Source organism: Thamnophis elegans, chromosome 6, assembly GCF_009769535.1.
Source record: "Thamnophis elegans isolate rThaEle1 chromosome 6, rThaEle1.pri, whole genome shotgun sequence".
NCBI classification, from domain to species: domain Eukaryota; kingdom Metazoa; phylum Chordata; class Lepidosauria; order Squamata; family Colubridae; genus Thamnophis; species Thamnophis elegans.
In genome coordinates this window covers 68,866,917-68,921,531 of record NC_045546.1, presented here as the reverse complement: position 1 = coordinate 68,921,531, position 54,615 = coordinate 68,866,917, and the positions used below count along the sequence as shown (strand labels likewise).

The following is a 54,615-nucleotide window of genomic DNA, read 5'->3' as shown; positions in this document are numbered from 1 at the left end:
ACATTCACAGTGCAGGGAGGAAAAAGTATGTGAGCCCCTAGCCTAATGATTTCTCCAATAGCTAAGCCAGGAGTGAGCCAACCTTGACTCCAATCAGTGTGATGATATTGGATGTGTTGCTGACAGCTGTCCTGCCCTTTAAAAACACACACCTGTTTTGCATTTACTGGTTTCAAGAAATACTGTCTGATGTGAACCATGCCTCGCAGAAAAGAGCTCTCAGAAGACCCACGATCAAGAATTGTTGACTTGCATGAAGCTGGAAAGGGTTACAAAAGTATCCCCCAAAGCCTTGATGTTCATGTGTCCACGGTAAGACAGACTGTCTACAAATGGAGATAGTTTAGCACTGTTGCTACTCTCCCTAGGTATGGTCGTCCTGTAAAAATGACTGCAAGAGCACAGTGCAGAATGCGTCATGAGGTAAAGAAGAATCCTAGAGTGTCAACTAAAGACCTACAGAAACATCTGGCACATGCTAACATTTTTGTTGACCCATCTACAGTAAGGATAACATTAAACAAGAATGGAATATATGGGAGGACACCACGGAGGAAGCCATTGCTGTCCAAAAAAAAAAAAAATTACAGCACGTTTGAAGTTTGCAAAAGAGCACCTGGATGTTCCACAGCACTACTGGCAAAATATACTGTGGACAGATGAAACCAAATTGAGTTGTTTGGGAAAAACACACAACACTATGTGTGGAGAAAAAAAGGCACAGCACACCAACATCAAAACCTCATCCCCACTGTAAAACATGGCGGAGGGAGCATCATGGTTTGGGGCTGCTTTCCTGCCTCAGGGCTTGGACGGATTGTTGTCATTGATGGGAAAATGAATTCCAGGGTTTATCAAGACATTTTGCAGGAAAACGTACGACCATCTGTCCTCCAACTGAAGCTCCGCAGAGGTTGGGTGATGCAACAGGACAATGACTCAAAGCATACAAGTAATTCAACAAAAAAATGGCTTCAACAGCACAGAATACGCCTCTGGAGTGGCCCAGTCAGAGTCCTGACCTCAACCCGATTGAAATGCTGTGGCATGACCTTAAGAGAGCGATTCACATCAGACATTCCAAGAATATTGCTTCACGGAAACAGTTTTGTGAAGAGGAGTGGTCCAAAATTACTCCAGATCGTTGTGCAGGTCTGATCTGCAACTACAGGAAACGTTTGGTTGAGGTTATTGCTGCCAAAGGAGGGTCAACCAGTTATTAAGTCCAATGGTTCACATAATTTTTCCTCCCTGCACTGTGAATGTTTACATGTTATGTTCAATTAAACCATGGGAACATCTAATGTTTGTGTAGTATTATTTTCAGCAGACTGTGTTTGTCTATTGTTGTGACATAGATGAAGTTGAGAGCACATTTTATGATCAATTCATGCACAACTCCATGTAATCCCAAGGGGTTCACATACATTTTCTTGGAACTGTATACTGCAAGGTTACACGGCGGGTATTCCTTTTGCTGATACAGATGAAGAAATTTGCTAATCAGTTGGGAAAAATTTTGAATTGAAAAATTTGGGTGAAATACAAAACTATCTTGGTGTAGAGATACAAAAAAATGGAGAAAGGTGATCATGTTCTCAGTCAAAGAAGGAGAATTGAACCGCTGTTGGAGAGATACAACATGAGGGGTTGTAATTCTGCTCCAACACTTATGTCCACACATTTTCACAATTATTTGGGTGAGGATAAAAGGGAAGCCTGTGATCAAGAAATATATCAGTCAGAAATAGGGAGCTTGTTATATCTGTCACAGTGATCCAGACCAAACATAGTTTATGCAGTAAGCATCTTAAGTCACTTTACTGCTGCACCAACACAGTTGCATTAGATGGGTGTAAAAAGAATTCTCAGGTATTTGAATAGAACTGTAAATTTAGGTCTTCAAATACAGATTTAAAGTTAAAGATTTATGTTGACAGTGATTATGCCAATGATGTGCAAACCAGAAAATCCAATTCTGGGATTGTAATATTATTTGGAGAGGCTTTAATTAGACGGATGTCCAGAAAACAAACTACTGTAGCCATTTCTAGGCAGAATTTATTGCTCTATCTGAAATTTGTTCAGAAGTAACTTGGTATGTATATATGTTAAACGATTTAAACATAGAAGTTAATGAAGATGTAACAGTGTTTGAAGACAATGCTGCTTGCATTAAAATGGAAACAGGTGACAATGAAAAATAGAAGCAAGTATGTGGACAATAAACGTTGTAATGTCAGAGAAGTTATCAAAAATAAACTAATCTGCTTACTTCACTGTTCTTCAGAAGACAATCTAGCAGATGTAATGACAAGTCATTCGGTGGAGCGCACATTGGGAAGAATATTAAATTATTTGGTTTTATGGCTATTCCAGTCATAAAGGGAGGAGTGTCAGTTTATAAAGAATTTATGAACTGCAATAGCCATGGCAACGATCCAGCCAAAGGGAACTGTTTTTTGACTGAGACACAGGATTTGCTGTGAGAGCCATGGGAGCCGGCTGTTCTGTGTTCAGAGTCCATTCTTCTCTCTACCACTTTGCAAGAGATGCTTGGGTGTTGTTTGTATCATGTTTTTGCATTTTGTAGATAAAGAAGTTTTTTCTCTATTATGAATCCTGCTCAGTTCTTTCAATATGTGCTGGGTCATTCTCAAATAAACTAATATTTTACATCCTTAGAGGCCAATCTCAACAGTAAATGGGCTACTTCAGAGAGGAAGGAAGGTCAACTGAGGGAGTAAAGGGAATGATGAAAAAACAGAACCCTGAATCTCCTCCTCCCTCCTTCTCATTGCTATGGAAAGCCCTCAGGTAGCTAAGGAAACTTAATTAGCTAAAAGAAAAAATAGTAATTAACTATATAAATATAAGTTAGATAAATATTTTTGTAAAAATATTCCAACTCATCCAAGATGAATTTCTAAGATGTTTTAGTCACGATAGTAAAGCTAAAGTTTAGAATTTCTTTTGCACTACAAAAGAACAGAAAAAAACTGGATTATTAAGATTAAAGCTGTTGCAAGTGTCTGCGTTGAGGTGCATTTTTAGTTTTTTATGCATAGCTATATTAATATGTGTACTTATAAAGCTTACAGTGTATTTATGTCTAAGAGGGCCCAATTGCAGTAAATAAAGCAAGAAAAGAATTGCTTTTCTGGGACACTAAGTTGGGAAGTCACAACTGCAAAGCAATTGACCAAGTTAAAATACATTTTTGCCTGGTTGGCCACATGGTGGCGATATTGACAAAGAAAATTAGTCTGTTCTGCCTCTTGATCAACATTGGGAGAAGAAACCTAGTTAAAAAAATTGAAAAAGAAAGGGATGTGATTCTTTTATCGTGAAACACATGTAGATTATAAGATGGCAAAAAACTGAACAATTAAATACGATTTCAACCTATTCATCATTCATCATAAAGGAAGGAAAGAAAGACTGAATTTTTGGGCAGAATTTGAGCCTACAAGGAAGAGACTGGAATCATGGAGAATTGCTTTTGGAAAAGGCAAGGTCTGTATGTCCTTCTCTCTTTCTCATTCCTTAGAGTAATGTGTGCTTCAATTCGCTTTTCTGTCCCTGAAGAAAAGAAAAAGGGTTTTTTGGTGGCTAATGTGCTGAAGGAATTGAAACTGAAAACAGGGGAGCTTACCACACGCAAAGCATATTTAGTTGCTGAGGGCACTCAGGAATATTTCCACCTTGATATTCAAACTGGGAATCTGTTGACTAATGATAAAATAGACAGAGAAGCTTTATGTGGCCAGAATGTTCCTTGTCTACTTCTTTCTCAGCTTGTTTTGGAAAACCCCCTAGATATCTTTAATATTGAAATCAAGATAGAAGATGTGAATGACAATGCACCCAAATTTTGGAAAAATGAAGTTAAGGTGGACATTCCTGAAAATATGCCAATAAATATGATATTTCCCTTAGAATTAGCTCAGGATGATGACTTGGGAAATAATAGCATCCAAAATTACATTCTCAGTTCCAATGAGCATTTTCAGCTTGAAGTACAAAGGAATGAAGATAGAAAAGACAATATATACCTTGTTTTGAAGAAAACATTAGATAGGGAGAGGATGCCACACCTTGAATTGATTCTAATGGCTATTGATGGAGGAGTTCCAAAGAAAACTGGCACAGTTCAAATTAATATTAATGTTCTTGATAATAATGATAACTTTCCACTGTTTAGTAAGTCTGAATATAAGGCAAGAATAAAGGAGAATCTCCCTAAGGGCACTCCTGTGATTAAGGTGGAAGCTACAGATCTGGATTTGGGTTCAAATGCGCAAATCCTCTACTTGTTCCATCAGGTGCCTGAAAGAATAAACAATTTGTTTCATTTAAATGAAATTACTGGTGAAATAACTGTTTGGGGAGACATTGATTATGAAAAAGAAAAGAGCTATAGCATGAGCATCAGAGCAACAGACGGAGGGGGTCTTCCAGGTCAGTGCGATGTACTGATAGAGGTTGAAGATGAGAACGACAATCCCCCAGAAGTGTCCATCATGTCTCTGATCAGCACTTTAAAGGAGGATTCTCCTCCAGACACAATGGTGGCCCTCTTAAGTGTGAGAGACCAAGACTCTGGAGACAACAGTAAAACGATCTGCTCCGTGCAGATGAATCTCCCTTTTGTGCTGAAAGCCACCACAAACAACTTTTATCAGCTTGTGCTCCAAAGTCCCCTAGACAGAGAGACAGTCACTGAATACAACATCACCATCACTGCCATTGACTGGGGAGCTCCTAGGCTCACTTCAACAAGATTGATTAATGTTCAGATCTCCGATGTCAATGATAACTCTCCCCTTTTTGAAAAGTCTTCATATGACATGCAAATCAGGGAGAATAATATTCCAGGCTTGCTCATTGGCTCAGTCCATGCTCTGGATCTAGACACAACGCTGAATGCTAAAGTGAATTACTTAGTTCTGCCTGGGAAGGGTGATGGCATGGTGACTTCTTACATTTCAATCAACTCTGAAACTGGAAACATGTATGCCCTCCGATCCCTGGATTATGAGCAGATAAGAGGCTTCAGAGTCACTGTGAGGGCATCTGATGGTGGTTCTCCTTCCCTGAGCTCAGAAGTGATTGTCCGAATCCACATCATAGATGAGAATGACAACGCTCCCTTCTTCCTGTATCCCCTCCAGAACAACACATCCCCATGCAATGAGCTGCTTCCCAAGTCAGCCGAGGCCGGCTATCTGGTCACCAAGGTGGTTGCAGTGGATGCAGATTCTGGCCAAAACTCCTGGCTTTCCTATGAATTGCTGAAGGCCACAGACCCAGCCCTTTTCAGCATAGGAGCGCAGAATGGGGAAGTGAAAACCAGGAGAGTCCTGAATGAGCGAGACATAAGTAAGCAGAGGCTGGTGATACTGGTCAGAGACAACGGCCTTCCTCCACAGACCAGCACGGTGTTGCTTAATGTTCTTCTTGTGGATGGCTTTTCGGATCCCTTCCTGAGGAGGGTGGATGTCAGTGTGCAAGAACCGGAAGAAGATAAAACCTTGACCAAGTATCTGGTGATCTGCTTGGCTGCAGTCTCCTTTGTGTTCCTGGTCTGCATTGTTGTATTTATTGTGATCAAAATCTTCAAGAAGGACCCACAAAGCCATTTCACTACGGCTGTTCCTCACTTCCCAACTGCCAGTTCTGACACTCCAGGAAATTGTGCTGATTCACAGAATGGGTCGCTTTCCAGGACTTACCGTTATGATGTTTGCTTGACTGGTGGATCCTTAAGTAGCGAGTTCCGATTTCTCAGGCCTCTCTTTCCTGTCTTTTCGGTGGGAGATGTTAACGTCCCAGGGAACAGTAATATTTCTTCAGGCATCCAAGATACGTCTGAGCAAGTTGCAGTAAATGGCGCAGAGAAAGAGGTGAGGAAAAACATGCAATTAATTCAGACTCTCCCTATTGATTCTCCCTCTATTCCTTTTGCTCTATCAGTTATTCTTGAACTAAATGCTTATTTATTTATTAATGAAACAGGTAATTTTACTTTAATTTTAGTTGAGAACATAGATCACAATTCTTTTATAGGTAATCCTTGGCTAACAGCTATTCCTTTAGCAAAGATTTATATTATAATCCACTGAGTGGTCGTTACGACCAATCCTAGAAGTTCCACCTGTCCCAGTCATTTGATTGCGATGTGGGCACTCGGCCGCCAGCTCACACATAGGATGGCCCTGCATCCCATGATCACGTGGCCACAATCTGCAACCTTTGGCACAGGTTTCCCACAAACAGTTTCAATGAGGAACCTGGCAGGCAGGGTTGAAAACTGCTCAGGTAAACCTTACCCAGCCGCATGTATTCCCCCAGCCTCTCTGCAGTCATGTTGGGGGTGGAGATGTAAAGCCAGTGCGTTTGGATGTCGCTATTGTCTTAATCCAGTTAATACTGATTGCTGTAGCTGAAAGCAAAGGGTCTCTCTCCGGCTGCATTCCTGTGGTTTTTCTTATTACAACAATGTATCCTCTTGGTAAGTGGTTCTTGACAGTCTGCCCAGGACTTTCCCTAGACTGAGAGGTGGGAAGAAGTTTTTCCTGGTGAGCTTTTATTCTGCAGCTTTTGTTTTTACTCACTATTTGGCTTAAAGAGAAAATAACTGTATTTTCTATCAGAGTCTTTTAATTAATTCTAACACCCCTTTGTCTTGTACAAGGGATAACATTTCCTAATTTTAGCCCTCTGTACAAACCGAGGTTTGGTCCATATAAATCTCGTATTCATGATCAGTTTGGCTCATCATTTTTGAGACCTGTTTTCTCCTTTTATTGTGCTTTGAATGGAAAAAAAGGACAAGTCTTTAGGCATGGGGGAATACACTGGAAAAGACAGCAAAGGAGTAATCCCACTATGATGGACCTTTAGCCAATATACGCCTGGCAACTAGCAGAAGAGCTATTTGTTGTATCCAATGTTTCATTCCAGCTGTTTTAGGTGTTGGATATCTTCCTCTATTTACTCTGAGTCTTTGGTCAAATTAAAACAACAAAATCTACAAAATTCTTCACAGTCATGATTGTGTCGTAACAATCAATGGCTGCTTGATTTTCCAGGGTGGCTTCTCTGACCTGCCTTAGCTCTCTGTCAGAGTGGATAGGAAATGGGAGGTGGAATTTAAACTCTTAAAGCCTGGGTGTTCAAGTCCTATAGTGTTATGTACTTCAAACCTGGCACTCCCACTAGCGAAACAGCCAATGCTACATATTCAGTTTTTTGATGGTAGGGAGACCTTTGAATTGCAATTGGGGATTAATGCTTGAAGCTTAAAAATAAGCTTTTAACCCACACAGTAGGAACCATCCCGGGGAGAGCTTTAAGAGAATGGTCTCGGTGAGATTGCAGGTCAATTGAATATTGTTAAGACTTTGACATCTAGGGACCTTGGGGGCCTTAAGAGAATGGAGACTGAGGGAAGGGGAGAAACAGGGGTAAAGTTCAGCCATAATTATACTGAGGTTAGATCTGACTCCACACGGGTATTGCCGAGATGTTGTTCCTAATAAATGATTGGATTTCTTTTGAACTTGGCTCGAGGCTCATAAATTAATTAGGGCATATTTTGGAAACCTGACACTTGTATTTTTTATGTGCTTTCAAACTGGTAGGTTGGCAGAAGCTGGGACAAGTAACGGGAGCTCACTCCATTACGTGGCACTAGGGATTCGAACTGCTGAACTGTCACCTTTTTGGTCAACAAGCTCAGCGCCTTAGCCACTGAACCACTGTGTCCCTGTGGCTTACCCACAGACAAAAGAGATCTGTTACGGCCACAGTATTGGCCCTGTACCTCCTATAGCTGGGTTGGCTGGGAGTCCCTTTGTGGTCGCTAAATTGGTGGAAGAAAAACCCAGATTTTTCCCTCGAGCTGGGATGAAGCTGTCAGCGCTTGAGAGCAAATGGACAAGGAAGCAAGCTGCTGGTTAATTCTAACAGCCCAGAGCAAATGTTGATAGAACTATCATTTTGTCAAGACAAGGTTGCCTTCTACATTCCTTTAAATTTCTCTAAATACCAGCTAAATGCCACCTCTGATACCATCTTGGAAGACACAGCTTTTCATCGCTCTTGTATCTCTATGCTCTACTCCCATAGAAGTTTAATCAAACTTCCACACTGATGGCCTGTATTTGGAGAAAATAGCATATAAGTTTGTAAGTGTACATAGTTAGTATCAGGTTTGAGAAGGACCAGAGCAGTTCAGTGTCAGAGAGTATTTATTTGTTTTTTAAAATAAACAAGGAGCCCAGATTCAATTCCTGGCCGTGATTTGAGGATAAATTTATGATTTGTTTAATATTTGCTCAGGGGATTCAGAGATTGCTTTGAACTGAATGTTTTCACTTCTGCTTAATAAAAGCTTCCTTTTGAAATACTTCATTTAAAGAGTCTTCACTTTCTTAAACTAGAAGGAGAGACCATCCTTATAGCTGCCTTGACTGATGGTAATTTTTTCAGTGCCCATGGTTTTCAAGTGATGCTCCATTTTATGATTGCAACCAAGGGATCTATTATATTGGTACCTTTGCTTTCTTTTGCCACAGTTGTTCTATTCCTATTTGCAGTCCTTTGTATTTTGTTATCTTCTCCAGGTCTTTCTCTTGTCTTCAAGTACTGCCATATCCACTATCTTGGTGTAGTTGTTGTTTTTTGTCTTTCTTAAAAACTATTATTAAGTCTCAGATGTTATGTGGCAGGTTCTTGTCTATTTGAATTCTAAAATCTCAGGGCACTTTGACTTCTTCATTTTCTATTATTTTCTCCATTTTTATGATTCCACCAGTTCTTGCTTGCAGGCAAACAGTATTCTTGCAGCTCTTTCAATGCACTGTTGTTGTTACTTTGTCATGCTTTTGTTGTTGTTACTTTGTCATGCCGTTATTTGTAATCAATCTGTGTGATATTCTTGAAGCAGATAACTAGGTGGTCCACTATTTCTTCAGCTTCTTTGCAGAAGTGGTATTGGCTGTCTGTTGCTGTCTTCTTAATTCTGGCTTACTTCATTGTCATTATTTTTCTGGTCTTCCTAGCCAAGGCTAGGAAGGTCTGCTTGAGTCGAATCCACTATTCCAAGTGTTATGAATCTAATGATTGGGATTGCCGCAGTGTTAATTGCCTTGATGGTATTTCCTACACTGAATTTTGACTTAAAATCTTCTTCACTTTCTTGATGTATTCATTTCTGATCTTCTTCTTAACTTCAGTGTGCTTGAAAGATTCTCAGCTTGAAGAATACCCAGGTATTGATAGTGATAGTCTTCGTCCAGACTCTGATGGAGTTTCCAAAGGACATCTTAATTCCCTATGGAATTAAAATGGTTTTCACCATTTTTCTCCTGTTGGTGGTGAGGGTGGAACATTGGTTGAGCCCAAATTTCATTGCAATGTCTTGATCTTATATATGGACAGAATTGAACAATGATTCTATTTCAGATAGTGCTTTTCCATCCAACTTCATATCACCCATGTAAAGGAAATGATACAGTCTGGCAGATATTTTGGATGCTTGATAATGATGGTCTGACCTTTTCACTATAGTTGACAGGAGAATCAGTGCAATAAGAAACATGGTAGTGAACGATCGCCTTGAAATATTCCTTTCTTGATATTATTATCATGGTTGGTTACACGATCAGCTATCAGACTATCAGACTGGATTTATTCACCTATTGTGCTCCCCCCCCCAAGAAGCTGGAAAAGGCAGATGTTGTTTGATGGTGTTAACAATTTCATTGCACAATGTAAGCTGTTCCAAAGAAAATTACCCCTTGCAATTGTTATTATTATAATTCATCACACAGTCAGCTTATTATTATTTTTAAAAAAACATACACTCCATGGAGCTGATTAAGTCAACTCTAAGCCATGAATGGTATACAACATTACATATTAAGGTGGTTGCCCTTAAACCTTTGCTAGATAATCTATTAAATAAAAACCTCTGGAAATTCAAAAATGATACAGGTCGTTGTCTGTCTACACCTTAACTTCAAAGATACATTGCAAATTTCTGAAATGTTAGATATAAAATATAAGAATACAGTCTCCATCACTCTTCCAAGATGGTTTAACATGATAGTCAATTGTTCATTTCTGTCCTTCTGTTTACATCAAATTTGTTACAAAAATGAAAAAAAAAATCCAAAACAAAATATTAGATAGACAAGAGAGGTAAAAACCTCTAGAAAGTAATAAGAAAAAAGAAAGAAAGAAATGCAGTGGCAACTTCTGCAAATTGAATCTTTTTAATTTAAATTTCTGGCTGCTTAATTTCCTTCTGAAAGGAAATATGAAATATCTAGATATTAATGGAAGTGAAAATCATGATTGTATCCAAATATAACCTACATGGTCATTATAAATGCATGACAAGAAAAGGTGCAAGTAAAAATAAAACACACAAGTGATATTCCTCTGATTCCTTGTATTTATGGTACTTTATACAAACATTCATATCACAACGATATCAAAAATTATAGCTCTTATATTTTGGGAGAAATCTTTTTCTCTCGATTGAAAGCTATTAATACATTACTTAGATATCACAAAAGACACCAAGATTGTATAACACTTTGTTCTTTTGAAAAGATGCACACACTATTCTATACACTATAATAAATGCCCTTTTCAAAGGAGTTTCCTAAATTCAGTGCTACATTTTACTTTAAACACAAGGTGGTGCTATTGCACCAAACAGTAAAAAGAGAGATTCGTTTACTTCAGAGTGATCCAGTCATTAGACAAAGGAATCTCAGGACAAAAGGCAACAGCTTTCAATTAAATCTTGAGAAATTTCCGAAGAAAATACTTTAACGTGGATACCAAAAAAATAACTCCTACTGGATTCTGATCACAACTATAATGGAAATTACAGCAGTTGCTTTACAAAGAATCTTATTGAATGTATGACCTTCCCTGAAAGAGGCTGAGAAAATGGAAGCATCTCGTACTAGCAGGCAAGTGGTCTTGTTCTTTATTTCTCTGTGTAGCTCTGGTATGTTGTGTGAACCATTCCGCTATTCAGTGCCTGAGGAGAAGAAAGCTGGGTCAATAGTAGCAAATGTGCTAAAAGATTTGAAAGTGGATGTGAAGGAGCTCTCTGCTCGCAGAGCACAGTTGATTTCTAAGAGCTCCAGGCAGGATTTCCAGCTGGATCCTCATTCTGGGAATATAATACTGAGGGATAAAATTGACCGTGAAGCTTTGTGTGGTCTGAGTGATCCTTGCACTCTATTCTCTGAAATTTTGCTGGAAAATCCTCTTCAATTCTTCAAAATTGAAGTTCAGGTAGAAGATGTCAATGATAATTCCCCTATTTTCCCTCAGAATCAATTCTTTTTTGAAATACCTGAACAGATTCCCATAAATACACGTTTCCCCTTGGAGACAGCCGAAGATTTAGACAAAGGAAAAAATGCTATCCAGAACTACATACTTAGCCCAAGTGAATATTTTAAGCTAGACGTACAAAGTCAAAACAATGGTAGGAAATATGCAGAACTGCTTTTGGCAAAACCATTAGACCGCGAGGTGATCCCTCAGTTTATCCTCATTCTGGAAGCTGTGGATGGAGGGATCCCAAGGAGAACTGGCACAGTACAGATAATTATTGATATTCTGGATACCAATGATAACGTGCCCCAATTTGAACAAGCAGTGTATAAAGTGCAGCTAATGGAAAATAGTCATCCAGGTTCATTGGTTGCTAAAGTTGAAGCCACTGACAAAGACATTGGATCCAATGCTCACATCATTTACACTTTTAGCCAAGCACCAGCAGATGTACTCCGATCATTCAGGTTAAACAATCATACTGGGGAAATTATGCTCGTAGGGAAAATTGATTATGAAGAAAATCATAATTATGAATTCAGCATCAAAGCCACAGATGGAGGAGGATTGTTCGCTTACTGTAAAGTTCTTGTTGACATCGAAGATGAGAATGACAATGCTCCAGAAATAATTGTATCATCCATCACTAATCCTTTACCAGAAAATTCTCCCCCGGAAACACTAGTGGCACTTTTTGGCATCAGAGATCACGACTCCGGAGACAATGGCAGAACTAACTGCAACACTGAGAAAAACCTGCCTTTTATATTAAAACTGACTGAGAACAATTATTACCAGCTTGTGACTCAACAGCCATTGGACAGAGAACAAATGTCACATTATAACATCACCATCACAGCCACCGACCAAGGTTCTCCCAGACTCACTTCAATGACAGTTATTAGCATTCAACTTTCAGACGTCAATGATAACCCTCCAAAGTTTGAAAGAGGTTTCTACAATTTGCACTTACGAGAAAACAACATTCCGGGACTGCTCATTGGATCAGTCCATGCTGTGGATGTGGACACAGAACAGAATGGCAAAGTAACCTACTCTCTTTTGTTTGGAGAGATCAGGGAAGAGCCTGCATCATCTTACATCTCCATCAACTCTGAAACTGGGAATTTATATGCCATTCGATCTATAGATTATGAGGATATACAGGATTTCCAGGTGATGGTGAGGGCTGTAGACAAGGGCTCACCTCCCTTGAGCTCAGAAACGGTGGTCCGAGTTTTTATAACAGATGAAAATGACAATGCCCCCTTCGTCCTCTGCCCCCTTCAGAACAGCACTTCTCCATCAAATGATCTGGTTCCCAGGGGAGCAGAGACAGGCTACCTAGTCACCAAAGTGGTGGCAATGGACAGAGATTCAGGGCAGAATTCTTGGCTTTCCTATCAGTTGCTGAAGGCTACAGATCCGAGTCTCTTCGCTATTGGGACTCAGAATGGGGAGGTGAAAACCATGAGACCGGTGAACATGCGAGACAGTTTCAAACACACTCTTATTGTGGTAGTTAGGGATAATGGGCATCCTCCTCAGTCTGCCTCTGCGACCCTAAGGATTCTTCTAGTGGACGGCTTCTCTGATCCTTACATGAAAATTATGGATAATCCTAAGGAGGAAGTCCCGCAAGAAGGAGATCATACTCTAACACTGTATCTGATTATCTGCTTGGTTGCCATCTCATCCATTTTTCTGCTTTCTGTCACTGTGTTTATTGCAACCAAGTTTCAGAAGCGAAGGAAGTTCATAGGAAGTTCTCATTCCACAGGAAATTTCCCCGGGGGACCAAATTTGCAAGACAAGTGTGTGGATCCTAATACTGGGGCATCTTCCCAGGCCTACAGCTATGAAGTGTGCTTAGCTGATGGGTCTCTGAGCAGTGAGTTTAAATTCCTTAGGCCTTTCTTTCCTGTTTTTACTATGGAGCATCAAAAAACTCTGCTGAATCCACAGATTCGTAATGATTGCCAGGATCTTCCTAATCAATTGGAGGAAAGAGAGCACATATCCCAGGTGAGAATAATTATCAATGGAAGCACATTATAAATCTATATGGTTTGAATAATTCAGAAATTATTAATTTCTAAAAATAAAAGATTGTCTATTAATGTACGTTGCTGTGAATTTCCAGAAAACTTGTTTGTTTAGGGTAATGTACTGGAAAATTTATATCGGTTTTACATGTATTTCAGTTTCTATATGGGTATTTATCCTGTGTTGTAATTGTACTAAATGTAATTTGGTAGGTGAGAAACTTATCAAATATATACTGCCTTAAAAGAAAATCATACAATTCTCTCAGAAGGAAACAATTTGCAAAGTTTTTCAAATTTGGAAGCTTCAGCTGACGCAGTGTTCAGTGTCATGGGCAATTCTTGTGGCCTGAACAATGGCCCATGTAATACCATTGCTCTGCAATCTGCATTGGCTGCCTGTCTGCTTCTGGGTCCCATTCAAGGTCTTGTTAATCACTTTTAAAGCTTTTCACGGCATGGTTATTTGAGGGACCATCTTATCCCACTGGGATTGGCCCATCCCACCCGTGCTAGCAGAGGAGGCCCTGTCATTGTGCGAGCCCTGTCTGCCTTTTCTGCTCTTGCATCTGTCCTCTGGAACATCTTGCCCCCTGGTGTGAAGTCAGCCCCAACCCTCCTATCCACAAGGGCCTGAAGAACTGACTCTACCAGTAAGCTTGGGGCCCCAATAGGGGAGCATCACAGTGGAGGTGGTTGATTGATTGATTAACAACAGATTCCACCTCCCCACATCGTGTTTGTGGATATTAATTGATGTTTTTAATATTTTTACTTTAATTATTTTATTTTATTTCTGTTTTTATTTCTAATTCTCTTTTTATTTTCTCTGATTGTAACCCACCAAGTATTATCTTGTATTAAGACAGGTGGCTAATAATTTTTCTTTCTTTCTTATAATCCCTTTATTCCAGGTGTAATTGGGGGTGGAGTTGGGGTGACTGAATGAGCGTTTACTGGCTAGATTCCCTTCTTGATGCCTACACAGAGTTTACAGTAGATATTTTCTCTTTGTGCCCTGATAAAGAAACATCTGTCACTGACTAGGGCTGAACTCTCAACCTTCCCAATTGGAGGCAAGAATCTTCACCTCTAGGCCACGATACCGCTTCAATAAATTTTATAAATAAACAATAAAATTTGGCAGAGGGGTTGAATGGGAGTTTGAACAAAAGAATATGGACTGAGTGAAAAACTATTTAAATAAAATTTCATCATATTGATTAGAAACTAAAGGTTTTATTATGTAGCTCATGATCAAGGCTTGATCTGATTGGTGGAGAGTGCTACAAGTGATTAAATGCTTAAGTGGGTCAGGATTTGGGGAACTATATATTAAAGACTTCCAGAAACATTAAAAACAAATTGAAGGAAAGAAGGAAACAAATACCTCAAAGGAACACCACTGAAATTGCTAAAGAAGGGTTATGAAATAGCTGAAGGGTTGCATAATGTAGAGGTGGCCAGTGAAAATCAATCAATTTATCTAAAAAGGTTAAATCATGGCAACTGTACCAAAGTCTATTAAAATTGACACATTTCATTACTCATTCAAATAACTTCTTTAGTCAGGATGAAAATGTTGGGTAGGCAGAGAATTATTGGACTGAACAAACTCTTGCCGTATGGTCTACAGGAGATTTCTGTTCAAAATAAATCGAATAGAGCTGGAAGGGATCTTCTAGTCTAACCCTCTGCTCAAGCAGGAGACCGTACACCGTTTCAGACAAGTGACTATCCAGTTTCTTCTTAAAAACTTCCAGTGATGAAGCATCCACAATTTCTGATGGCAATCTCACATCTTTCTAGCTTACCACGAAGTAGATTGTGATGTACTTTGCCAAATACTTTACTGAAATCTAAGTATACTTTATCTACAGCATTTCGCTGGTCTACTAACTTAATCACTTTGTCAAAGAATGAAATAAGATTGGTTTGGCATGGTCTGTTTTTAACAAACCCATGCTGGCTTCTAGTTTAACGATTTGTTTTTAGAAGTTTGCAGATGTTTTTTGATTATCTTTTCCAGTAGTGTCCAAGTACATTGTCCAATTATGAGATGGTCTTTTGTTATGAGAATGATCCATCTCTTTCTCAAGCACCTGCAGCAATGACCTTGCTGGCTCCATGCTCTCGTGATCTTTGCAAACATTCTCCACATTCCATTTCCTTCCCACTAGTTCACTGGGAAATTGAAAAGCATTACGTTTGAAAGAAGCAAAATGGTTCAATCTTGACACCAATTTCCATAGGTACAAACCTATATCATACAAGGCAAATCTCTAAGGTAACCCTACCTAACCCTAGCCCTCCTCCCCTTTCTCGCTCTCTCCTTCTCCCTTACATGCACATACACACCCAAAGTAGGAAGGCATAATAAGAAAAAAGAGAACAGAACAGAAATAGAATTCTTTATTGGTCAAGTATGAATTTATCTCTTGGACATAAGCTCTCAAGAGTACATGCAAACAACAAAGTGATAACTCAGAGATGATAAATCATAAGGTACAATCATAAATAATAAGATATGAACAATTGATAAATCATAATATACCAATAGCATCTGAAACATCCATACAAAAATATATCTGATAATAACAGAATAACAGACTTGGAACGGACCTTGTAGGCCACCTAGTCCAACCTTCTGCCCAAGCAGAGAGATCCAACCTAAGCAAACTAAGGATAAATTTTATGACAGTGAAAACAATTAATCAAATGTAGCAGTTTGCCTCCCCAAGTTGTAGGTGCCCCATCACTGCAGGTTTCAAGAAAAAAAGTAGACATCTATTTGTAACAGAATAACAGAGATGCAAAGGGACTTTGTCCATAACTGTCAAACTGGTGACCCATGGGTCGAATGCGTCACATGCAGGCCACACCCAATCTAGCTCCGTGAAGGGAAAAAACACTGCTAAATGTCACACGATGCCGCGACTTGCCCATGTTATAGTCCAGTAATGGTGAACCTTTTTCACCTCGGGTGCCAAAAGCACACGCCCGTGTGCTATCACGCGCACTTGCGTGACAACCACTCTAATTTAATGCCCCCTCCGCACTGTGCCTCCTACATATGTGCACATGATACTCCCCCCCCTGCTGCCCCATGCATGCACACACGGTTTTCTTGGAGCCTGGGGAGGGTGAAAACAGCCTCCCCCGCCCACCCAGAGGCCGTCCAGAGGGGAGAAATGGCCCATTTTCCAACTTCCAGTGGACCCGGTCTGACCGTTTTTTGCCCTCCCCAGGCTCCAGAGGCTTTCTAGGAGCCTGGGCAGGGCGAAAAACAGCCCAACACACAAACCAGAAGTTCTGGAGCAGACTTCCGGCTTGTCCGTTGGGCCATTTTTCTCCCTCCAGAAGCTTCAGGAAGCTTCTCTGAAGCCTCCGGAGGGCGAAAAACAGCCCAAAACACAAACTGGAAACCCGTTCCCAAACTGACATGCCCTCAGAAATGTGCCATAGGTTCGCCATCACAGTTCTCGTCTAACCCAATGCACAAGCAGGAGACTATACTATTTGAGACAAAAGTCCATTCGATCTCTTTTTTAAAGCCTCCATGAAGAGGCACCCACAATTTTCCGAAGTTCCACTGGTTTATTATTCTCACTGTCAGGAAATTTCTCCTTTGTTCAACTGGCTTCCCTCCTTGATTAGTTTCCAAACATTTCTTTTTGTCTTGCTTTCTGATGCTTTGGAAAATAGGTTGATTCCTTCTTCTTTGTGGCAGCCCCTTAAATATTGTAACACTGCTATCTTGTCTCCCCTTGTCCTTTTCACTAGATTAGATATACTCAATTCCTGCAGCCGTTCTTCATATGTTTTAGCCTCCAGCCACTAAATCATCTTTGTTGCCCTTTTCTGCACTTCGTCCAAAGTCTCAGTATATTTTTTATATTGTGGTGACCAAAACTAGATGAAGTATTCCAAGTGTGGTCAGAACAGAACAGAATAATAGAGTTGGAAGGGACATTGTAGGTCATCTAGTCCACCCCCCTGCCCAAGCAGCAGATCCCAACCCATTTCTGACAGATGGCAGTCCAGTCTCTTCTTTGAAAGCTTCCAGTGATGAAGCTCCCACAACTTCTGAAGGCAAGCTTTCCCATTGGTTGATTGTTCTCACTGTCAGAAAATTTCTCCTTATTTCTATGTTGAATCTCTCCTTGATCAGTTTCCATCTATTATTCCTTGACTGGCCTTCAGGTGCTTTGGAAAACAGGCTGACCCCCTCCTCTCTGTGACAGCCCATTAAATATTGGAACACTGCTATCATGTCTCTCCTGGTTCTTCTCTTCACTAGACTAGCCATGCCCAGTTCCTGTAACTGTTTTTAATACGTTTTAGACTCCAGTCCTCTAACTATCTGTGTTGCTCTTCTCTGCACTCTTTCTAGAGTATCGACACCCTTTTATAGTGTATTGACCAAAACTGGATTCAGTATTCTAGGTGTGGTCTTACTAGTATTAGTACATCATGTGATCTTGATTGAATGCCTCTGTTAATGCAGTTTTGGATTGCATTGGCTTTTTTGGCTGCCGCCGCACACTTTTAGTTCATATTTCATTGATTGTCCATTGACTCTAAGTGTCCATAAAAGTGATACTGCCATTCAATTGGGAGGAGGAGGGCCTTGGGGTCAATTTATTGGCAGTACCTGTGACAACTGATATTTTACAACTGATTTCCTGGCGCCGGTTTGAGGTTTGAGATCCCATCCCCTTTTGGGGAATGTTTATGATGGCTGTGTGGGATGTTTTACTTTAATGCCTAATGGAAGATAGCCATGGGAATGTATTTTTATTTGGCTCTCAGGGCAGTTGATAAAGGAAACATCTGCACAGTTGTGTATTGGCTACAATCTGCATTCTAACAAATAGGAGGGGTCACTATTACTTTAATTCTACTTGCATTGCCTAAAGGGATTCAGATGTTGCTTTGCCTTTAACGGCTTCCATTCTTCTTAATTAAAGGTTCCTTTTGAAATAATCCGTTTCAATAGTTTCAACTTTCTTAATTTGGGAGGGGAGCCCCTACACTAAGATCCCTCTCACAGTTACTGCTATTAAGCCTGGTTTCACACAATCTATATTTGTACTTTTGGTTTTTCTTGTTTAAATATAAGACTTTACTTTTCTCTACATTGAATTTCATTTTGTTAGATAGGAAGCATTATAAAGCAGTACTAAACTTCACATGATCTTTGTTCTAGCTCTCTCTTAATGTAGCCTAGGATTATATTGGCTATTTTGGTGGCTGCAAAAAATTGCTGGCTCATATTTAAATAACTGTCCATGAGGATTCCAAGATACTTCTTGCAGTTACTGCTATTGAGCCAGGTTTCACCTATTGTGTACCTGTACATTTGTTTTTTCTATCACACATTTTTCTAGCTTCTCCAAAAATAGTTGTGGTCTACTTTATTAAATCTTTTACTAAAATCAAAATACACTATGTCCATGGCATTTCACCAATCCACTAATCAGTTTGTCAAAGAATGAAATAAGATTTATTTGGCCTACTACTGGGTCAGAATTAAAGAAGGGGATGAATGGGAGACTACTTTTAATTGCTCCCTAGGATGTTTCCAGTTTAACATGCTTCCATTTGGACTACAGGGAGCCCTCACTGTGTTTATGTAGCTGATAAATGAGGTTCTCCATGAATACCTATATAAGGGGGTTTTGGTATACCTTGATGACATATTAATTTACACCAAGACAAAAGCAGAACACATGAAGTTGGTCAGAGCAGTCCTGAACAAAGTCCAAGCAGCCAAACTGTACACTAAAGTGTCCAAATGTGAGTTCCACAAGGACAAGACAGATAAACTTAGGGTACCAAATATCCCATGAGGGGGGTGGAGATGGACCCATATAAAGTGAGGTGGTGCTAGACGCCCCCACATGAGGAAACAATTGCAGAGTTTCCTTGGCTTTGCCAACTTTTACAGGCAATTCATTCTGTTGTTTGCCCAGATTACCCGCCTTATCACTAACTTGTTGAAAACAAAGACAAGCTGTCAGTCGCTGCTTCACTACTTGCTTTCGGCTGTCATTGAAATGGGGAGGGGGAGGCATGGTATTTGGGAGGGGAAGTTTTAAGTATAGGAGTGATTGTTAAAAGCGAGTTTTGTTCTCACCATCTACTGCACATGCTGCAGATAGTGGATTTGCCCGCCAAGGCCAACTGTCCGGCATACCAACCTGATGATACTTTTTGAAGATGGAACCGACATGACACTTGAGGGTTGTGTGGATTGGACTATGGGATGGGGTTACCAGGGGGAAGGAGTTGGGTCACATATTGATATCTATGATTACACACGCTTTTGCCTCAGATCTTGCTTTGCTTAGCTGCTATCTACTCATAACCAGTAAAAGTACAAAATGGAGTTGAGTGGTTTCTTTCTTGGTTACTGGGGGAGGCTGGCTTGACATTAAGCAAGATCTCAGTTTCGCACTCATCCCGCAGCTAACACCTTCCAAGGGGAGTGTAAAAAAATCCCAAACTTTCAAAAGAATGTCCCACCCAGGCAGCGAGGACGGCATGGGAGAGGCTGCATCCTCGTGCCCTTTGGAAACGGAGCAAATGGCTGGACTACACTTGGAATAACAATCCGTCTGCCCCAGGTGGTCGTTGGAAATGGGACAGAAGTATGACCCTGAGGAAATTCTGGTTGGAGTTACCACAAGGCGATATCTGCGACCAGCAGCTGCTTGGCAGGATGCCGATGAGGAGAACCTTATGATATCCCAGGCTATGAAACTCTTTGAAGAGGCTTGGGAGAGGCAACACTTACGTGAGAGCGGTCCTGAAAGAGAGGCTGATCACCCAGAAACAGAGGAGAGAACTGCAGGGACCCTGTTCTGACCAAGGGGGGCCGGGGAAGCAAACAATGGAGCTGATCAGGATGGAGAAGTCCCGGCCTCAGCAGCAGCAGCTGCGGAAGCCATTCCAAAAGGGGGAGGGCCCCCCGCAGATGCCGGATGGCTACGTTCCTCCGCTTGGTGTGAAATTTGGTGGGGAATCAAAAGACCTAGGTTTTTTCTTGGTTCAGGTGTGGAATTTCATGCAACAATTTGGAGAGGACTTCCCCACGGAAGAAGCCAGGGTTCCAGCACTAATGGAACAAGTGAAAGGCAGCAGGGAAAAACTAGAGTTGCTTAATTCTTTCTCTGCATCTGTCTTCACGCAAAAGAAAAAAAATAACCCAACCCACCAAAAACATGTCAGAGTATGTTCATAGACTGGAATAGACATGGCAACCAGTCAGCCAAGGGGACTGTTTGGATAAGCATAGTAACGGGTCACCCAATGAGGGCTGTTTGAAAAACTGAAAGCGTATTTTCTATGTGAGCAACACGGAGGCAGCTAGAAGCCAGGGTGTGGTTCAGTCTGTATCTCTGTGTGTGTGGTGAGCTCAAATAAACTTGTCTGCTGCTCTGAACTGGAACTCTTCTCCTCTGCTTGTGTTTTGCTTCTTTTTGCTACCACGTTGGAAAACCTACTTTTGGTATTGTATATTACTTCATGTGTTATATTATATATAAAGAGAAATTAATGAATCTTACTGAATCAGTTACCTGTGTGTGCTTTCTGGATGTGATTGCTGCAACAAACTCTGACAAAACAGAATCATAAAGGACAGACAAGTAATACAAATTAAAATAGGCAAGAAAATGGTAAGAGAATACTTGATCATGCTAGAAAGTTAAATTCACCAGGACCAGATGGATTATATCATCACTGTTAGTACCACTTTATAATGCCTTGGTAAGGCCACAGTTGGAATTCTGCATCCAGTTTTTGTTGCCACAATATAAAAAAGATGTTGAGACACTGGAAAGAGTGCTGAGAAGATCAACAAAGATGATTAAGGGCCTGGAGGTTAAATCATTTGAAAAATGGATGCAGGAATTGGGTATGTCTAGTCTACTGAAAAGAAGGACTGTGGGGGGGGACGACGACATGATAGTAGTATTCCAGTATTTCAGAGTTGCCACAAAGAAGAGAGGGGTCAACCCATTTTCCAAAGCACCAGAAGGCACAACAAGAAACAATGGATGGAAACTAATCAAGAAGAGAAGCAACCTGGAACTAAGGAGAAACTTCCTAACTGTGAAAACAATTAACCATTGGAAGAGGTTGCCTTCAGAAGCTGTGGGTGCTCCATCACTGGAAGTTTTTAAGAAGAGTTTAGACAACCATCGGTTTGAAATGGTATAGGGTCACTTGCTTGGGTTGGACTAGAAGACCTCCAAGATCCCTTCTAACTCTGCTTTTCAGTTAGCTTTCAAGTATGACCAGTATATTTAGTATAAGCAATTAATTCCAAACAGATGGTCATAAACATCACTACCAGGAACATTTTTCCTGGTGTAGTTTGAAAGTAATTGTCAGACCTGGCCCAGCTTCATCCCTTGGGAAAGAAACACTCTTGACTCAGTTGGTAGCAAAAAGGTTACTTTTACTAAAAGCCAAGTGGTTACAATAAAAAAAGTCAGAACTAAGAGTTTGTGTGTGAAGATTCCCAAGTTAACTTTCCCTTCTCCGGTCCACCCCTGTTATCTCCCCATTGTCCAGTCCTATTCAGAGAAGATGCTTTGGTAACGATTAGGTAGATGGATGGGTGTTGCATTCCATTCCCTGGTCTGCAGCCTTGGGATCTCTCAGAATGGCATGAAGACGGCTTTCGGTTTCCCCCATCTCCCCACAGCTCCATCCCTCCATGGCTAATGACAGATTGGCATCTAAGAAAGCACTAGGTGTGAGCGGAGGATGGCAGCTCTAACAGTAATCTTCCTTCTACTGCGTAATCTTGACCATTGTGGCTGCAGTATTTTACTTCTTTAAGGGATAACCTCAGTAGGGAATGGGCTACGTCTGAATCCTGTTCCCTAGAGAAATGATGAAAGAGTAGAACCTCTCTCCCCTCCTCCTATTTCACCTTCCAATCTCCCATATTTCCATAAGGGCAAACCTGTATCATACAAGGCAAATCTCTAAGTTATTTTACCCATGATGGTTAATGTATAAGTTATTATACTGCAAAAGGACTAACAAAAAATGGATTTTTTTGTTTTAAATCTGTTTACAAGTGCTGTAAACAGATTTAAAGGACACCAAGAAAGGAATGTAAGAAACATTTTTCCTCTGAGACAGTAACATGGAAAGGTGATCATAAGCTAATCTTTCTCTCTGATGCCTAGGAAGAAGGCAAAAGATTCCCAAAAACTTTTCAAGAAAACTGTAAGGGCAGTTGACAGGAGCATGATTCAAAGCCCCCCCCCCCTCTCCCAAATGGGACAACAAGCAACAGCAAAAAAATTGTAGAAGGATGTTGTCACTGGTAATCCAAACTGAATACCTTGAAAGATGTTGCCAAGGGGCCTCAAAGCAGAAAAGATTTCCTTACACAGATTTAAACTTGATATCCTTGGGTGCACAGCAGAAGCCACCTAAAGGGTCACTATATGCCCACAGTCATTCAGAACTCAACTGCGAAAGGACTGGATTACAGTCTTTATCAATAACTTTGATTTTTTGTGCAGATTGTCACGCTGTTTCTTTTTCTATATAATTAAACAGTTAATGAGATAATCTGCTGGGTAGGGTAGCTAGTGGACAGATAAAAATGGATTCAATGTGTTCCTGAATCTAAACCATGCAGATAGAATTTTTGCCTAGTTCACCACATGGTGGCGATATTAACAAAGAAATTTTGTTCTGCTTGCTCAGAATTAGGGGAAACAGTAATACAAAACTGAACAAAAGGAATCTGACTCTGGCAGGGAAATGTTGCAGATTATAAGATGGCAAAAGACTGAACAATTAAATAGGGTTTGAACAATTAAATCACAAAGGAAGGAAAGAAAAACTGAATTTTGGGGCAGAATTTGAGCCTACAAGGAAGGGACTGGAATCATGGAGAATTGCTTTTGGAAAAGGCAAGGTCTGTATATCCTTCTCTCTTTCTCATTCCTTAGAGTAATGTGTGCTTCAATTCGCTTTTCTGTCCCTGAAGAAAAGAAAAAGGGGTTTCTGGTGGCTAATGTGCTGAAGGAATTGAAACTGAAAACAGGGGAGCTTACCACACGCAAAGCACATTTAGTTGCTGAGGGCACTCAGGAATACTTCCACCTTGATATTCAAACTGGGAATCTGTTGACTAATGATAAAATAGACAGAGAAGCTTTATGTGGCCAGAATGTTCCTTGTCTACTTCTTTCTCAGCTTGTTTTAGAAAACCCCTTAGATATCTTTAATATTGAAATCAAGATAGAAGATGTGAATGACAATGCACCCAATTTTTGGAAAAACAATGTTAAGATGGACATTGCTGAAAATATTCCAATAAATATGATATTTCCCTTAGAATTAGCTCAGGATGATGACTTGGGTAATAATAGCATCCAAAATTACATTCTCAGTCCTAATGAGCATTTTCAGCTTGAAGTACAAAAGAATGAAGATAGAAAAGACAATATATACCTTGTTTTGAAGAAAACATTAGATAGGGAGAGGATGCCACATCTTGAATTGATTCTAATGGCTATTGATGGAGGAGTTCCAAAGAAAACTGGCACAGTTCAAATTAATATTAATGTTCTGGATCATAATGATAACATTCCTCTATTTAGTAAGTCTGAATATAAGGCAAGAATAAAGGAGAATCTCCCTAAGGGCACTCCTGTGATTAAGGTGGAAGCTACAGATCTGGATTTGGGTTCAAATGCGCAAATCCTCTACTCGTTCCATCAGGTGCCTGAAAGAATAAACAATTTGTTTCATTTAAATAAAATTACTGGTGAAGTAACTGTTTGTGGACAGATTGATTATGAGAAAGAAAAGAGCTACAGCATGAGCATCAGAGCAACAGATGGAGGGGGTCTTTCAGGGCACTGCAATATACTCATAGAGGTTGAAGATGAGAATGACAATCCCCCAGAAGTGTCTATCATATCTCTGATCAGCACTTTAAAGGAGGATTCTCCTCTGGACACAATGGTGGCCCTCTTCAATGTGAGAGACCAAGACTCTGGAGACAACAGCAAAACGTCCTGCTCCGTGCCGATGAAACTCCCTTTTGTGCTGAAAGCCACCACAAACAACTTTTATCAGCTTGTGCTCCAAAGTCCCCTAGACAGAGAGACAGTCACTGAATACAACATCACCATCACTGCCATTGATTGGGGAGCTCCTAGGCTCACTTCCACAAGATTGATTAATGTTCAGATCTCCGATGTCAATGATAATTCTCCCGTTTTTGAAAAGTCTTCATATGACATGCAAATCAGGGAGAATAATATTCCAGGCTTGCTCATTGGCTCAGTCCATGCTCTGGATGTGGACACAATGCTGAATGCTAAAGTGAATTACATAGTTCTGCCTGGGAAGGGTGATGGCATGGTGACTTCTTACATCTCAATCAACTCTGAAACTGGAAACATGTATGCCCTCCGATCCCTGGACTATGAGCAGATAAGAGGCTTCAGAGTCACTGTGAGGGCATCTGATGGTGGTTCTCCTTCCCTGAGCTCAGAAGTGATTGTCCGAATCCACATCATAGATGAGAATGACAACGCTCCCTTCTTCCTGTATCCCCTCCAGAACAACACATCCCCATGCAATGAGCTGCTTCCCAAGTCAGCCGAGGCCGGCTATCTGGTCACCAAGGTGGTTGCAGTGGACGCAGATTCTGGCCAAAACTCCTGGCTTTCCTATGAATTGCTGAAGGCCACAGACCCAGCCCTTTTCAGCATAGGAGCGCAGAATGGGGAAGTGAAAACCAGGAGAGTCCTGAATGAGCGAGACACAAGTAAGCAGAGGCTGGTGATACTGGTCAGAGACAACGGCCTTCCTCCACAGACCAGCACAACGTTGCTTAATGTTCTTCTTGTGGATGGCTTTTCGGATCCCTTCCTGAGGAGGGTGGATGTCAGTGTGCAAGAACCAGAAGAAGATAAAACCTTGACCAAGTATCTGGTGATCTGCTTGGCTGCAGTCTCCTTTGTGTTCCTGGTCTGCATTGTTGTGTTTATTGTGGTCAAAATCTTCAAGAAGGACACCCAAAGCCAATTTCCTACTACTCATCCTCACTTCCCACCTGCCAGTTCTGATACTCCAGGGAACTGTGCTGATTCACAGAATGGGTCGCTTTCCAGGACTTACCGTTATGATGTTTGTTTGACTGGTGGATCCTTAAGTAGCGAGTTCCGATTTCTCAGGCCTCTCTTTCCTGTCTTTTCAATGGGAGATGTTAACGTCCCAGGGAACAGTAATATTTCTGCAGGCATCCAAGATACTTCTGAGCAGGTTGCAGTAAATGGCGCAAAGAAAGAGGTGAGGAAAAACATGCAATTAATTCAGCCTCTTCCTATTCATTCTCCCTCTATTCCTTTTGCTCTATCAGTTATTCTTGAACTAAATGCTTATTTATTTATTAATGAAACAGGTAATTTTACTTTAATTTTAGTTGAGAACATAGATCACAATTCTTTTATAGGTAATCCTTGGCTAACAGCTATTCCTTTAGCAAAGATTTATATTATAATGCGCTGAGTGGTCGTTACGACCAATCCTAGAAGTTCCACCTGTCCCAGTCATTTGATTGCGATGTGGGCACTCGGCAGCCAGATCACACATAGGATGGCCCTGCATCCCATGATCACGTGGCCACAATCTGTAACCTTTGGCACAGGTTTCCCACAAACAGTTTCAATGAGGAATCTGGCAGGCAGGGTTGCAAACTGCTCAGGTAAATCTTACCCCGCCACATGTATTTCCCCAGCCTCTCTGCAGTCATGTTGCACCTCGCCAATCACTCATACACCTTTGCACCCTCTCCCCAGGCTTCATTGTGCTCACACTGTGTATCCTGGCCTTTGTACTCTTGTGCATCCTCCTCTACCCAGCAACATCCACTCCAAGCCCTGTTGTGCTCACACTGAGCCTTCCTTGCCAATTACTAAGCCCCTTTAAACCTCACTGCAATCATACTGATTTTCCCCAGCCAGAGGTGCACCCTCCCTCACATAGCAGTAGGAACCCCAAGCCCTGGCATGCCTTTCTGGCCACCTGTGCACCTCTCCACTCCCTCTCCAACTGAGCAGTAGCCACTTCCCTCTATGCTGGCCAGCTTCTGAGCAGCCTAGACATCTCTCAGCTTCCCTACTGATTTTGGTTGTTGGCAGGAAGTTGCAAAAGGTGATTTTCACTTGTTATTGCTAAGTGATATAATCACATGATTTATGAATGCATTGCTTAATGGCAGAAATGCCAGTCCCAACTGCTGTCATATTTTGAGGATTCCCTATACATTGATTTATACTTTATTCAAATATTTTAAACAATGATTTGCAATGGCTGACAGTTTAAAATTGAACATGGTTTGGTCTACTAATTTCCAAAATTTAATCACTATATCACAGGAGTTCTCTTTGTGGTAATGCAGTGACCATTGTGGATTCTGCAGTTAGAGCAAGGTGTTAGGCCCTGAGTAAATGTTGATAGTACTATCATTTTGTCATTTTGCCTTCTATATTCCTTTAAATTTCTCTGAGTTGCAATCCAGTTTGAGAAACTATGAAGTCCTAGTGGGAAACCCATTGTAAGTTAACCTTAGTCCTTTGGAACAGTACATGCCATCCAGTGTGGGATTCCAAATCTTTTCCTACCAGTTCTGTGAGAGAGCGCTTCGTACACGCATGCAGCACTCAAAGACCAGCCTTGGTGAAAGCGCTGGTTAGCCGAACTGTCTTTTTAGCTTGGCTGAGGTGCAGAAATCTGCTCTGCCATGTAAATCAACTGAGCTAAAAAAACAAGGGAATATAGGACAGGGAATGATGGAAGCGGGGGGGGGGGGCAGGGCCAGCCAGAGGCAGTATTTGCCGGTTCTCTGAACTACTCAAAATTTCTGCTACCAGTTCGCCAAAACCAGTTCAAACCAGCTAAATACCACCTCTGATGCCATCTTGGAAGGCACAACTTTTCATTGCTCTTGTGTCTCTACGCTCTACTCCCAAGGAGGTTTAATCCAATTTCCACACTGACAGACTGGATTTGGAGAAAATAGCATGCGGTTTGTAAATGTACATGATTAGTATCAAGTTTGAGAAGGATCAGAGCAGAGTCAGAGAATATTTATTTGTTTTTTTAAATAAACAAGGGGCCAAGATTCAATTTCTGATCATGATTGAGTATAAATTTATGATTTATTTAATATTTGCTCATACAAACACAATAGTAGCTGTGTTTGGAAGTAGGAATAGAGGATGGGCAAACAATGGATTGTTAAGTTGCATTAGCCATACATTTTTCAGAAACATTTCTATTTTGTTTTGGGGAAGGTTCCATTTATTTACTACCTGCTTGATCTCACGGTTCTAAGTTTATCTATAAACTATAATAGTCTAACAGACTGAATAAAGTTTTATAGTTCCTGGATATCAGAAGCATCAATAAAAAATGGAACCAGCTAATAACATTGTCTAAAATTGAAGGATCATATTAATATTGATTGATTTCACAATCAGTCAAATGTTTAGATTGAGTTTGGCATTTATATCCACCTATCAAGTCCTTCCAAAAGATCTGGGTTAGGTAGATGTTGATTTTTAATGATGTTAAAAGTATCATTGCGGGATGTAAAGCTGCAGTCAGATCCCTAACTGCCATTCAATTGGGAGGAGGGGGGCCTTGGAGTCAATTTATTAGCAGTTCCTGTGAAAACTGATATTTTACAACAGATTTCCTGACACCGAAGTGCCTTGAGATTTGCTAACCTTTTGGGGAATGTTTATGATGGCCATGTGGGACGGTTCACTATAATGTCTAATGGAAGATAACCATGGGAATGTATGATTATCCGGTTCTCAGGGCAGCTGGTAAAGGAACCACCTTCACACTTGTGTATTGGCTAAAATCTGCATTCTGACTAATGGGAGGGGTCTCTATTGCTTTAATTCTACTTGCCTTGCCTAAGGGGATTTAGATGTTGCTTTGAACTGAATGTTTTCACTTCTACTTAATAAAAGCTTCCTTTTGAAAGACTTCATTGCAAGAGACCTCACTTTCTTAAGCTAGAAGGAGAGAAAATACTTACAGTTGCCTTGACTGATGATAACTTTTTCAATGCCCATGATTTTCAAGTGATGCTCTAACTATTTTACGATTCCAACCAAGGGGTCTATTATATTGGTACCTTTGCTTTCTTTTCCCACAGTTGTTCTATTTCTATTTACAGTCCTTTGCATTTTGTTATCTTCTCCAGTTCTTTCTCTTGTATTCTGGTATCTTCAAGTACTGCCACATCCACTATCCTGGTGGTGTTGTTGTTTTTTGTCTTTCTTAAAAACAATTATTAAGTCTCAGATGTTATGTGGCAAGTTCTTGTCTATTTGAATTCTAAAATCTCAGGGCACTTTATTTCCCTATGGAATTAAAATGGTTTTCACCATTTTTCCCCTATTGGTGGTGAGGGTGGAACATTGCTTGAACCCAAATTTCATTGCAATGTCTTGATCTTATATATGGACAGAATTGAACAATGATTCTATTTCAGATAGTGCTTTTCCATCCAGCTTCATATCACCCATGTAAAGGAAATGAGATAGTCTGGCAGATATTTTGGATGTTTGATAACTATGAGTTTGAAATTTTAATTTCAAATTTGAAATCGGTTCTCACTAACAGAAGACTAGCTCACTTCAAACGGCCGGTTTCAAAGAATAAAATATGGTTTGATAGAAATTATGTGCAACTAAAAAGGATATATAATATGGAGTACAGGAAAAGTAAAAATGCCCTTTTTGAGGATCACACTCACTGCTTAAAACAGTTGAAAGCACAATATAAGACCCTTCTAAAAGAAAAGAAAAGTGTGGTTCTGAAGGAGTCTTGCCATAGACTAATTACACCAGTCAGAACAAAAAATACATCCCTTTTTTGGTATATTACCAGAAGATTGGGGAAACCTCCCCCTACTCCCAACTAATCAGGTACTGATTCATGCCTGGGAAGAATATTTTATATTTATATTTATATTATATATTTATACATAGAACCTGACTATGTAACCAAGGAGATCCAAATTAGTTTGGACCAAACTCCTTACTGGCCCCCTGTTACACCAGAAGAGATAGCCCGGTTGATCGGAGCCCTCAAGGCTAATAAGGCACCTGCTAATGCTGATAATGTCCTGCCAGAAATAATCAAAAAGAACACTAGTTGGTGGGCTCCACTTTTAGCATCTCTGTTTACATTTATCGATAAAACGGCCCATATGCCAAGAGTTTGGGGAGTAGCAATTATCATACAAATTTATTAAAAAGGTAATAGAAATGACCCAGACAATTATAGACGCATTAGTCTTCTGAGTGTTATTAGTAAACTGTATGCCAAACACCTAAACTATAAACTTCAGGATTGGCTGATTTCAGTGGGATAATCAAAGACAAACAATTTGGTTTTAGAGAAGGAAGATCAGCAGTGGATCACACCTTGGTACTCAACCATCTAGTACAAAAATACATGTATAGTGTTGACTGACAATTTCCCCTCCCCGTAGAAACAGGCAATAAATCACAAGCTGGGTGCTTATGGGCTCTCACCAGAATTCTTAATGTCCCTAGGCTTTGAACAAGCAAAGCAAGTAGAAATCAATAGAATGAAGGACATGGAGTTCCAAGAAGAACTAAATAGGTTGTCTCTTCACAGTACGGACAGAATCAAACAGGTTGTGTGGGAATCGGCAAGATATCTAAATGATCTGATCTTCCCAAAACAAAGAATAGCTTTCTTCAGAGCCAGATTTAACATTCTTCCTTCAGCACTCCTCCAGGGCAGGTATAAGAGAACTCCAATAGCAGAATGGGTGTGTAAAGGAGAAGATGAAGATATCTCACATGTTTTATTGTACTGTGAGCTATACAGAGTTCATAGGTCTGCATACATTCTCCCCTTACTAGGGAGATGCCAGGGAGGGCAGACAATTTTTATGTAGACTTTCTCCCCCAGGACTCACGTCCCTCTACCACGCAAGCAGTGGCAAAATTCTGTGTTGCTGCAATGTCCACAAGAAAAACAATGGTTACAGAATTATAGCTGTCATCTTGTACCAATTATTTGGACATAGCTCTAACAATGTCTGGACGATTATATTTACTCCCATACTTATTGGCTTTTCACCCACGTAAACCAGGGCGTGACCTGAACAGTTTGAGAGCATCTATGTTATTATCCACTTTTAATGTCATTACTTTTTAAATATATTTTAATGTCAGTAATTTTTAATATATTGTAAAAAGTAATGTCTATTGCTGCTTTTTGACCATTATAAAGATACATTGTTGGTATTGTTATTATTATTGTTGTTGTTATTATTACTGTTATTATTACTGTTATTATTATTACTGTTATCATTATTATTATTAAACTTCTGAAAGGAAATATGAAATGTCTAGATATGAGTGGCAGTGAAAATCATGATTGTTTCCAAATATAACCTATATGGTCATTACAAACTTATGACAAGAAAAGGTGCAAGTAAAAATAAAACACACAAGTGATATTCCTCATATTCTTGTATTTACGGTACTTTATACACACATTCATATCACAACCATATCAAAAATTATAGCTCTTATATTTTGGGAGAAATCTTTTTTTTCTCAAATTGAAAGTTATTAATATATTATTTTAATATGACAAAAGACACCAAGATTGTATAACATTTTGTTCCTTTGAAAAGATGCACACACTATTCTATACACTACAGTAAATGTCCTCTTCAAAGGAGTTTCCTAAATTCAGTGCTACATTTTACTTTAAACACAAGGTGGTGCTATTGCACCAAACAGTAAAAAAGAGAGATTCGTTTACTTCAGAGTGATCCAGTCATTAGACAAAGGAATCTCAGGACAAAAGGCAACAGCTTTCGATTAAATCTTAAGAAGTTTCCGAAGAAAATACTCTAGTGTGGATACCAAAAAAAACCAAAACCTCCTACTGGATTCTGATCACAACTATAATGGAAATTACAGCAGTTGCTTTACAAAGAATCTTACTGAACATATGACCTTCCCTGAAAGAGGCTGAGAAAATGGAAGCATCTCGTACTAGCAGGCAAGTGGTCTTGTTCTTTATTTCTCTATGTAGCTCTGGTATGTTGTGTGAACCATTCCACTATTCAGTGCCTGAGGAGAAGAAAGCTGGGTCAATAGTAGCAAATGTGCTAAAAGATTTGAAAGTGGATGTGAAGGAGCTCTCTGCTCGCAGAGCACAGTTGATTTCTAAGAGCTCCAGGCAGGATTTCCAGCTGGATCCTCATTCTGGGAATATAATATTGAGGGATAAAATTGACCGCGAAGCTTTGTGTGGTCTGAGTGATCCTTGCACTCTATTCTCTGAAATTTTGCTGGAAAATCCTCTTCAATTCTTCAAAATTGAAATTCAGGTAGAAGATGTCAATGATAATTCCCCTATTTTCCCTCAGAATCAATTCCTTTTTGAAATACCTGAACAGACGCCTATAAATGCACGTTTCCCCTTGGAGACAGCCCACGATTTAGACAAAGGAAAAAATGCTATCCAGAACTACATACTTAGCCCAAGCGAATATTTTAAGCTGGACGTACAAAGTCAAAACGATGGCAGCAAATATGCAGAGCTGCTTTTGGCAAAACCATTAGACCGCGAGGTGATCCCTCAGTTTATCCTCACTCTGGAAGCTGTGGATGGAGGGATCCCGAGGAGAACTGGCACAGCGCAGATAATTATTGATATTCTGGATAACAATGATAATGTTCCCCAATTTGAACAAGAAGTGTATAAAGTGCAGCTAATGGAAAATAGTCATCCAGGTTCATTGGTTGCTAAAGTTGAAGCCACCGACAAAGACATTGGATCCAATGCTCACATCATTTACACTTTTAGCCAAGCACCAGCAGATGTACTCCGATCATTCAGGTTAAACAATCATACTGGGGAAATTATGCTCGTAGGGAAAATTGATTATGAAATAAACAGTAAATATCAACTCAGGATCAAAGCCACAGATGGAGGAGGATTGTCCGCTTACTGTAAAGTTCTTATTGACATTGAAGATGAGAATGATAATGCTCCAGAAATAATTGTATCATCCATCACTAATCCTTTACCTGAAAATTCTCCCCCAGAAACACTGGTGGCACTTTTTAGCATCAGAGATCAAGACTCCGGAGACAATGGCAGAACTAACTGCAACACTGAGAAAAACCTGCCTTTTATGTTAAAACGGACTGAGAACAATTATTACCAACTTGTGACTCAACAGCCATTGGACAGAGAACAAATGTCACATTATAACATCACCATCACAGCCACCGACCAAGGTTCTCCCAGACTCACTTCAATGACAGTTATTAGCATTCAACTTTCAGACGTCAATGATAACCCTCCAAAGTTTGAAAGAGGTTTCTACAATTTGCACTTACGAGAAAACAACATTCCGGGACTGCTCATTGGATCAGTCCATGCTGTGGATGTGGACACAGAACAGAATGGCAAAGTAACCTACTCTCTTTTGTTTGGAGAGATCAGGGAAGATCCTGCACCATCTTACATCTCTATCAACTCTGAAACTGGGAACTTGTATGCCATACGATCTATAGATTATGAGGATATACAGGATTTCCAGGTGATGGTGAGGGCTGTAGACAAGGGCTCACCTCCCTTGAGCTCAGAAACAGTGGTCCGAGTTCTTATCATAGATGAAAATGACAATGCCCCCTTCGTCCTCTGCCCCCTTCAGAACAGCACTTCTCCATCAAATGATCTGGTTCCCAGGGGAGCAGAGACAGGCTACCTAGTCACCAAAGTGGTGGCAGTGGACAGAGATTCAGGGCAGAATTCTTGGCTTTCCTATCAGTTGCTGAAGGCTACAGATCCGAGTCTCTTCGCTATTGGGACTCAGAATGGGGAGGTGAAAACCATGAGACCGGTGAACATCCGAGACAGTTTCAAACACACTCTTATTGTGGTAGTTAGGGATAATGGGCATCCTCTTCAGTCTGCCTCTGCGACCCTAAGGATTCTTCTAGTGGACGGCTTCTCTGATCCTTACATGAAAATTATGGATAATCCTAAGGACGAAGTCCCGCAAGAGGGAGATCATACTCTAACACTATATTTGATTATCTGCTTGGTTGTCATCTCGTCCATTTTTCTGCTTTCTGTCACTGTGTTTATTGCAACCAAGTTTCAGAAGCGAAGGAAGTTCATAGGAAGTTCTCATTCCGCAGGGATTTTCCCTGGGGGACCAAATTTGCAAGACAAGTGTGTGGATCCTAATACTGGGGCATCTTCCCAGGCCTACAGCTATGAAGTGTGCTTAGCTGATGGGTCTCTGAGCAGTGAGTTTAAATTCCTTAGGCCTTTCTTTCCTGTTTTTACTATGGAGCATCAAAAAACTCTGCTGAATCCACAGATTCGTAATGATTGCCAGGATCTTCCTAATCAATTGGAGGAAAGAGAGCATATATCCCAGGTGAGAATAATTATTAATGGAGGTAAATTATAAATCTATATGGCTTGAGTAACTCAGAAATTATTAATTTCCAGAAATAAAAGATTGTTTATTAATGTACGTTGCTGTGAATTTCCAGAAAACTAGATTGTTTAGGGTAATGGACTGAGAAATTTGTATTGGTTTTACATGTATTTTAGTTTCTATATGGGTATTTATCCTGTGTTGTAATTGTACTAAATGTACTTTGGTAGGTGAAAAAACTATCAAATATATACTGCCTTAAAAGAAAATCATGCAATTCTCCCAGAAAGAAACAATTTGCAAAGTTTTTCAAATTTGGAAGCTTTAGCTGATGCAGTGTTCAGTGTCATGGGCAATTCTTGTGGCCTGAACAATGGCCCATGTAATACCACTGCTCCACAATCTGCATTGGCTGCCTCTCTGCTTCTGGGTCCCATTCAAGGTATTGTTAATCACTTTTAAAGCCTTTCACGGCATGGTTATTTGAGGGACCATCTTATCCAGGGGTGGGTTGGAACGGGGCCGGCGGTGTCCTCGTGCATGCGTGCGGTGCACGCATGCGTACTAGCGCCTGTGCGATGCTCCAGCTGCTCCTGGAGGATTGCCAGGTGCTGTATGCGTTCTGCGCATGCGTGGAAGCGCACAACTCGTCAAAACCGGGTAAGAAACGCGGGCAGGCGGGTGGGTCCTTCGGCGTTCCCGGAAGTTACTTACTTCCGGGTTCGCCGACCAACCGGTTCGCAGGGACCGCCGCGAACCGCCTGAAACCCACCCCTGATCTTATCCTACTAGGATTGGTCCATCCCACCCATGCCAGCAGGGGAGGCCCTGTCATTGTGCGAGCCCTGTCTGCCTTTTCTGCTCTTGCATCTGTTCTCTGGTGTGAAGTCAGCCCCAACCCTCCTATCCATGAGGGCCTGAAGAACTGACTCTACCAGTTAGCTTGGGGCCCCAATAGGGGAGCATCACAGTGGAGGTGGTTGATTGATTAACAACAGATTCCACCTCCCCCACATCCTACCCCCCCATCTGTAATTAATCATAGTGTTTATGGATATTAATTGATGTTTTTAATATTTTTACTTTAATTATTTTATTTTATTTCTGTTTTTATTTCTAATTCTCTTTTTATTTTCTCTGATTGTAACCCACCAAGTATTATCTTGTATTAAGACAGGTGGCTAATAATTTTTCTTTCTTTCTTATAATCCCTTTATTCTGGGTGTAATTGGGGGTGGAGTTGGGGTGACTGAATGAGTGTTTACTGGCTAGATTCCCTTCTTGATGCCTACACAGAGTTTACAGTAGATATTTTCTCTTTGTGCCCTGATAAAGAAACATCTGTAACTGACTAGGGCTGAACTCTCAACCTTCCCAATTGGAGGCAAGCATCTTCACCTCTAGGCCACCATACCGCTTCAATAAATTTGATAAATAAACAATAAAATTTTGCGGGGGGGGGGGTTGAATGGGAGTTTGAACAAAAGAATGTGGACTGAGTGAAAAACTATTTAAATAAAATGTGAGTATATTGATTAGAAACTAAAGGTTTAATTATGCAGCTTATGATCAAGGCTTGATCTGATTGGTGGGGAGTGCTACAAATGATTAAATGCTTAAGTGGGTCAGGATTTGGGGAACTATATATTAAAGACTTCCAGAAACATGAAAAACAAACATGAAGGAAAGAAGGAAACAAATACCTCAAAGGAACACCACTAAAATTGCTAAAGAAGGGGTATGAAATAGCTGAAGGTTTGCATAATGCAGAGGTGGCCAGTGAAAATCAATCAATTTATCTAAAAAGGTTAAATCATGGCAACTGTTGCTGGTCATGTGACTGGGTGGGAGTGGCTTGGAAATCATGTGACCAGGTGGGCATGGCTTGGCAGTCATGTGACTGGGTGGGAGTGGCCAAATCGATGTCAGTGAATTCTTTGCCCCAATGAATGATCTACAAAAAGAAGATATAAGAAAAGAAATTTATTGTTTTGTGCATTTACTACTTAAATAAGATTAAAATAAGTACACAAAACAATAAAAGAGCTACTTACAGAAGGAAGATGACTGTCCTTGCCAGTCTTCAATATCACTGACCACCTTGCTCCAATCAATGGCCTGCACAAAGAAGAGAAACAGAAATGAACTCTTCAATTGCATGCACTGCATTAGGATGAAACAAGCACCAAAATAATAGAAAAGGAAGATGACTATTCTTTTGTGTGTCTTCAACATCACCGACTGACCACCCTTGCTCCAATGAATGGCCTGCACAAAGAAGAGACACAGAAAGGAAGACTTTAATTGCATGCACTGCTACATTAAGGATGAAACCAGCACACAAAGCAATAAAACAGCTACTTACAGAGGAAAGATTACTACCTTGCTGGTCTTCTACACCATCACCCCACCACCTTGCTCCAATAATCTGCATAAAGAAGAGACACAGAAAGGAAGACTTTAATTGCATGCACTTACCCCTTATATAATACAATAATACAATACAATAATACCATAGCAGAGTTGGAAGGGACCTTGGAGGTCTTCTAGTCCAACCCCCTGCCTAGGCAGGAAATCCTATACCATTTCAGACAAATGGCTATCCAACATCTTCTTAAAGATTTCCAGTGTTGGGGCATTCACAACTTCTGGAGGCAAGCTGTTCCAATGATTAATTGTTCTAACTGTCAGGAAATTTTTCCTCTGTTCTAAGTTGTTCTCTCCTTGATTAGTTTCCACCCATTGCTTCTTGTTCTATCCTCAGGTGCCTTGGATAATAGCTTGACTCCCTCTTCTTTGTGGCAACCCCTGAGATATTGGAAGACTGCTCTCATGTCTCCACTAGTCCTTCTTTCTATTAAACTAGACATACCCAGGTCCTGCAACCATTCTTCATATGTTTTAGTCTCCAGTCCCCTAATCATCTTTGTTGCTCTTCTCTGCACTCTTTCTAGAGTCTCCACATCTTTTCTACATCATGGTGACCAAAACTGAATGCAGTATTCCAAGTGTGGCCTTACCAAGTCATTATAAAGTGGTATTAACACTTCACATGATCTTGACTCTATCCCTCTGTTTATGCAGCTTAGAACTGTGTTGGCTTTTCTGGCAGCTGCTGCACACTGCTGGCTCATATTTAAATGGTTTTCCACTAGGACTCAAAGATCCCTTTCACAGTTACTACTGTTGAGCAAGGTACCACCTATACTGTACCTGTGCATTTCGTTTTTGTTGCCTAAATGTAAAACCTTACTCTTTTCACCATTGAATTTCATTTTATTAGATAGTGCCCAATGTTCAAGTTTGTCAAGATCCTTCTGTATCTTTAGCCTATCTTCTGGAGTGTTGGCTATTCCTGCCAGCTTGGTGTCATCTGCAAATTTGTTGAGTTCCCTGTTTATTCCCTCATCCAAATCATTGATGAAGAGGTTGAAGAGTACTGGGCCCAAAACAGAGCCTTGGGGTACTTCACTGCATACTTTCCTCCATGAAGATGCAGTTCCATTGAGGACTACACGTTGAGTGCAGTTAGGTTTAGGTTTAGGTTTAATTTATTTGTATGCCACCCTTTTCCCTGAAGGGACTCAGGGCGGCTCACAACTTGGTCAGCCAGTTACAAATCCATCTGATGGTGATGCTGTCTAACCCACATTCTTCTACTTTAACCAGTAGTAGGTTATGGCCTAGCTTATCAAATGTCTTACTGAAGTCCAAGTAAACTATATCAACGGCATTCCTCTGGTCCACTAATTTTGTCATATTATCAAGGAATGCAATAAGATTAGTCTGCCATGATCTGTTTTTGACAAAGCCATGTTGGCTTTTGGCTATTACTTTGTTTGCTTCTAGATGTTCGCTAATTCGTTATCTTTTCCAGAATCTTTCCTAGTATTGAAGTCAATACTGATAGGCTGATAGGTCTGTAGTTTCCTGGATCTATTTTTTTCCCTTTTTTGAAGATGGGAACCACATCATCTCTTTTCCAGTCCTCTGGTAGATCCCCGGTGATCCAGGATTTCTGAAAGATATAGTTCAGTGGTTCTGAGATCTCATCTGCCAGTTCCTTCAGAACCCTGGGGTGTAATCCATCCAGTCCTGGTGATTTGAACTCATCTAGGGTAGACAGGTGCTCACTTACCATTTTCTTGACAATTTCAACTTGTGTTCCTAATCTGATTTTTGTGGTGCTGTTTTTGATAGGTTGGAGTGTTTTATCCCTTTGTGTAAAGACAGATACAAAACATGAGTTAAATAGTTCTGCTTTCTCCCTGTTGCTTGTCACCTTCTTGCCACTTTCTCCCAGCAATGGACCAATTGTTTCCTTAACTTTTTTCTTGTTTTTAACATGTTGGAAGAAGCTTTTTTTGTTATTTTTTACTTTTGTGGCAAGCCTTTCTTCATTGTGAGCCTTAGCTTTCCTCACTTCATCTTTACATGCTTGGGCTATTTGCTGATATTCTGTCTTAGTTATGTCCCCCCCCTTTCCACTTTTTATACTTTTCTTTTTTGTCTTTCAATTTGTCAGAGAGTTCTTTATGCAACCATGCTGGTTTCTTTTGGGTGCTGTTACTTTTCTTCTTCATTGGTATTGTACTAGACTGGGCTTTTGTAATCTCATTTTTCAAAATTTCCCAAGCTTCTTGAGTTGTTTTCCCCTTGAGGATTCTGATACATGGAATTTTCCCCAAGCTCTAAGTTTATTGAAATTAGCTCTCTTAAAGTTCAAGACTCTAGTTTCACTTTGTTCTACTACTTGTGTATACATAATGTTGAATTCCAATATTGCATGGTCACTTGTCCCCAGGGTTCCTGTGGCTTCAACATCTTCTATCATTTCCTCTCTGTTAGTGGGAATTAAGTTCAATATGGCTGATCCCCTTGTTCCCTTCTCTACTTTTTGGGAAACAAAGTTGTTTGCTAGGCTTGTTAGGAACCTGTTGGATCTTCCACTTGGTGCAGAGTCTATTTCCCAGTTGATGTCATGGTAGTTAAAATCCCCCACTACTATTGTGGTGTGCTTCCTGCATACCTTAGTTAGCTGACTAGCAAAAAGTTCATCTACTTCCTCTGCTTGGTTGGGTGGCCTGTAGTATAGACCTATGGCAATGTCATTTCCCCCCCAACCTTTAATATTGACACAAATGCATTCAAGATAGTTCTCATCATTGTGCTCTATTTCTGTAGAGAGTTAATTATTTCTTATATATAGTGCAACTCCACCTCCTCTTTTATTTGGTCTATTTCTTTTAAATAATTTAAATCCTTCTAGCTGTATGTTCCATTTGTCGGTTTCATCCCACCAAGTTTCTATAATGGCAACAATATTGTATCTGCCCTCTTTTACTTGAATTTCTAATTCACCCTGTTTATTCCTCATACTCGGTGCATTGGTGTATAGACATTTGAGTCCATTTTGATTGACCCTGTGTTTACTGTCTACATAAGCTGTGTTATGCCTGACTGCCCCTATTTTCTTGCCACTTGTATGATTCATGCACATGGTATGTCACTCACTATTAAATGCTTGGTTTTGCTTGACAGTGGGAGTGATAATCTTACCCACACAAACATCTGTGTTACATGCACTGATAACCCTAAGAATAATACAATGAAAGAGATACACTCAAGTACTTACTTGTGTTATTGATTTTGTGGTTGAAGATATTTCCAGATTGTTCTTAGGCTTCCAGTTGCACTTATAATACAATACAATAGCAGAGTTGGAAGGGACCTTGGAAGTCTTCTAGTCCAACCCCATGCCTAGGCAGGAAACCATATACCGTTTCAGACAAATGGCTATCCAACATCATCTTAAAGATTTCCAGTGTTGGGGCATTCACAAATTCTGGAGACAAGCTGTTCCACTGATTGATTGTTCTAATTGTCAGGAAATTTCTCCTCAGTTCTAAGTTACTTCTCTCCTTGATTAGTTTCCACCCATTGCTTTTTGTTCTACCCTCACGTGCCTTGGAAAATAGTTTGAATCCCTCTTTTCTTGGTCTTTACTCGTGGATCATCAGCCATGTGATGGTGTGCTCTGAGCCACTTTTTCACTGCAGGAATTGGGTCCCATCTCTGAATAGGCATGCCAACAAAGCTTATCATCATCATATTACTTATATTAGGAACAATTAGGCGGGTTTGTCAGCCCTTCTTCATTCAAAAATCAGGAAAGAAAACCACAGGACTCCATTGATAGAAATCAAGTGTACTTTTACTAATTATAAATGAATAGAAGCGAAGCTGAGCGAAGTCTGATTATTTAGGCGCGAAAGCGAATAATACATTGTATAATTCATTCCCCTCCCCTTGGCATCCCGTGCACAGTCCAATCATAATTCTCCCAATTGTCAGGTGTGAGATAACTTCGAAAGGCATCACCAGGATGGAATGCTGGTTCCGTTGGCCTTGGCGGGAAACACTCCTCCTCCACATGCGCAATAAGGTGGACAGTTCAAACTCTAGAATCTTCCTCCAGCACAGCAATCAGTCCCCTCCCAAATACCATGCCCCCCTCCCCGTTTCAATGGTAGCCGAAGCAGCAGCAAAGCGGAGGCTGACAGGGTTCTTTGCTCTGAACATATGAGGTTCATTTTTGAGAACCCTCTTTCTGCCTCGGCTGAACTAACAGCAATTGTCCTGACAATATCTCTAGCTTTTCTGATACCGTCAGGAATTTTGTAGTTGTTTGGATTTTTGAGCACATTTTCCAAAAAAATCTCTGTAGTTCAAATTAATTTCGTAATTAATTTTTTTGCCAAATTCAATCAATGCTGCCTTCCTTTGCTTCTGCCCATGGAATAACTACATCTTCAATGTTCCAGTAATCCGGCTCCAAATATGTGATAAAGTGTAATTTGTATGTGTCTGGCAATTGGCTACCTGTTTTTAGATGGTTGCAATCCAGTAATGTGCGGTGAGGTTTATGGCTGGTGAGGCAGCAATTTTTTTTAGACTTGTGGACTTCAACTCCCAGAATTCCACAGCCAGGCATGCTCAGTTCCCATTTAAAGCGACAGCATTTGTTTTTCTCCTTTGCTAAATAGATTTCCTTCTTTCCTTTTCTCTTCCCTTCCCCTCCTTCCCCCCTCTCTCCCTCCTTCCCCCCTCTCTCAAAAACACACACACACACATACAAGTTGCACCAGGATTCAGAAAATTTAGGTTTTCCCTCTCAGCCCTTGTTAGCAATACCACTGGCAGCATTTTGGCTGGCAGGCGTAAGTAGAAGTGGAAATTCATTCTACTGAAAACATTGTTTTTGCTTATGATTGAATAATTAAAATTTCAGAAGACCCAAAGGCATGGTATTAGAGTGTTACATAGTGCATAAACTAAAGAACTGTCTCAATATGCTCCCTCCCCCCTCTCTCAAACACACACACACACACACACACACACACACACAAAGTTGCACCAGGAGGATGAAGTTTGAATTCCTCCCCCTCCCTCTGACCCACACGTACCTTTTCCAGCTGTTTCATAGAGGATTTCAACTCTGCTCTTGCCTGCCATCATGAAAAGAAAAAAATGTAAAAGGAAAAAGGCGAGAGCTGAAGTCAGGCTGAATTAGTTGCTGCCAGAGTCACCATGGATGACTCTGCTTAACTGTTTAAAAAAGCCTCTAAAAAGCACCCTCTACAGGAGGAGGCGGGAGAATGACGTGCCTCATCTACGTCAGGAATTTTTTTGCTTTTAACCTCTTGCTTAACTCTGCTCGAGTGATCATAAAAAGTCAGACTAGATAAGGCACGTCATTCTCCTGCCGCCTCCTGTAGAGGGCACTTTTTTAGAGGCTTTTTTAAACAGTTAAGCACTAAGCAGAGTCATCCACGGTGACTCTGGCAGCAACTAGCTCAGCCTGACCTCAGCTCTTGCATTTTTCCTTTTACATTTTTTTTCCTTTTCATGAAGATAGTGGTGAAGCTCTGCCTTCCCTGCCTCCCCTGACTGCATGTCCCTGTTCTTTACAGGCTAACCTCAGTAGGGAATGGGCTACGTCTGAACCCTGTTCCCTAGAGAAATAATGAAAGAGTAGAACCTCTTTCCCCTCCTCCTATTTCACCTTCCAATCTCCCATATTTCCAAAGTGCAAACCTGTATCTTACAAGGCAAATCTCTAAGGTATTTTAACCATGATAGTTAATATATAAGTTATTATACTGCAAAAGGATTAACAAAAAATGGATTTTTTTGTTTTAAATCTGTTTGCAAGTGCTGCAAACAGATTTAAAGGACACCAAGAAAGGAATATAACAAACGTTTTTCCTCTGAGATAGTAACATGGAAATGTGATCTTGGGCAAGACTTTCTCTCTGATGCCTAGGAAGGAGGCAAAGGAAAACCTATTCCAAAAAACTTTTCAAGAAAACTGTAAGGGAGGTTGACAGGAGCAAAAAACTGATTCAAAGCACCACCCCCTCTCCCAAATGGGACAACAAGCAGCAGCAAAAAAATTGTAGAAGGATGTTGTCACTGGTAATCCAAACTGAAAACCTTAAAATATGTTGCCAAGGTGCCTCAAAGCAGACATGATTTCCTTACACAGATTTAAACTTGATATCCTTGGGTGCACAGCAGAAGCCACCTAAAGGGTCACTATATGCCCACAGTCATTCAGAACTCAACTGCGAAAGGACTGGATTACAGTCTTTATCAATAACTTTGATTTTTTTTTGTGCAGATTGTCACTCTGTTTCTTTTTATATATAATTAAACAGTTAATGAGTTAATCTGCTGGGTAGGGTAGCTAGTGGATAGATAAAAATGGATTCAATGTGATTACTGAATCTAAACCATGCAAATAGAATTTTTGCCTACTTCACCACATGGTGGCGATATTAACAAAGAAATTTAGTTCTGCTTGCTCAGAATTGGGGGAAACAGTAATACCAAACTGAACAAAAGGAATCTGACTCTGGCAGCGAAATGTTGCAGATTATAAGATGGCAAAAGACTGAACAATTAAATAGGGTTTGAACAATTAAATCATAAAGGAAGGGAAAAAAACCTGAATTTGGGGCAGAATTTGAGCCTTCAAGGAAGAGACTGGAATCATGGAGAATTGCTTTTGGAAAAGGCAAGGTCTGTATATCCTTCTCTCTTTCTCATTCCTTAGAGTAATGTGTGCTTCAATTCGCTTTTCTGTCCCCGAGGAAAAGAAAAAGGGGTTTCTGGTGGCTAATGTGCTGAAGGAATTGAAACTGAAAACAGGGGAGCTCTCCACACGCAAAGCACATTTAGTTGCTGAGGGCACTCAGGAATACTTCCACCTTGATATTCAAACTGGGAATCTGTTGATTAATGGCAAAATAGACAGAGAAGCTTTATGTGGCCAGAATGTTCCTTGTCTACTTCTTTCTCAGCTTGTTTTGGAAAATCCCTTAGATATATTTAATATTGAAATCAAAATAGAAGATGTGAATGACAATGCACCCAACTTTTGGAAAAACGAAGTTAAGGTGGATATTCCTGAAAATATGCCAATAAATATGATATTTCCCTTAGAATTAGCTCAGGATGATGACTTGGGAAATAATAGCATCCAAAATTACATTCTCAGTTCCAATGAGCATTTTCAGCTTGAAGTACAAAAGAATGAAGATGGGAATAACAATATATACCTTGTTTTGAAGAAAACATTAGATAGGGAGAAGATGCCACGCCTTGAATTGATACTAATGGCTATTGATGGAGGAGTCCCAAAGAAAACTGGCACAGTTCAAATTAATATTAATGTTCTGGATCATAATGATAACATTCCTCTATTTAGTAAGTCTGAATATAAGGCAAGAATAAAGGAGAATCTCCCTAAGGGCACCCTTGTGATTAAAGTGGAAGCTACAGATCTGGATTTGGGATCAAATGCGCAAATCCTCTACTCGTTCCATCAGGTGCCTGAAAGAATAAGCAATTTGTTTCATTTAAATGAAGTTACTGGTGAAATAACTGTTTGGGGAGAGATTGATTATGAGAAAGAAAAGAGCTATAGCATGAGCATCAGAGCAACAGATGGAGGGGGTCTTCCAGGTCAGTGCAAGATACTGATCGAGGTTGAAGATGAGAATGACAATCCCCCAGAAGTGTCCATCATATCTCTGATCAGCACTTTAAAGGAGGACTCTCCCCCAGATACAATGGTGGCCCTCTTCAATGTGAGAGACCAAGACTCTGGAGACAACAGCAAAACGGTCTGCTCCGTGCAGATGAATCTCCCTTTTGTGCTGAAAGCCACCACAAACAACTTTTATCAGCTTGTGCTCCAAAGTCCCCTAGACAGAGAGACGGTCACTGAATACAACATCACCATCACTGCCATTGACTGGGGAGCTCCTAGGCTCACTTCAACAAGATTGATTAATGTTCAGATCTCCGATGTCAATGATAATTCTCCCCTTTTTGAAAAGTCTTCATATGACATGCAAATCAGAGAGAATAATATTCCAGGCTTGCTCATTGGCTCAGTCCATGCTCTGGATGTGGACACAACGCTGAATGCTAAAGTGAATTACTTAGTTCTGCCTGGGAAGGGTGATGGCATGGTGACTTCTTACATCTCAATCAACTCTGAAACTGGAAACATGTATGCCCTCCGATCCCTGGACTATGAGCAGATAAGAGGCTTCAGAGTCACTGTGAGGGCATTTGATGGTGGTTCTCCTTCCCTGAGCTCAGAAGTGATTGTCCGAATCCACATCATAGATGAGAATGACAACACTCCCTTCTTCCTGTATCCCCTCCAGAACAACACATCCCCATGCAATGAGCTGCTTCCCAAGTCAGCCGAGGCCGGCTATTTGGTCACCAAGGTGGTTGCAGTGGACGCAGATTCTGGCCAAAACTCTTGGCTTTCCTATGAATTGCTGAAGGCCACAGACCCAGCCCTTTTCAGCATAGGAGCACAGAATGGGGAAGTGAAAACCAGGAGAGTCCTGAATGAGCGAGACACAAGTAAGCAGAGGCTGGTGATACTGGTCAGAGACAACGGCCTTCCTCCACAGACCAGCACGGCGTTGCTTAATGTTCTTCTTGTGGATGGCTTTTCGGATCCCTTCCTGAGGAGGGTGGATGTCAGTGTCCAAGAACCGGAAGAAGATAAAACCTTGACCAAGTATCTGGTGATCTGCTTGGCTGCAGTCTCCTTTGTGTTCCTGGTCTGCATTGTTGTGTTTATTGTGGTCAAAATCTTCAAGAAGGACACCCAAAGCCAATTTCCTACTACTCATCCTCACTTCCCACCTGCCAGTTCTGATACTCCAGGGAACTGTGCTGATTCACAGAATGGGTCGCTTTCCAGGACTTACCGTTATGATGTTTGCTTGACTGGTGGATCCTTAAGTAGCGAGTTCCGATTTCTCAGGCCTCTCTTTCCTGTCTTTTCGATGGGAGATGTTAGCGTCCCAGGGAACAGTAATATTTCTTCAGACATCCAAGGTACTTCTGAGCAAGTTGCAGTAAATGGCGCGAAGAAAGAGGTGAGGAAAAACATGCAATTAATTCAGACTCTTCCTATTCATTCTCCCTCTATTCCTTTTGTTCTATCAGTTATTCTTGAACTAAATGCTTATTTATTTATTTATTTATTTATGAAACAGGTAATTTTACTTTAATTTTAGTTGAGAACATAGATCACAATTCTTTTATAGGTAATCCTTGGCTGACGGCTATTCCTTTAGCAAAGATTTATATTATAATGCGCTGAGTGGTCGTTACGACCAATCCTAGAAGTTCCCCCTGTCCCAGTCATTTGATTGCGATGTGGGCACTCGGCAGCCAGCTCACACATAGGATGGCCCTGCATCCCATGTTCACGTGGCCACAATCTGTAACCTTTGGCACAGGTTTCCCACAAACAGTTTCAATGAGGAATCTGGCAGGCAGGGTTGAAAACTACTTAGATAAACCTTACCCAGCCGCATGTATTCCCCCAGGGCCTCTCCAGTCACGTTGCACCTCACCAATCACTCATACACCTTTGCACCCTCTCCCCAGGCTTCATTGTGCTCATGCTGTGTATCCTTCTCTACCCAGCAACATCCATTCCAAGCCCTGTTGTGCTCACACTGAGCCTTCCTTGCCAATTACTAAGCCTCTTTAAACCTCACTGCAATCATACTGAGTTTCCCCAGCCAGAGGTGCACCCTCCCTCACATAGCAGTAGGAACTCCAAGCCCTGGCATGCCTTTCTGGCCACCTGTGCACCTCTTCACTCCCTCTCCAACCGAGCAGTAGCCGCTTACCTCTATGCTGGCCAGCTTCTGAGTGGCCTCTCAGCTTCTCCACTGATTTTGGTTGTTGGAAACTGGCAGGAAGTTGCAAAAGGTGACCTGTGATTTTCACTTGTTATTGCTAAGTGATATAATCACATGATTTATGAATGCATTGCTTAATGGCAGAAATTCCAGTCCCAACTGCTATAATATTTTGAGGATTCCCTATACATTGATTTATACTTTATTCAAATGTTTTAAACAATGATCTGCAATGGCTGACAGTTTAAAATTGAACATGGTTTGCTCTACTAATTTCCAAAATTTAATCACTATATCACAGGAGTTCTCTTTGTGGTAATGCTGTGACCATTGTGGATTCTGCAGTCAGAGCAAGGTGTTAGGCCGTGAATAAATGTTGATAGAACTATCATTTTGTCAAGACAAGGTTGCCTTCTATATTCCTTTAAATTTCTCTGAGTTGCAATCCAGTTTGAGAAACTATGAAGTCCTAGTGGGAAATCCATGATAAGTTAACATTAGTCCTTTGAAACAGTGCATGCCATCCAGTGTGGGATTCCAAATCTTTTTCTACCAGTTCTGTGAGAGAGTGCTTCCTGAACGCATGCAGCACTCAAAGACCAGCCTTGGTGAAAGCGCTGGTTAGTTGAACTGTCTTTTTAGCTCAGCTGAGGTGCAGAAATCTGCTCTGCCATGTAAATCAATTGAGCTAAAAAAAACAAGGGAATATAGGACAGGGAACGATTGGGGCAGGAGGGCGGGGCCAGCCAGAGGCAGTATTTGCCGGTTCTCTGAACTACTCAAATTTTCTGCTACCAGTTTGCCAAAACCAGTTCAAACCAGCTAAATACCACCTCTGATGCCATCTTGAAAGGCACAACTTTTCATTGCTCTTGTGTCTCTACGCTCTACTCTCAAGGAGGTATAATACAATGTCCACAGTGACAGACTGGATTTGGAGAAAATAGCATGCGGTTTGTAAATGTACATGATTAGTATCAAGTTTGAGAAGGATCAGAGCACAGTCAGAGAATATTTATTTGTTTTTTCAAATAAACAAGGGGCCCAGATTCAATTTCTGATCATGATTGAGGATAAATTTATGATTTGTTTAATATTTTCTCATACAAACACAATAGTAGCTGTATTTGGAAGTAGGAATAGATGATGGGCAAACAATGGATTGTTAAGTTGCATTAGCCATACATTTTTCAGAAACATTTCTATCTTGTTTTGGGGAAGGTTCCATTTATTTAGTACCTGCTTGATCTCACGGTTCTAAGTTTATCTATAAACTATAATAGTCTAACAGACTGAATAAAGTTTTATAGTTCTTGGATATCAGAAGCATCAATAAAAAATGGAACCACCTAATAACATTGTCTAAAATTGAAGGATCATATTAATATTGATTGATTTCACAATCAGTCAGATGTTTAGTTTGGCATTTATATCCACCTATCAAGTCCTTCCAAAAGATCTGGGATAGGTAGATGTTGATTTTTAATGATGTTAAAAGTATCATTGAGGGATGTAAAGCTGCAGTCAGATCCCTAACTGCCATTCAATTGGGAGGAAGGGGGCCTTGGAGTCAATTTATTAGCAGTCCCTGTGAAAACTGATATTTTACAACTGGTTTCCTGGCACCGAAGTGCCTTGAGATTCACTCACTCTTTGGGGAATGTTTATGATGGCCACGTGGAACAGTTCACTTAAATGTCTAATGGAAGATAACCATGGGATTTATGATTATCCAGTTCTCAGGGCAGCTTGTAAAGGAACCACCTTCACACTTGTGTATTGGCTAAAATCTGCATTCTGACTAATATGAGGGGTCTCTACTGCTTTTATTCTACTTGCCTTGCCTAAGGGGATTTAGATGTTGCTTTGAATTGAATGTTTTCACTCTTACTTAATAAAAGCTTCCTTTTGAAACACTTTATTGCAAGAGTCCTCACGTTCTTCAGCTAGAAGGATAGAAAATCCTTACAGTTGCCTTGACTGATGATGACTTTTTCAATGCCCATGGTTTTCAAGTGATGCTCCAACTATTTTTCGATTCCAACCAAGTGGTCTATTATATTGGTACCTTCACTTTCTTTTCCCACAGTTGTTCTATTTCTATTTACAGTCCTTTGTATTTTGTTATCTTCTCCAGTTCTTTCTCTTGTATTCTGCTATCTTCAAGTACTGCCACATCCACTATCCTGGTGTTGTTGTTGTTTTTTGTCTTTCTTAAAAACAATTATTAAGTCTCAGATGTTATGTGGCAGGTTCTTGTCTATTTGAATTCTAAAATCTCAGGGCACTTTATTTCCCTATGGAATTAAAATGGTTTTCACCATTTTTCCCCTGTTGGTTGTGAGGGTGGAACATTGGTTGAGCCCAAATTTCATTGCAATGTCTTTATCTTATATATGGACAGAATTGAACAATGATTCTTTTTCAGATAGTGCTTTTTCATCCAGCTTCATATCACCCATGTAAAGGAAATGAGATAGTCTGGCAGATATTTTGGATGTTTGTTAACTATGAGTTTGAAACTTTAATTTCAAATTTGAAATTGGTTCTCACTAACAAAATACTAGCTCACTTCAAAAGGCCGGTTTCAAAGAATAAAAAATGTATTGATAGAAATTGCGTGCAACTAAAAAGGATATATAATATGGAGTACAGGAAAAGTAAAAATGCCCTTTTGAGGATCACACTCACTACTTAAAACAGTTGAAAGCAAAATATAAGACCCTTCTAAAAGAAAAGAATAGTGTGGTTCTGAAGGAGTCATGGCATAAACTAATTAATCAGTCAGGATTGGGGAAACCTCCCCCTACTCCCAACTAATCAGGTACTGATTCATGCCTGGGAAGAATATTTTATATTTATATTTATATTATATATTTATACATAGACCCTGACTATGTAACCAAGGAGATCCAAATTAGTTTGGACCAAACTCCTTACTGGCCCCCTGTTACACCAGAAGAGATAGCCCAGTTGATCGGAGCCCTCAAGGCTAATAAGGCACCTGATAATGCTGATAATGTCCTGGCAGAAATAATCAAAAAGAACGCCAGTTGGTGGGCTCCACTTTTAGCATCTCTGTTTACATTTATCGATAAAACGGGCCATATGCCAAGAGTTTGGGGAGTAGCAATTATCATACCAATTTATAAAAAAGGTAATAGAAATGACCCAGGCAATTATGGACCCATTAGTCTTCTGAGTGTTATTAGTAAACTGAATGCCAAACACCTAAACTATAAACTTCAGGATTGGCTGATTTCAGGGGGCTAATCAAACAATCTGGTTTTAGAGAAGGAAGATCAGCAGTGGATCACACCTTGGTACTCAACCATCTAGTACAAAAATACATGTATAGTGTTGACTGACAATTTCCCCTCCCTGTAGAAACAGGCAATAAATCACAAGCTGGGTGCTTATGGGCTCTCACCAGAATTCTTAATGTCCCTAGGCTTTGAACAAGCAAAGCAAGTAGAAATCAATAGAATGAAGGACATGGAGTTCCAAGAAGAACTAAATATGTTGAATGTTGATTTTATTTATATAAATAGGTTGTCTCTTCACAGTACGGACAGAATCAAACAGGTTGTGTGGGAATCGGCAAGATATCTAAATGACATTCAAAACAAAGAATAGCTTTCTTCAGAGCCAGATTTAACATTCTTCCTTCAGCACTCCTCCAGGGCAGGTATAAGAGAACTCCAATAGCAGAATGGGTATGTAAAGGAGAAGATGAAGATATCTCACATGTTTTATTGTACTGTGAGCTATACAGAGTTCATAGGTCTGCATACATTCTCCCCTTACTAGAGAGATGCCAGGGAGGGCAGACAATTTTTATGTAGACTTTCTCCCCCAGGATTCACGCCCCTCTACCACGCAGGCAGCGGCAAAATTTTGTGTTGCTGCAATGTCCACAAGAAAAACAATAGTTACAGAATTATAGCTGTCATCTTGTACCAATTATTTGGACATATCTCTAACAATTTCTGGACGATTATATTTACTTCCATACTTATTGGCTTTTCACTCACGTAAACCAGGGAGTGACCTGAACAGTTTGGGAGCATGTATGTTATTATCCACTTTTAATGTCAGTACTTTTTAAATATATTTTAATGTCAGTTGCTGATTTTTGACCGTTATAAAGATACATTGTTATTATTATTATTATTATTATTATTATTATTATTATTAATAATAATAATGTTATTATTATTACTGTTATTATTATTACTGTTATCATTATTATTATTAAACTTCTGAAAGGAAATATGAAATGTCTATATATGAGTTTAAGTGAAAATCAGGATTGTTTCCAAATATAACCTACATGGTTAAAAATAAAACACACAAGTGATATTCCTCACATCCTTGTATTTACGGTACTTTATACACACATTCATATCACAACCATATCAAAAATTATAGCTCTTATATTTTGGGAGAAATCTTTTTTTTCTCAAATTGAAAGTTATTAATATATTATTTTAATATGACAAAAGACACCAGGATTGTATAACATTTTGTTCCTTTGAAAAGATGCACACACTATTCTATACACTACAGTAAATGTCCTCTTCAAAGGAGTTTCCTAAATTCAGTGCTACATTTTACTTTACACACAAGGTGGTGCTATTGCACCAAACAGTAAAAAGAGAGATTCATTTACTTCAGAGTGATCCAGTCATTAGACAAAGGAATCTCAGGACAAAAGGCAACAGCTTTCAATTAAATCTTGAGAAATTTCCGAAGAAAATACTCTAGTGTGGATACCAAAAAAAAAACAAACCTCCTACTGGATTCTGACCACAACTATAATGGAAATTACAGCAGTTGCTTTACAAAGAATCTAATTGAATGTATGACCTTCCCTGAAAGAGGCTGAGAAAATGGAAGCATCTCGTACTAGCAGGCAAGTGGTCTTGTTCTTTATTTCTCTATGTAGCTCTGGTATGTTGTGTGAACCATTCCACTATTCAGTGCCTGAGGAGAAGAAAGCTGGGTCAATAGTAGCAAATGTGCTAAAAGATTTGAAAGTGGATGTGAAGGAGCTCTCTGCTCGCAGAGCACAGTTGATTTCTAAGAGCTCCAGGCAGGATTTCCAGCTGGATCCTCGTTCTGGGAATATAATATTGAGGGATAAAATTGACCGTGAAGCTTTGTGTGGTCTGAGTGATCCTTGCACTCTATTCTCTGAAATTCTGCTGGAAAATCCTCTTCAATTCTTCAAAATTGAAATTCAGGTAGAAGATGTCAATGATAATTCCCCTATTTTCTCTCAGAATCAATTCCTTTTTGAAATACCTGAACAGACTCCCATAAATGCACATTTCCCCTTGGAGACAGCCCATGATTTAGACAAAGGAAAAAATGCTATCCAGAACTACATACTTAGCCCAAGCGAATATTTTAAGCTAGACGTACAAAGTCAAAACAATGGTAGGAAATATGCAGAACTGCTTTTGGCAAAACCATTAGACCGCGAGGTGATCCCTCAATTTATCCTCACCCTGGAAGCTGTGGATGGAGGGATCCCAAGGAGAACTGGCACAGCACAGATAATTATTGATATTCTGGATAACAATGATAATGTGCCCCAATTTGAACAAGCAGTGTATAAAGTGCAGCTAATGGAAAATAGTCATCCAGGTTCATTGGTTGCTAAAGTTGAAGCCACTGACAAAGACATTGGATCCTATGCTCACATCATTTACACTTTTAGCCAAGCACCAGCAGATGTACTCCGATCATTCAGGTTAAACAATCATACTGGGGAAATTATGCTCGTAGGGAAAATTGATTATGAAGAAAATCATAATTATGAACTCAGCATCAAAGCCACAGATGGTGGAGGATTGTCCGCTTACTGTAAAGTTCTTGTTGACATTGAAGATGAGAATGACAATGCTCCAGAAATAATTGTATCATCCATCACTAATCCTTTACCTGAAAATTCTCCCCCAGAAACACTGGTGGCACTTTTTAGCATCAGAGATCACGACTCTGGAGACAATGGCAGAACTAACTGCAACACTGAGAAAAACCTGCCTTTTATATTAAAACTGACTGAGAACAATTATTACCAGCTTGTGACTCAACAGCCATTGGACAGAGAACAAATGTCACATTATAACATCACCATCACAGCCACCGACCAAGGTTCTCCCAGACTCACTTCAATGACAGTTATTAGCATTCAACTTTCAGACGTCAATGATAACCCTCCAATGTTTGAAAGAGGTTTCTACAATTTGCACTTACGAGAAAACAACATTCCGGGACTGCTCATTGGATCAGTCCATGCTGTGGATGTGGACACAGAACAGAATGGCAAAGTAACCTACTCTCTTTTGTTTGGAGAGATCAGGGAAGAGCCTGCATCATCTTACATCTCCATCAACTCTGAAACTGGGAACTTGTATGCCATTCGATCTATAGATTATGAGGATATACAGGATTTCCAGGTGATGGTGAGGGCTGTAGACAAGGGCTCACCTCCCTTGAGCTCAGAAACTATGGTCCGAGTTTTTTTCACAGATGAAAATGACAATGCCCCCTTCGTCCTCTGCCCCCTTCAGAACAGCACTTCTGCATCAAATGATCTGGTTCCCAGGGGAGCAGAGACAGGCTACCTAGTCACCAAAGTGGTGGCAGTGGACAGAGATTCAGGACAGAATTCTTGGCTTTCCTATCAGTTGCTGAAGGCCACAGATCCGAGTCTCTTCGCTGTTGGGACTCAGAATGGGGAGGTGAAAACCATGAGGCCGGTGAACATCCGAGACAGTTTCAAACACACTCTTATTGTGGCGGTTAGGGATAATGGGCATCCTCCTCAGTCTGCCTCTGCAACCCTAAGGATTCTTCTGGTGGACGGCTTCTCTGATCCTTACATGAAAATTATGGATAATCCTAAGGAGGAAGTCCCACAAGAAGGAGATCATACTCTAACACTGTATTTGATTATCTGCTTGGTTGCCATCTCATCCATTTTTCTGCTTTCTGTCACTGTGTTTATTGCAACCAAGTTTCAGAAGCGAAGGAAGTTCATAGGAAGTTCTCATTCCACAGGGAATTTCCCTGGGGGACCAAATTTGCAAGACAAGTGTGTTGATCCTAATACTGGGGCATCTTCCCAGGCCTACAGCTATGAAGTGTGCTTAGCTGATGGGTCTCTGAGCAGTGAGTTTAAATTCCTTAGGCCTTTCTTTCCTGTTTTTACTATGGAGCATCAAAAAACTCTGCTGAATCCACAGATTCGTAATGATTGCCAGGATCTTCCTAATCAATCGGATGAAAATGAGCACATATCCCAGGTGAGAATAATTATTAATGGAAGTACATTATAAATCTATATGGTTTGAGTAACTCAGAAATTATTAATTTCTAAAAATAAAAGATTGTCTATTAATGTACGTTGCTGTGAATTTCCAGAAAACTAGATTGTTTAGGGTAATGGACTGAGAAATTTGTATTGGTTTTACATGTATTTTAGTTTCTATATGGGTATTTATCCTGTGTTGTAATTGCACTAAATGTACTTTGGTAGGTGAGAAACTTATCAAATATATACTGCCTTAAAAGAAAATCATACAATTCCTTCCCAGAAGGAAACAATTTGCAAAGTTTTTCAAATTTGGAAGCTTCAGCTGACGCAGTGTTCAGTGTCATGGGCAATTCTTGTGGCCTGAACAATGGCCCATGTAATACCATTGCTCTGCAATCTGCATTGGCTGCCTGTCTGCTTCTGGGTCCCATTCAAGGTATTGTTAATCACTTTTAAAGCCTTTCATGGCATGGTTATTTGAGGGACCATCTTATCCCACTGGGATTGGCCCATCCCACCCGTGCCAGCAGAGGAGGCCCTGTCATTGTGCGAGCCCTGTCTGGCTTTTCTGCTCTTGCATCTGTCCTCTGGAACATCTTGCCCCCTGGTGTGAAGTCAGCCCCAACCCTCCTATCTACAAGGGCCCGAAGAACTGACTCTACCAGTTAGCTTGGGGCCCCAATAGGGGAGCATCACAGTGGAGGTGGTTGATTGATTGATTAACAACAGATTCCACCTCCCCATATCGTGTTTGTGGATATTAATTGATGTTTTTAATATTTTTACTTTCATTATTTTATTTTATTTCTGTTTTTATTTCTAATTCTTTTTTTTATTTTCTCTGATTTTAACCCACCAAGTATTATCTCGTATTAAGACAGGTGGCTAATAATTTTTCTTTCTTTCTTATAATCCCTTTATTTCGGGTGTAATTGGGGGTGGAGTTGGGGTGACTGAATGAGCATTTACTGGCTAGATTCCCTTCTTGATGCCTAGACAAAGTTTACAGTAGATATTTTCTCTTTGTGCCCTGATAAAGAAACATCTGTCACTGACTAGGGCTGAACTCTCAACCTTCCCAATTGGAGGCAAGAA

At 40.3% G+C, this 54,615-nt stretch overlaps 6 protein-coding genes across 6 annotated transcripts; all 6 read left to right on the top strand.

The window, feature by feature from the left end:
• The first annotated feature begins 3,391 nt into the window (after positions 1 to 3,391).
• On the top strand, positions 3,392 to 7,965 carry LOC116510768 (protocadherin beta-16-like). Its single transcript, XM_032220415.1, has 2 exons — positions 3,392 to 5,906; positions 7,789 to 7,965. Exons 1-2 carry the CDS (start codon positions 3,489 to 3,491, stop codon positions 7,963 to 7,965), a joined length of 2,595 nt encoding a protein of 864 aa, XP_032076306.1. The 5' UTR covers positions 3,392 to 3,488.
• Positions 7,966 to 10,971: 3,006 nt separating this feature from the next.
• On the top strand, positions 10,972 to 14,335 carry LOC116510767 (protocadherin beta-16-like). The gene is made up of 2 exons (XM_032220414.1): positions 10,972 to 13,395; positions 14,330 to 14,335. Exons 1-2 carry the CDS (start codon positions 10,972 to 10,974, stop codon positions 14,333 to 14,335), a joined length of 2,430 nt encoding a protein of 809 aa, XP_032076305.1.
• A 9,004-nt stretch (positions 14,336 to 23,339) lies between these two features.
• On the top strand, positions 23,340 to 27,466 carry LOC116510766 (protocadherin beta-16-like). The gene is made up of 2 exons (XM_032220413.1): positions 23,340 to 25,757; positions 27,341 to 27,466. The coding sequence occupies exons 1-2, from the start codon at positions 23,340 to 23,342 to the stop codon at positions 27,464 to 27,466; spliced, it is 2,544 nt and encodes an 847-aa protein (XP_032076304.1).
• A 797-nt stretch (positions 27,467 to 28,263) lies between these two features.
• On the top strand, positions 28,264 to 33,972 carry LOC116510764 (protocadherin beta-16-like). The gene is made up of 3 exons (XM_032220412.1): positions 28,264 to 28,300; positions 30,756 to 30,801; positions 31,572 to 33,972. The coding sequence occupies exons 1-3, from the start codon at positions 28,264 to 28,266 to the stop codon at positions 33,970 to 33,972; spliced, it is 2,484 nt and encodes an 827-aa protein (XP_032076303.1).
• An 8,926-nt stretch (positions 33,973 to 42,898) lies between these two features.
• Positions 42,899 to 47,117, top strand: LOC116510763 (protocadherin beta-16-like). The gene is made up of 2 exons (XM_032220411.1): positions 42,899 to 45,416; positions 46,992 to 47,117. The coding sequence occupies exons 1-2, from the start codon at positions 42,999 to 43,001 to the stop codon at positions 47,115 to 47,117; spliced, it is 2,544 nt and encodes an 847-aa protein (XP_032076302.1). The 5' UTR covers positions 42,899 to 42,998.
• Positions 47,118 to 51,085: 3,968 nt separating this feature from the next.
• LOC116510762 (protocadherin beta-16-like) lies at positions 51,086 to 53,542 on the top strand. Its single transcript, XM_032220410.1, has one exon. It carries the CDS (start codon positions 51,086 to 51,088, stop codon positions 53,540 to 53,542), a length of 2,457 nt encoding a protein of 818 aa, XP_032076301.1.
• The last annotated feature ends 1,073 nt before the right edge of the window (positions 53,543 to 54,615 follow it).

What these genes read in the sequence shown, in the direction of transcription:
- LOC116510768 (XM_032220415.1), top strand. Translation starts at nt 3,489, where the DNA reads ATGGAGAATTGCTTTTGGAAAAGGCAAGGTCTGTATGTCCTTCTCTCT. An exon ending in TAAATGGCGCAGAGAAAGAG is followed by an intron (nt 5,907 to 7,788) that starts GTGAGGAAAAAC and finishes GCTTACCCACAG; the next exon opens with ACAAAAGAGATCTGTTACGG.
- LOC116510767 (XM_032220414.1), top strand. Translation starts at nt 10,972, where the DNA reads ATGGAAGCATCTCGTACTAGCAGGCAAGTGGTCTTGTTCTTTATTTCT.
- LOC116510766 (XM_032220413.1), top strand. Translation starts at nt 23,340, where the DNA reads ATGGAGAATTGCTTTTGGAAAAGGCAAGGTCTGTATATCCTTCTCTCT. An exon ending in TAAATGGCGCAAAGAAAGAG is followed by an intron (nt 25,758 to 27,340) that starts GTGAGGAAAAAC and finishes TTCTGCTACCAG; the next exon opens with TTCGCCAAAACCAGTTCAAA.
- LOC116510764 (XM_032220412.1), top strand. Translation starts at nt 28,264, where the DNA reads ATGGGAATGTATGATTATCCGGTTCTCAGGGCAGCTG. An exon ending in TCCGGTTCTCAGGGCAGCTG is followed by an intron (nt 28,301 to 30,755) that starts GTAAAGGAACCA and finishes ACCATTATAAAG; the next exon opens with ATACATTGTTGGTATTGTTA. An exon ending in TTGTTGTTGTTATTATTACT is followed by an intron (nt 30,802 to 31,571) that starts GTTATTATTACT and finishes TTCTCTATGTAG; the next exon opens with CTCTGGTATGTTGTGTGAAC.
- LOC116510763 (XM_032220411.1), top strand. Translation starts at nt 42,999, where the DNA reads ATGGAGAATTGCTTTTGGAAAAGGCAAGGTCTGTATATCCTTCTCTCT. An exon ending in TAAATGGCGCGAAGAAAGAG is followed by an intron (nt 45,417 to 46,991) that starts GTGAGGAAAAAC and finishes TTCTGCTACCAG; the next exon opens with TTTGCCAAAACCAGTTCAAA.
- LOC116510762 (XM_032220410.1), top strand. Translation starts at nt 51,086, where the DNA reads ATGGAAGCATCTCGTACTAGCAGGCAAGTGGTCTTGTTCTTTATTTCT.